The sequence below is a fragment of the Mobula hypostoma genome, chromosome 3 (assembly GCF_963921235.1).
Source record: "Mobula hypostoma chromosome 3, sMobHyp1.1, whole genome shotgun sequence".
Classification (NCBI taxonomy): Eukaryota; Metazoa; Chordata; class Chondrichthyes; order Myliobatiformes; family Myliobatidae; genus Mobula; species Mobula hypostoma.
Window position 1 is genome coordinate 230,725,527 of NC_086099.1, and position 69,987 is coordinate 230,795,513.

The window sequence follows — 69,987 nt, forward strand, 5'->3', positions numbered from 1 at the left end:
CCAAAGGGTCTCGGCCTGAAACATTAACTGTACTCTTTTCGATAGATACTGCCTGGCCTGCTGAGTTTTGTGTGCGCTGCTTGGGTTATCATACAAGGAACGTTTTGATGGCTCTGGGTCTATACTCTCTTAAACTTAGAAGGATGAGGGGGGGATCTCATTGAAACCTTTCGAATTTTGAAAGGCTTGGATATGGTAGACGTGGAAAGTATATTTCCCATGATGGCGTAGTCTGGGACAAGAAGGCACAGTCTCGGGAAAGGGGGTATCGATTTAAAACAGAGATGTGGAGAAATTTCTTTAGGCAGATGGTGAAATTTATTACCACAGGCAGCTGTGCAGGCCAGTTCGTTGGATGTATTTAAAGCAGAGCTTGATAGGTTGTTGATTGGACACAACATGAAAGGTTACGGGGAGAAGGCCGTGGAGTGGGGCTGAAAGAGAAACAGAGGGATCAGCAGAGATTGAAAGGCAAAGCAGATTCGATGGGCCAAATTGCCTAATTCTGCTCCTATATCTCATGTTTTTTTAGTGGGAAGTTAGAGGATTGGGAATCTTTTAAAAACAATCAAAAGTCAACAAAAGAGATATAAATAAGGAAGAGATAGAATACGAAGGTAAGCTAGCCAATAGTATTAAATACAATACCAAAAGTTTCTTTAGTTAAGTGTAAAAGAGAGGCGAGAGGAGATATTGGACAGCTGGAAAATCCGGCTGGAGAGGTAGTAATGGCAGATAAACTAATGAAGTATTTTGCATCAGTGTCCACTGTGGAGATACAGTCTCTCAGCTGCATGGGGAAGTTCCAGAGTGTCAGGGGCCATGAAGTGTGTGACGTTGCCATTACTCTGTGGTTATTTAGAAACTAAAAGGTCTGAAGGTGGATAAGTATCGTGGACCAGATCACCTACACCGCAGCGTTCTGAAAGAGGTGACTGAAGGGATTGGGGAGGCATGAGTAATGGTCTTTCAAGAATCAACTCATTCTGCCGTGGCTCCGGAATAATGGAAAATTGCAAATGTCACCCCACTCTTCAAGAAGGAAGAGAAACAAAATGAAGGAAATTATGGGCCATTTAGTCAGACCTCAGTGGTTGGGAAGATTTTGGGGTCGATTATCAAAGCTGAGGCCTCAGGTACCTGGAGGCATGTGATAAAATAGGCTGTAGTCAGCATGGCTTCCTCAAGGGAAAATCTTGCCTGACAAATCTGTTGGAATTCTTTGAAGCAGGATAGACAAAGGTGAATCGGTAGATGTTATGTACTTAGATTTTCAGAAGGCCTTTGACAAGATGCCAAACATGAGGCTGCTTAACTGGTTAAGAGCCAATGGCATTACAGGGAAGACACTAGCATGGATAGTGGCTGATTGGCAGGAAACAAAGAGTGGGAATACAGGGATCCACTTCTCTTTGCCTGCCGGCGACCAGAGGTGTTCTACTGGGTCTGTGTTGGGACCGATTCTTTTCATGTTATAGGCCAATGATCTGGATAACAGAGTTGATGGTTTAGTGGCCATGTTTGCTGACAATACAAAGACAGGTGGAGGGACAGGTAGTTTGAGGAAGTATAGAGGCAACAGAAGGAATTAGGCAGACTGGGAATATGGGAAGAAAAGTGGCAGATGGAACACAGTTTCGGTCGTTTACTTTGGTAGGAGAAATAAAAGTGTGGAACTATTTTCTAAATGAAGAGAAAATTTAAAATTCTGAGGTGCAGAGGGAATTGGTTGTCTTCGTGCAGGATTCCCAAAAGGTTAATCTGCAGGTTGATTCGGTGGTGAAGAAGGTAAATACAATGTTAGCATTCATTTCGACAGGACCGGAATGCAATATAAAATAGTGGCGAGGCCTCGCTTAGTGTACTGTCAGCAGTTAATCATAAGCCGACAATGCCACCAACCAACGATGTTCTGTGACATCCACAGGATCACTTTCAGCCTGTTTACCTTTCTGCATTTGAGGTCTCACCAGCACCACAGCAGGTAAGCGTGACTCTTCTTTGTGATCCTCCGGAGTATCCACCAGGAAAGTCTCGGCATCGGCCATTCCGGGCTATCAGGCTTTCCCGTCACTCTAGCCTCTTCTCTAGGATGGTTTTGGGCTGGGTGTACCCCACAGTTCCTCGTCTATGCTCATCATCCTGCTTAGGAGGAACTTGTACCTTCTTAAAAAAAGCTGTGAACACCGGGTATCGCATACAGTCTGCCGAGGGGTTTCGGCCCGAAACATCAGCTGTACTCTTTTCATAGATGCTGCCTGGCCTGCTGAGTTTCTGCAGCATTTTGCGTGTATTGCTCGGATTTCCAGCAAATGCAGATCCTCTCTGGTTTATGACTGCATCTGAACACCGGGTGAATGGACATGATTTTTTTTTAAATGACTCTCATTTCTCTCCTTGCAGGCTCCCACCAGCCTTCTCATAGTGGGAGTATTTGTTCTCACAAGAATGGAAGCTTCACCCTTTTCAACCGGGTGTGGACAGACAGACACTAATCTATCGAGGGCTTCAGCTGCTCCAACATCTGCTTCCGAAAACTGCAGCTCCAAGGACAAGTGACCATCATACTCATCAGAACCATAGAAACTACAGCACAGAAACAGGCCTTTTGGCCCTTCTTGGCTGTGCCGAACTATTTTCTGCCTAGTCCCACTGACCTGCACACGGACCATATCCCTCCATACACCTCCCATCCATGTATCTGTCCAATTTATTCTTAAATGTTAAAAAAGAACCCGCATTTACCACCTCGTCTGGCAGCTCATTCCATACTCCCACCACTCTCTGTGTGAAGAAGCCCCCGCTAATGTTCCCTTTAAACTTTTCCCCCCTCACCCTTAAACCATGTCCTCTGGTTTTTTTCTCCCCTTGCCTCAGTGGAAAAAGCCTGCTTGCATTCACTCTATCTATACCCATCATAATTTTATATACCTCTATCAAATCTCCCCTCATTCTTCTACGCTCCAGGGAATAAAGTCCTAACCTATTCAACCTTTCTCTGTAACTGAGTTTCTCAAGTCCCAGCAACATCCTTGTAAACCTTCTCTGCACTCTTTCAACCTTATTTATATCCTTCCTGTAATTTGGTGACCAAAACTGAACACAATACTCCAGATTCGGCCTCACCAATGCCTTATACAACCTCATCATAACATTCCAGCTCCTATACTCAATACTTTGATTAATAAAGGCCAATGTACCAAAAGCTCTCTTTACGACCCTCTCTACCTGTGACACTACTTTTAGGGAATTTTGTATCTATATTCCCAGATCCCTTTGTTCCACTGCACTCCTCAGTGCCTTACCATTAACCCTGTATGTTCTACCTTGGTTTGTCCTTCCAACGTGCAATACCTCACACTTGTCAGTATTAAACTCCATCTGCCATTTTTCAGCCCATTTTTCCAGCTGGTCCAAGTCCCTCTGCAGGCTCTGAAACCCTTCCTCACTGTCTACTACACCTCCAATCCTTGTATCATCAGCAAATTTGCTGATCCAATTTACCACATTATCATCCAGATCATTGATATAGATGACAAATAACAATGGACCCAGCAGTGATCCCTGTGGCACACCACTAGTCACAGGCCTCCACTCGGAGAAGCAATTCTCTACCACCACTCTCTGGCTTCTTCCATCGAGCCAATGTCTAATCCAATTTACCACCTCTCCATGTATACCTAGCGACTGAATTTTCCTAACTAACCTCCCATGCAGAACCTTGTCAAAGGCCTTACTGAAGTCCATGTAGACAACATTCACTGCCTTCCCTTCATCCACTTTCCTGGTAACCTCCTCGAAAAACTCCAATAGATTGGTCAAATATGACATATCACGCACAAAGCCATGTTGACTCTTCCTGATAAATCCCTGTCTACCCAAATGCTTGTAGATTCTGTCACTTAAGCTTCAGTGTTCTCTGAAGCGCTGCGTGCCGTCAATGATAAATCCGTCAAATACCCGATGTAAAAGGATCTGTAGAGTAGAGGAATCTGAGAACTCGTGACAAGTATGGTTCTAGCACAAATGCCCTCAAACCGTATGGATACCACCGAAGTTTGACCCTACTGATGGTTCAGGAATAGAGTTTTGTACTGGAAAACGCTGTAAGGTTTCACTGCTAAGGCTATTGTAATGTCTTGTATGTAATGTTCCACTGTTAACGTAATGGTTTCTCTGTAGCCGTAATATTTGAGTTATGACCAGTGATAACGGGACTTTGGAATGCAGGGGCTATCCAATGGGGCAAATGTTGTTCTTTCTTGTGTGTCTGGGAGCCGGTTATTTTCGCGGTCTTTCGTCGGGGAGCGATGGAGAGAGAGGACGCGAATGAAGAGTCGGAAGACCACCGGACGGAGTGGACTGAGGAGCGAAGGTCCGAGGGCCGGCTATGCTCGGAGGTCAACGGGAACAAATGAACGAACAGTGAGCTCCAACAATGCGCCATGGACTTTTTCCTGAAAATGGGCCCTTTTACTTTTTATTTTCTTTACTAACCCTCCACTCAGATTAAGATTTATAAAGTTCAATCATTTAATTGCATATGGTGCACTGTATGATATTTTGCGATGCAGATTTGTAACCGGGCAACACATCACAAATATGATGGCAGTATATAGTATTAATGGTAAGGCTTTTGGCAGTGTGGAGGATCAGAGGGATCTTGAAGTCCGAGTCGATAGGACGCTCAAAGCAGCCGCGCAGGTTGACTCTGTGGTTAAGAAGGCATACGGTGTATTGGCCTTCATCAATCGTGCGATTGATTTTAAGAGCCGAGAGGTAATGTTGCAGCTATATAGGACCCTGGTCAGACCCCACTTGGAGTACTGTGCTGAGTTCTGGTCGCGTCACTACAGGAAGGACGTGGAAGCCAGAAAAAGGGTGCAGAGGAGATTTATAAGGATGTTGCCTGGATTGGGGAGCATGCCTTATGAGAATAGGTTGAGTGAACTCGGCCGTTTCTCCTTAGAGCGACAGAGGATGAGAGGTGACCTGATAGAGGTATATAAGATGATGAGAGGCATTGATCGTGTGGATAGTCAGAGGCTTTTTCCCAGGGCTGAAATGGTTGCCACAAGAGGACACAGGTTTAAGGTGCTGGGGAGTAGGTACAGAGGAGATGTCGGGGGAAGTTTTTTTACTCAGAAAGTGGTGAGTGCGGGGAATGGGCTGCCGGCAACTGTGCTGGAGGCAGATACGACAGAGTCTTTTAAGAGACATTTAGATAGGTGCATGGAGCTTAGTAAAATAGAGGGCTATGGGTAAGCCTAGTAATTTCTAAGGTAGGGACATGTTCGGCACAACTTTATGGGCCGAAGGGCCTGTATTCTGCTGTAGGTTTTCTGTGTTCTATCTTCTATCACGCAGCATCCACACAAACGAGATTTCTCAGTTTGGCGGGCCAGATGTTGTTTTCCCCAAGGGGAACATATGCTGGCCGAGCAGGAGGGTTACAGTACTTTACTGTGCTCCTTGATATACAGATTGGAACAACTCTGCCCCACCCTTGCCCACCCTCGCCACCCCACCACCACCCACGCCCGAGACGCCAGCCCATTCCCTTACTGGCACTCTCCGAAGTTTCCCGACTTCCTTTTCTGCTTAATTTACCGTTGGGTCACTTTCAGAGCGTTTTCTTGTCCTTCACACTCCCGCTTGCAAATGTCCATCCTCGCCACAGTTGTAACAGAAAATACCGGTCGCTTCCCTTGTCAGGAGACCCTGGCCAGTATCAGCCCTGTGTTTAGTGCGTCCTGCAGCTGGGACAGGTTTCCTATCAGACTTCTCACGCTAGGTGGCAGCACCAGCCGACATCAACCGAGATACATCGGCCTGCAGGTTTTTTAACTACATCCCGCAAAACCCCTGCTTGGCTGGCATCGGCGGTCGCTTCAACAACAGAGGGTACTGTTGAGGACTTTGCCCTGCTGATGGAGGCTTCCCGGACCCCATCGTGTTTTCTTCCTCTCTCCTCTGATCATCTCTACAAACGAGGGAGGAGGAAGCGTCTTCTGAGACATTCGAATGCTCAAAGCAATCGCGTCGCGTGACAGCGCGCCCTTCACCACTTGCTCCATCGTTAATCGATTTATCTCAGCCAATTGAATGGCCCCTTTACGAAAAAGCAATGCAGCCGTCTCTCTGGCCTGAAAACGGAGCAAATGCAATCAAACGACAAGCTGAAGGGAATAAATGATTAAAGTCTATCATTGGTAATCCAAAAATTGCAGTAATAGGATGAGGTTGTAAATCAATACTTAAAACTACTGAAATAATATCAAAAATGTCTTTCTAATAGTTTTCCAAAAGAGGGCAAGACCAGAAAATATACGTCAAACAAGCTACCTCAGAATTACATCTATCACAGACAGGATTTCTATGAGCATAAAAACGAGCTAACTTATCCTTAGACATAAGAGCCCTATGAACCACCTTAAATTGTATCAAAGCGTGTCTAGAACACATTGAAGAAGTGTTAACTATAACTATATAACCATTACAGCACGGAAACAGGCCATCTCGGCCCTTCTAGCCGTGCCGAACTCTTACTCTCACCTAGTTCCACTGACCTGCACTCAGCCCATAACCCTCCATTCCTTTCCTGTCCATATATCTATCCAATTTAACTTTAAACGACAACATCGAACCTGCCTCAACCACTTCTGCTGGAAGCTCATTCCACACAGCTACCACTCTCTGAGTAAAGAAGTTCACCCTCATGTTACCCCTAAACTTTTGCCCTTTAACTCTCAACTCATGTCCCTTTGTTTGAATCTCCCCCATTCTCAATGGAAAAAGCCTATCCACGTTAACTCTATCTATCCCCCTCATAATTCTAAACACCTCTGTCAAGTTCCCCCTCGACCTTCTACGCTCCAAAGAATAAAGACCTAACTTGTTCAACCTTCCTCTGTAACTTAGGAGATGAAACCCAGACAACATTTTAGTAAATCTCCTCTGTACTCTCTCAATTTTATTGACATCTTTCCTATAATTCGGTGACCAGAACTGTACACAATGCTCCAAATTTGGCCTTACCAATGCTTTATACAATTTCAACATTACATCCCAGCTCCTATACACAATGCTCTGATTAATAAAGGCTAGCATACCAAAAGCTTTCTCCACCACCCTATCCACATGAGATTCCACCTTCAGGGAACTATGCACCATTATTCCTAGATCCCTCTGTTCTACAGCATTCTTCAATGCCCTACCATTTACCATGTATGTCCTATTTTGATTAGTCCTACCAAAATGTAGCCCCTCAAATTTTTCAGCATTAAACTCCATCTGCCATCTTTCAGCCCAGTCTTCTAACTGGCCTAATTCTCTCTGCAAGCTTTGAAAACCAACGTCATTATCCACAACGCCACCTAGCTTAACTAGTTGGAGAATTTTCTCCCATTTCTCTCTGGGTAAAGATACCTGAAGTTCTCTTTCCCATTCATTCTTAATTTTAATAGAAACATAGAAACATAGAAAATAGGTGCAGGAGTAGGCCATTCGGCCCTTCGAGCCTGCACCGCCATTTATTATGATCATGGCTGATCATCCAACTCAGAACCCAGCCTTCCCTCCATACCCCCTGACCCCTGTAGCCACAAGGGCCATATCTAACTTCCTTTTAAACATAGCTAATGAACTGGCCTCAACAGTTTGCTGTGGCAGAGAATTCCACAGATTCACCACTCTCTGTGTGAAGAAGTTTTTCCTAACCACGGTCCTAAAAGGCTTCCCCTCTATCCTCAAACTGTGACCCCTCGTTCTAGACCTCCCCAACATCGGGAACAATCTTCCTGCATCTAGCCTGTCCAATCCCTTTAGGATCTTATACGTTTCAATCAGATCCCCCCTCAATCTTCTAAATTCCAACGAGTACAAGCCCAGTTCATCCAGTCTTTCTTCATATGAAAGACCTGCCATCCCAGGAATCAATCTGGTGAACCTTCTTTGTACTCCCTCTATGGCAAAGATGTCTTTCCTCAGATTAGGGGACCAAAACTGCACACAATACTCCAGGTGTGGTCTCACCAAGGCCTTGTACAACTGCAGTAGTACCTCCCTGCTCCTGTACTCGAATCCTCTCGCTATAAATGCCAGCATACCGTTCGCCTTTTTCACCGCCTGCTGTACCTGCATGCCCACTTTCAATGACTGGTGTATAATGACACCCAGGTCTCGTTGCACCTCCCCTTTTCCTAATCGGCCACCATTCAGATAATAATCTGTTTTCCTATTTTTGCCACCAAAGTGGATAACTTCACATTTATCCACATTAAATTGCATCTGCCATGAGTTTGCCCACTCACCCAACCTATCCAAGTCACCCTGCATCCTCTTAGCATCCTCCTCACTGCTAACACTGCCACCCAGCTTCGTGTCATCCGCAAACTTGGAGATGCTGCATTTAATTCCCTCATCCAAGTCATTAATATATATTGTAAACAACTGGGGTCCCAGCACTGAGCCTTGCGGTACCCCACTAGTCACCGCCTGCCATTCTGAAAAGGTCCCGTTTATTCCCACTCTTTGCTTCCTGTCTGCTAACCAATTCTCCACCCACACCAATACCTTACCCCCAATACCGTGTGCTTTAAGTTTGCACACTAATTTTATCAGACATACCTAAATGTGTGGGCACGTGGCCAAGTGGTTAAGGCATTGGACTAGCGACCTGAAAGGTTGTGAGTTCCAGCCCCAGCCGAGGCAGCACACATAAAAGTTGCTGGTGAACGCAGCAGGCCAGGCAGCATCTCTAGGAAGAGGTGCAGTCGACGTTTCAGGCCGAGACCCTTCGCCGAGACAGCGTGTTTTGTCCTTGAGCAAGGCACTTAACCACACATTGCTCTGTGATGACACCAGTGCCAAGCTGTATCGCCCCCTGCCCTTCCCTTGGACAACATTGGTGTCATGGAGAGGAGAGACTTGCAGCATGGGCAACTGCCGGTCTTCCATACAACCTTGCCCAGGCCTGCGCCCTGGAAAGTGAAGACTTTCCAGGCGCAGATCCATGGTCTCGCAAGACTAACGGATGCCTTAAACCTAAATGTATTTTCATAATTAAATACTATATACCGAGTGGTACCACTGATCCTTCGGTTAAATTTGAAGAAACTTGGAAGCCATTTATTCAACATTTTCATAGGATGTAAGTTGACCTTTTCCGAATCCTTTTTAATAATTTTTTGCTTGTGTATAGAGGAGACAAATAATGATTTTAACCGATGAAATATGGCAGCCTAGTTTCTGTTCTGTTTTGTTTTGTTTTAGTGTAGGGGGTAAAAACTTCTTTGTGAATCTTTTTAATATTCAGTTATTAAGAGATTGGGGGGGGTGTTAAATTAAATATGTTACTCGGAGTCTGTGTCTGTATGCTTAATCGTTATTAATGTAATCCCGATCGCTTTGTATCATTACCATTGTTATGTTTATCAATTTGAAGCTCAACAAAAAAGATTGAAAAAGAAATATCTAGTCCAGTGCAATGAGACAGGTAGGATTAATGATCTTGTAGTCAGGGATCCTCTTGGAAAGAGTAATCAGAGTATGACATTGAGACAAAAGGTATGAGATTGTGGCCATCACCGAGTCATGGCTAAATGATGGATGTGATTGGGAGCTGAATATCCCAGGATACCCAGGATAGGAAGGTAGGTAAAGGGGGTGGTGTGGCCCTGATAGTAAGGAACGATACCAAATCAATAGAAAGAAGGGACATAGGATCAGAAGAGGTAGAATCCTTATGGCTAGAATTAAGAAATAGCAAGGGTAAAAAGACACTAATAGCAGTTATATACAGGCCTCCAAACAGCAGTCGGGATGTGGACTACAAGTTGCAGCTGGAAATAGAAAAAGCGTGTCAGAAGGACAATGTCAAGATAATTATGGGGGATTTTAATATGAAAGTGGATTGGGAAAGTCAGGAAGGTAATGGATCTCAGGAGAGGGAGTTTGTAGAATGCCTACAGGATGGCTTTTTGGAGCAGACGTCCAGAAGCCCATCAGGGGATCGGCTGTTTTGGATTGGGTGCTGTGTAACGAACCTGAGGCGATTAGGGAGCTGGAGGTAAAGGAACCTCTTGGAAGTAGTGATCATAATATGATTGAGTTCAGTTTCAAATTTGAAAAGGAGAAGCTGGTATCAGGTGTATCGATATTTCAGTGGAACAGGGGAAATTACAGTGGTATGAGAGAGGAACTGGCCCAAGTCAATTGGAAAAGTAAACTAAATGGAGGGACGGCAGAGCAGAATTGGATGAAATTCCTACAAGAAATAAGGAAAATGCAGGAAAAATATATTCCAAGAAAAAAGAAAATCATGAATGGAAAAATGGCACAAATGTGGCTAACGAGAGAGGTTAAGGCAAAAATAAAAGCAAAAGAAACGGCGTACAAGGAAGCAAAAATTAGTGGGGAAAATGAGGACTGGAAGACCTTTAAAAACTTACAGAAAGAAACTAAGAAAGTCATTAGGAAAGAAAAGATGAATTATGAAAGGAAGTTGGCGAATAACATAAAAAAGGATACTAAGAGTTTTTTTTTAATATATGAAGAGTAAAAGAGTGACAAGGGTAGATATGGGACCGATTGAAAATGATGCTGGAGAAATTATAATGGATAACAAAGAGATGGCGGAGGAACTGAATGAGTATTTTGCATCAGTCTTCACAGTGGAAGACATGAGCAATATACCTGATAGCCAGAGGTATCAGGGAATAGAATTAGGTACAGTCAAGACAACTAGAGAGAAAGTGCTTGGGAAGCTAAGTGGACTAAGAATAGATAAGTCTCCCTGCCCGGAAGAGGTGCACCCAAGGGTTCTGAAGGAGGTGGCTTTGGAGATTATGGAAGCATTGGAAATGATCTTCCAGGAATCAATAGACTCTGGCATGGTTGCGGAGGACTGGAAGGTCGTAAATGTAGTTCCGCTATTTAAGAAAGGAAGGAGGCAGCAAAAAGAAAATTACGGACCTATTAGTCTGACATCGGTGGTTGGAAAGTTATTGGAGTCGATCCTCAAGGACGAGGTTATGAAATACCTCGAGGTGCATGACAAGATAGGCCGAAGCCAGCATGGTTTCATGAAGGGAAGATTCTCCTCACCAACTTATTGGAATTTTTTGAGGTAATCTCGAATAAGATTGACAAGGGAGAGGCTGTGGATGTTGTGTATTTGGATTTTCAAAAGGCCTTCGATAAGGTGCCGCATATGAGGCTGCTTAATAAAATGACAGCCCATGGAATTATAGGAAAGATATTGAAATGGGTGGAGCATTGGCTGATAGGCAGAAAGCAAAGGGTGGGAATAAAGGGATCCTATTCTGATTGGTTGCCGGTTACTAGTGGTGTACCACAGGGGTCGGTGTTGGGGCCGCTTCTTTTTACGATGTATATCGATGATTTAGATTATGGATTAAATGGTTTTGTGGCCAAGTTTGCGGATAACACCAAGATAGGTGGAGGAGCAGGAAATGTTGAAGAAACGGAAAGGTTGCAGAGAGACTTGGTCAGTTTAGGAGAATGGGCAAAGAAATGGCAGATGAGATACAACGTTGACAAATGTACGGTTGTACATTTCGGAAGAAGAAATAATCGGGCAGATTATTATTTAGATGGGGAGAAAATTCAAAAATCGGAAGTGCAAAGGGACTTGGGGATCCTCGTGCAGGATACCCTAAAGGTTAACCACCAAGTTGGATCGGCGGTAAGGAAAGTGAACGCTATGTTGGCATTCATTTCAAGAGGAATAGTGTATAAGAATAAGGAGGTGTTGATGAGGCTCTATAGGGCACTGGTGAGACCTCATTTGGAATACAGTGTGCAGTTTTGGGCTCCCTATCTTAGAAAGGATGTACTGATGTTGGAGAGAGTTCAGAGAAGATTTACGAGGATGATTCCTGGAATGCAGGGGCTAACATATGAGCAGCGTCTGTAGACTCTTGGATTGTATTCATTAGAGTATAGAAGAATGAGAGGGGATCTCATAGAAACGTTTCGAAATGTTGAAAGGATTGGACAGAGTAGATGTGGAAAGGTTGTTTCCCTTGGTGGGTGAGTCCAGGACAAGAGACCATAGTCTTAGAATTAGAGGGTACCCAGTTAAAACAGAGATGAGGAGAAATTTTTTTAGCCAGAGGATCGTGGATTTGTGGAATTCGTTGCCACATATGGCTGTGGAGGCCCGATCATTGAGGGTGTTTAAGGAGGAGATTGACAGGTATCAAGGGATATGGGGGAAAAGCCGGAAATTGGAACTAGATGGGTGAATAGTTTTGCTCATGGGGGAGCTGCAGAGCAGACTCGATGGGCCGAATGGCCTACTTCTGCTCCTTTGTCTTGTGATCTTGTGATGAAGGAATTTCGCAAACAGATGGAGTACAATAGTTAGATCTAAAACTGGTGTATTATGCTTGAACAAGGGAGACTACAACAAGATGAGGGAGGACTTGGTTAATGTGGACTGGGAGCACAGGGTATTTGGTAGGACAGTTGAGGAACAGTGGAATACTTTCAAAGAGATTTTTCACAGTGCTCAACAAAAGTGTATTCCAGTCAAAAGTAAGGACAGTAAGTGTGGGGAGAGCCACCTTGGATAACTAAGGAAATAAAAGTTAGTGTCAAATTAAAAAGCTCATGCGTACAAAGTCATAAAGAGTAGTGGGAGACTGGAAGATTCAGAAAACTTTAAAAAAGCCACAAAGAACAACCACATAAACAAGAAATAAGGAAGGGGAAGATAGAGTATGAAAGTAAATTAGCACAAAATATAAAAACAGATAGCAAAAGTTTTTATAAATATATAAAGCGGAAGAGGGTGGCTAAAGTCAACATAGGTCCCTTGGAAGACGAGAAGGGGAAATTGATATTGGGTGATAAGGAAATGGCTGAGGCATTGAACGACCATTTTGTGTCAGTCTTCACGGTGGAGGACACATCTGATATGCCAAAGAATTATGTTATGGACAAAACGGGAGGTGAGGAACTCAATAAAATCACTGTCACCAAAGAGATAGTGATGAGCAAACGAGAGGGTCTGAAGGTAGATAAGTCCCCTGGTCCTGATGGGATGCATCCCAGGGTGCTGAGGGAATTGGTAGAGGCTATAGGAGACGAGTTGGTAATCATTTACCAAAATTCTCTAGACTCTGGGCCTTTCCCCCGTAACCCATAATTCAATCCCTCTGGCAATGAAGGCCAACATTCCGTTTGCCTTCTTAATAACCTGTTGTACCTGCAAGCCAACTTTTTGCGATTCATGCACAAGCAGGTCCTGGTGGACTGGAAGACAGCAAATGTCACGCCACTTTTTAAAAAAGGATGTAGGCAAAAGACAGGCAACTATAGGCCAGTTAGCTTAACATCTGTAGTCAGGAAAATGCTTGAAGCTGTCATTAAGGAAGAAATAGCGGAACATTTAGTAAGGAGTGGTTCCATTAGACAGATGCAGCATGGATTCAGAAAGGGCAGGACTTGTTTGACAAACTTACTGGAGTTCTTTGAGGACATAATGAGTGCAGTGGATAGAGGGGAGCAGGTGGATGTCGTATAAATGGATTTCCAGAAGGCTTTCGATAAGGTGCCGCACAAGAGACTTATAAATAAGATACAGATAGTCGGAGGAAGTGTATTGACATGGATGGTGGATTGGTTCACCAATAGAATGCAGAGAATTGGTATAAATGGGTGTTTCTCCAGTTGGCAGTCAGTGGTGAGTGGGGTGCCACAGGGGTCGGTGCTGGGCCCGCTGCAGTTTACCATTTACATTGATGATTTGGAAGAGGGGAATGAGTGTAGCGTAGCAAAATTTGCACTAAACTGAGTGGAAAAGCATATTGTACAGAGGATGTGGAGAGTCTGCAGAGGGATAGAGATAGGTTAAGTGAGTGGGCCAAGGTCTGGCAGATGGAATACAATGTTGGTAAATGCGAGATCATCCACTTTGGAAGGAATAATAGAAGAGCAGATTATTATTTAAATGGTAGAAGATTGCAGCATGTTGTTGAGCAGAGGGACTTGGGAGTGCTTGTGCATGAATCGCAAAAGTTGGCTTGCAGTTACAACAGGTTATTAAGAAGTCAAATGGAATGTTGGCCTTCATTGCTAGAGGGATTGAATTCAAGAGCAGGGAGGTCATGCTGCAACTATACAGGGTACTGGTGAGGCCACACCTGGAGTACTGTGTGCAGTTCTGGTCTCCATACCTGAGGAAGGATATACTGGCTTTGGAGACAGTGCAGAGGAGGTTCACCAGGTTGATTCCAGAGATGAACAAGTTAACCTATGAGGAGAGATTGAGTCGCCTGGGACGATACTCCTGGGATTCAGAAGAGTGTGAGGGTATCTTATAGAAACATATAAAAATTTGAAAAGGATAGATAAGATAGAAGTAGGAAAGTTGTTTCCATTGGTAGGTGAGACTACAAGTGGGGGACATTGCCTCAAGATTCAGGGGAGAAGATTTAGGATGGAGATGAGGAGAAACTGTTTTTCCCAGAGAGTGGTGAATCTGTGGAATTATCTGCCCAGGGAAGCAGTTGAGGCTTCCTCACTAAATATGTTTAAGATACAGTTAGATAGGTTTTTACATGGTATGGGAATTAAGGGTTATGGGGGAAAGGCAGGTAGATGGAGCTGAGTTTACGGACAGATCAGCCATGAAGGAATTAAAAGTAAAATTGGCAAATTTGCAGATGACACAAAGCTGGGTGGCAGTGTGAAATGTGAGGTGGAAGTTATGAGAATGCAGGGTGACTTGGACAGTTTGGGTGAGTGGGCAGACGCATGGAAGATGCAGTTGAATGTGGATAAATATGAGGTTGTCCACTTTGGTGGCAAGAACAGGAAGGCAGATTACTATCTGAATGGTGTCAAGTTAGGAAAAGGGGAAGTACAACGAGATCCAGGTGTCCTTGTTCATCAGTCACTGAAAGTAAGCATGCAGATACAGCAGGCAGTGAAATGGTATTTTAGCCTTCATAACAAGGGGAGTTGAGTATAGGAGCAAAGAGGTCATTCTGCAGTTGTACAGGGCCCTAGTGAGACCACACCTGGAGTATTGTGCGCAGTTTTGGTCTCCAAATTTGAGGAAGGACATTCTTGCTATTGAGGGAGTGCAGCGTAGGTTCACTAGGTTAATTCCCGGGATGGCGGGACTGTCATATGTCGAAAAATTGGAGCAACTGGGCTTGTATACACTGGAATTTAGAAGGATCAGAGGGGATCTTGTTGAAACATATAAGATTATTAAGGGATTGGACATACTAGAGGCAGGAAACATGTTCCCGATGTTGGGGGAGTCCAGAACCAGAGGCCACAATTTGAGAATAAGGGGTAGGCCGTTTAGAACGGAATTGAGGAAAAACTTTTTCACCCAGAGAATTGTGGATCTGTGGAATGCTCTGCCTCAGAAGGCAGTGGAGGCCAATTCTCTGGATGCTTTCAAGAAAGAGTTAGATGGAGCTCGTAAAGATATTGGAGTCAAGGGATATGGGGAGAAGGCAGGAACGGGGAACGAATTGTGGATGATCGGCCATGATCACACTGAATGGCGGGGCAGGCTCAATGGGCCGGATGGCCTACTCCTGCTCCTATTTCTTATGTTCTTATGTTCGTATTATCTCCCAGTGATGTAGTTGCCGAAACCTAGTAAGAATTTTCACCAGCCATCGAAGGACCCATTGGAGTTTTCACATTAGACAAATTCTTCCACTCACTTCGCAGATCTTCACCCTCGGCTACATTCACCTTTTCTCTAAAAGTACGGCCCCGCCTCTCCAGGTGTCCCTACCCTATCAGGCAACGCTCTTCATGTTCCACGGGGCGACTGAGGGGAACCCAAGTGCAGGGCACCGACACGTTGACTGAGTTGGGGATGATGGCGTAGACGTGAACGTAGAACAGCAAACCGGGGAAATCTTGACAAGGAGACGGGATCTACAAGGACTATCTTGAAACTAGAGCAGAACTTTGAACTAAACTTAGAACTAACAGTTCTAAGCGGACGAGAGAACGAGGTATCACACAAGTATAGACCAACAAACTGGCGAGCTGTGTAGTGACGGCATCGTACTTATTTCACAGTCAGTGATGCAAACCAGGTGTACCGTAATTAAGTGAACTAGCAGCAGTTGGAAATCTAATGGCTGAAATTAGGGCATAATCAGGGAGAAAGGAGCGTGAAAGGGGAACAACCAAACGGAACCATGACACTTCCAGTCACGTCAGCGCTAATCTGGACTAACAGGACATCCTTCTCCGCCGATTGGTCAAACCGTCGTTCAACCAGCATAATTTTCCACAATACTTTCACTGAATTTAGCACTCTAATGGGCAATTCGTCCGGGCTGGGGATATCCACCCCGCTCAGAACACAAGCATTAGTTGTGGGCAACCTCTTTGAATCCCTGCGGCGTCCATAATAAAGTGCTGTAATCACTTTCCCCGACGCTATTTTAAACACAGGCTTAAATACACAAACCACTTCATCAATTCTTACAGCAATTACGGAACATTCAGCGAATCGCCACAATGAAGCCCCCTCACCGGGCCCGTGTAGAACTTTGGGTCATTAAACCGGCTCTGCTAACGGCCACTGTACTCAGCCGTCAAAAAGCCACCTTTCAAACTATACACAATTATGCGTCGGCAAGAAACATAAAATCGTACACCGCATACAATTGCAAAGAAAGTATATTTACTAATTTCAGCTTTAACACACAGTTATTAAGAGGAAAAGAAAAAGAAAAATTAAAAGGACCCATTACAATTAAACCGGTCTAAATTGTAGGACCTCATATCTTCCAAAAGCTGGGAACGACCGTTAATCACGGCGCCGAATTCTCATCACTAATCATCAGTAGAACGTCCAATCTTTGACTCCTCCGACCGGCGAAGCACTGCTCGCAATCGCGTCTTGCCGTCGGATCGAATCCTAGTGCCGTCCTTGCCGATCTTCCCTCTTCTCTCCATCTCCCGCCAAACCGACCAGGACTCCCACCAGTTTCCGTCACGAATCTCTCTCGGCCCAGTTTTCTCACAACATCCTGTTAGGCTGACACAACACTCCTAAATCGAACATCACAGCCACTTACCCTTAACCTAAACCCAAACACTACCAGCGGGACACGCTACCCTGCAGGCAGCTACTGAATGAAACACCCTGCAGCACTAGCAGTAAAAATCTTCAAAATCTTACAACAGGGGGAGGTGGAGCAGCTGGATATCTAGGGAAGGAAAAGCAAAGAGGTTTTGAACAGAGAATTTAGAGAGCTAGGTAGAAAGCTGAGAAGCAGGACCTCCCGGGCAGTAATTTCTGGATTGCTGTGTCACGCACCAGTGAGGGTAGAAACAGGATGATTTGCAGATAAGTGCGTGACTGAGAAGCCGGTGCAGGGGCAGGGCTTTAGCTGCTTGGATCATTGGGATCTCTTCTATGGGTGGTATGACCTGTATAAAACAGACGGGTTGCACCTGAGCCTGACGGGGAGAAATGTTCTCGCGGGCAGGTTTGATAGAGCTGTTGGGGGCGGTTTAAAGAAATTTGGCTGGGGGGAGGGAAGGTGGGAACCGGAGTGAAGGGACTCAAGATAGGACGGATGGTAAAAAGGAAACAAAGATATCATACTGTCAGGAAGGGCAGGCAGATAATAGGACAAAATTGCCACCAGCAGGGTGAGTATCAGTGCATTTGGGATGCAGAATCAAAAAGACTGGCAAATTCAGCACTCAGACTGTGATATCTCAATGCTCAGAGTATTAAGGTTGGACTTCTACTGATCGTCAGGTATGATGTTGTGGCCATCACTGAATCGTGGCTGAAGGATGGTCGTAGTTGGGAGCTGAATGTGCAAGATTTCATGTTGTATTGGGAAGGGTAGGAAGAGAGGCAGAGGCGGTGACATAACTCTGCTGGTAAAGAATGGCTTCAAATCAGTAGAAACACCTGACATACGATCGGAAGATGTTAAGTTGGATTGAGTTAAAAAACTACAATTGTTAAATGACCCTGGTGGCAGTTATACACAGGCCTCCCAACAGTGGCTGGGATGTGGACCACAGATTACAACAGGAAATAGAAAAGGCGTGTCAAAAGGACAATATTGTGATAGTCATGGAAGATTTTAACATACAGGTCGATCAGGAAAATTAGGTTGGCAATGGATCTCAAGAGAGTGAGTCTGTTGAATTGCCTATGAGATGGATTTTAGAGCAATCTCTCATTGAGCCTACAAGAGAATCAGCTATTCTGGATTGGGTGTAATAAACCAAAGGCTTAAAAGGAGAACAGTAAAAAAGAACCCTCAGGAGGCAGTGATCACAATATGATTGAGTTAAACTTGAAATCTGATGATAAGAAAGTAAAATGTGACGTGGCAGTATTTCAGTGGACTAAAGGAAATTATAGTGATATGGGAGAGGAGTTGGCCACAGTAAATTGGAAGGAGCTGGCAGGGATGACAGGAGAGCAGCAACGGCGTGAGTTTCTAGGAAAATTGAGGAATGTGCGTGATAGATACCTTCCGAAAGCAAACACATACTCAAATGGCAAAATAGTACAACCATGGCTGACAAAGCAACTCAAAGCTGATGTAAAAGCAAAAGAGACGGCATACAACAAAGCAAAAATTAGCGGAAAGATAGAGGATTGGAGAACTTTTAAAACCCAACAGAGAGCAATTAAAAGAATTATTAGGAGGGAAAAGATGAAATATGAAAGCAAGATAGCAAACAATATCAAGGTAGATCGAAAACCCTTTTTTCAAGAACGTAAAAAAATAAAAGAGATGAAAGTGGATTTAGGACTGTGAGAAAATGATAACGGTGGACAAGGAGATGGTGGATGAACTAAATAAGTGTTTTGCATTCCTCTTCACCGTGGAAGACACTAACAGTGTGCCAGATGTTGAAGGGTGTGAAGGAAGAGAAGTGAAGGCAGTTTTCATTACAAGGGGGAAGGTGTTCAAAAAGCAGAAAGCCCTAAGGGTACATAAGTCACCCGGACAAGATCAGCTGCACTCTAGTGTTCTGAAAGAAGCAGCGGTAGAGATTGTGGAGTTAGTAATAATCTTTCAGAAGTCATTGAACACTGGCATAGTGCCAAAGGACTCGGAAATTGCAAATGTCACTCCACCCTTTAAGAAAGGAGGAAGGCAGCAGAAAGGAAATTATGGGCCAGTCAGCCTGACCTCAGTGGTTGGGAAGATGTTGGAGTCAATTGTTAAGGACAAGGTTATGGAGTACTTGGTGACACAGGATAAGATAGGACAAAATCAGTATAGTTCCCTTCAGATAAAATGTTACTTGACGAACCTGTTGGAATTCTTTGAGGAGATTACAAGTAGGATAGATAAGGGGGGTGTACTGGATGTTGTATATTTGGGCTTTTAGAAGAGCTTTGACAAGGTGCCACAAATGAGACTGTTTATCAAAGTTAGGAGTCCATGGTATTACGGGAAATTTACTAGCATGGTTAGAGCATTGGTTGATTGGAAGGAGGCAGTGTAATTGAATAAAAGGATCCTTTTCTAGTTGGCTGCCACTGACTAGTGGTGTTCCACAGGGGTCAGTGTCGGGACTACTTCTTTTTATGCTGTATATCAATGATTTAGATGATAGAATAGATGGCTTCGTTGCCAAGTTTGCAAATGATACAAAGATTGATGGAGGGGCAAGAAGTGTTGAGGAAACAGGTAGGCTGTAGAAGGACTTAGGCAGATTAGGAGAATGGGCAAGAAAGTGGCAAATGAAATGCAATGTTGGAAAATGCTTGGTCATGCACTTTGGTAGTAGAAATAAAAGTGCGGACTATTTTCTAAATGGGAAGAAAATCCAAAAAGCTGAGATGCAAAGGGACTTGGAAGTCCTTGTGTAGATCACGCCAAGGTTAACTTGCAGATTGAGTTGGCGGCGAGGAAGGCAAATGCAATGTTAGCATTCATTTCAGGAGGTCTAGAATACAACAGCAGGGATGTGATGCTGAGGCTTTATAGGGCCCTGGTGAGACCTCACCTTGAGCACTGTGAACTGATCTGGGCTCCTCATCTAAGAAAATATGTGCTGGTTTTGGAAAGAGTTTAGAGGAGGTTCACAAGGATGATTCTGGGAATTAAGGAGTTATCATACGAGGAACGTTTGATGGCTCTGGGTCTGTACTCGCTGGAATTCAGAAGGATGGGGGAAGGGAATCTCATTGACACCTTTCGAACGTTGAAAGGTCTAGACAGAGTAAATGTGGAACGGGTGTTTCCCATGGTGGGGGAGTCTAGGACAAGACGGAACAACTTCTGGATAGAGAGGCATCTATTTAAAACAGAGATACAGAGAAATTTCTTGAGCCAGAGGGTGGTGAATTTGTGGAATTTGTTCCTGCAGGTCGCTGTGGAGGCCAGGTTGTTGGGTGTATCTAAGGCAGAGATTGGACAAGCCATCAAAGGCTACGCGGAGAAGGCCGGGGAGTGTGGCTGAGAAGAGGGAAAAGGATCAGACTTTAGTAGACTCGATGATTGAAATGACCTAATTCTGTTCCTATGTTTTATGGTCTTATTATAATAGAATTATTTGGCTATTAGAATGTGTGGCTGAGGAACTAGGGCGGAGAAGAGGTTCACATTTATGGATCATGGAATATATTCTGCGGAAAGTATGAGCTGTACGGAAGGGTCGGGTTACAATTGAACCCGAGGGGGTCCAACATCCTTGCGGGCAGGTTGCCTGGAGTTGTTCAGTGGTTTTAAACTAATTCGGCAGGAGTGTGAACTGAAGTGGCGTTGCAGAAATTGAGGTACTTGGTTGACAAACAGAGGCAATGTGTGGGGGACACGAGAAAATCTGCAGATGCTGGAATTTCAAGCAACACACATAAAAGTGGGGAGATTCCTGGAAAGGAGAAGCTGATGATAAGGCAAAATTGCAATCAACAGGATGAGTTGCACCGTAAAAGGTGGACAAAACTAAGAAGTGTAAATGCAGCACGGAAGATGTTATAATTAAATGCACACAGTATACGGAATAAGGTAGATAAGCTTGTAGCACAATTATAGATTGGCATGTGTCATGTAGATATCACTGAAATATGGTTGAAAGAAGACTATAGCTGGGAGCTTAATGTGCAAGGATAAACATTGTATCGAAAGGACATGCAGGAAGGCAGGGTGCGTTGCTCTGCTGGTAAAAAAAGAATCATGTCAAATAACTAGAAAGAGATGATATCGGGTCTGTAGGTGTTGAGGCATTGTGGATAGAGCTAAGAAACTCCAAGTGTAAAAAGAGACAGATGGGAGTAATATAGAGTAGTATATCAAATAGTAGTAAGGATGTGATCTAAAAATTATAGAGGGAGATAGAAAATGCATGCCAAAATGGCATAGGCCATACAATAGTCATGGGAAATTTAAATATGAGGTTGGTGCTGGATTCCCGGAGAGGGAATTTCTAGAATGCCTTTTAGAGTAGCTGGTGGTTGAACCCACAAGGGGATCAACTATTCTGGATTGGGTGTTGTGCAACTAACCAGAATTGATTAGAGAGCTTAAGGTAAAAAACCTTAGGGGTAGCTTTTAAATACCAGCAGAAGGCAATTTGTCATAAAGAGGGCGTCGTTGAGAGGACCCAAATGCAAGACACAGACACTGAAGTACTAGGAACAGGACTTGACTAGAGAGCTGGGTTAAGGACGTGACAGGATGCAGAATGGAGCTGGGACAAGAACACAGACTTGGGCTAGGACATTGGCTAGGCAAGCGGGACCAGGATAAGGAACTGAAAACTAGGAGCCTGGGCTTGATCTCCGAGCCAGTCACTGGACAAGGACCCAGAACCTGGGTCTTGACTCGGGCTCAGACCCCGGAACTAGGCGAGGACATGACGTGGTCTTGGGAAACAGGAACCTCGGAACTCAAAGCCGGAAGCCTTGAATTGGTGGAGGGAGAGACAAGAACGCAGAGCCTTGGTCGAGGGAGAGGCAGGAACGCAGGGACATGGAACAAAGAACCGGGACCCCGCCTTGGGAACAGGACATAGCGCCGGGACTTATACACAGAATGCTAAACACGACGAGACAGTTCCCAACATTAGGTAGCGGCAAACAGCCAGACCTACCTAGCAAAGGCGTGGACACAGAGACAGTCCCAACACTAGGTAGCGGCAAATGGCCGGACCTACCTAGTGAAGGCGTGGACACAGAGAGACAGTTCCAAACGACGATAGACAGTTCCTTATCTTGCCCCGGCAGTTGAACTTGACAGCGGTACAGGCGAAGGTTACAGGCGAGGCGAGGCAAGGCTTCAGACATTGGTTGCAGGCCAAGGCTGCAGGAGGAAGGCGCAGAGAAGGGATACAGACAGGGGGTTTGGACAGGAACAATCCAGCAGCCAAGCCCTGGTCTCCAGAGGTATTTATGTGTCTGCCCAAACGAGAATCGTGTGCCTTAATTAGAGCACCCAACAGAAAAGGGGAAAACCAGAAAACCTGGAATAAGGAGCTATGGACCAGACCATGAACCAGAATCCGGACTATACGGACCGGACCATGACACAACTAGAAAGTGATTAAGAAGGAAAAGATAAAATACGAAAGTAAGCTAGCCAATAATATTAAAGTGGTTTCTAAACGTTTCTTCAGATACATAAATTTTAAAAGAGAGGCAAGAGTGGATATCGGACTGCTGGAAAATGATGCTGGAGAGGTAGTAATTGGGTGCAAGGAAAAGGTGGACAAACTGAATAAGTATTTGACGTCCTCAGTGGAAGACACCCACTATATTGCTATATTCCAGGTGACTTCCATGGTCATGAAGTGTGTGAAGTTACCATTACTAGGGATAAGGTTCTTGGGAAACTGAAAGGTCTGAAGGTAGATAACTCACTTGGACCAGATGGTCTACACCCCAGGGTTCTGAAGGAGGAGGTTGCAGAGATTGTGAAGGCATTTGTAATGATCTTTCAAGAATCACTAGATTCTGGAATGGTTCCAGAATTCTGGAAAATTGCAAATGTCACTCCACTCTTCAAGAAGGGAGAGAGGCAGAAGAAAGGAAATTATAAGCCAGTTAGTCTGATCTCGATGGTTAGGAAGATATTTAGGGTGTGGTTTTGGGGTACTTGGAGGCACATGATAAAATGGGAAAATTTTGCCTGACGAATCTGTTCGAATTCTTTGAAAAAAATAACAAGCAGTATAGACAAAGGAGAACTCAAACACGAGGAAATCTGCAGATGCTGGAAATTCAAGCAGCACACATCAAAGTTGCTGGTGAACGCAGCAGGCCAGGCAGCATCTCTAGGAAGAGGTACAGTCGACTGTACCTCTTCCTAGAGGTGCTGCCTGGCCTGCTGCGCTCACCAGCAACTTCGATGTGTGTTGCTAGACAAAGGAGAATCGGTTGATGTTGTATACTTGGATTTTCAGAAGGCCTTTTACAAGGTGCCACACCTGAGGCTGCATAACAATCTATGAGCTGATGGGTATTACAGGAAAGATTCTAGCATGGATAAAGCTGTGGCTGACTGGCAGGAGGAAAAGAATGGGAATAAAGGAAGTCTTTTATGGTTGGCCACTGGTGACCAGGGGTGTTCCACAGGAGTCTATGTTAGGACTAATTCTTTTACGTTATATGTCAATGATTTGGATTATGGAACTGATGGTTTTTGTTGTAAAGTTTGCAGACCAGATGATGATATGTGGAGGGGCAGGTAGTTTTGAGGAAGTAAAAAGGTGACAGAAGGCATTAGGCAGATTAGAAGAATGGGCAAAGAAATAGTTGATGGAATAGCGTGTTGGCGAGTGTAGGGCCATGGACTTCAGTTGAAGAAATAAAAGTGTAGACTATTTTCTAAATGGAGAGAAAATTCAAAACCCTGAGAGCAAAGGGATTTGAGAGTCCTTGCGCAGTATTCATAACTGTAAACTTGCAGGTCGAGTCTGTGGTGAGGAAGGCAAATGCAGCGTTACCATTCATTTCAGGAGGATTAGAATATACAAGTAATGATGTAACGTTGAGACTTTATGAAGCACAGGTGAACCTCACATGGAGTATTGTGAGCAGGTTTGGGCCCCTTATCTTAGAAAGGATGTGCTGAAACTGAAGAGGGCTCAAAGGAAGTTCACAATAATTATTCCAGGATTGAATAGCTTGTCATATGAAGAACTTTTGATGGCTCTGGGCGTGTACTCACTGGATTTCAGGAGAATGAGTGGTGACCTCATTGAAACTTATTGAATGGTGAAAGGCCTAGAGAGAATGGATGTAGAGAGGATATTTCCTGTGGCAGAAGAGTATAAAACTGGAGTACACAGCCTCAGAATAGAGGGGTGTTCTTTTAGAACAGAAATGAGGAGAAATTTCTTTAGCTAGAGTGGTAATCTATGGAATTTGTTGTCACAGGCAGATGTGGCAGCCAAATCTGTATGTATATTTAAGGCAGAGCATGATAGCTTCTTGTTTGGTCAGGGCACGAAAGAATATGAGAAGGCAGGAGATTGGAGCTGAGAGGAAAATTGGATCAACCATGATGAAATGGCGGATCAGAATTCATGAACCTGATGGCCTTATTCCGCTCCTATATCTCATGGTATTTTGATTCCTGACTTCGTCTAAGGTCTCAGCAACACCTGTCTCCACTGCGCCTCTTCCTATAGATGCTGCTTGGCCTGCTGCGTTCACCAGCAACTTTGATGTGTGTTGCTTGAATTTCCAGCATCTGCAGTATTCCTGTTGTTTCCCTGTCTCCACTAACCGTTCTGGCACTCTGGTTCCCATCCCTCTGAAAATCTAGTTTAAACCCTACCGTGTAGCATGCAGCAAAGGATTTTGTGCAGGTGGGAGGATTTCAGATTTTTGGATCATTAGGCTCCCTTCCAAGGAAGTAGGGACAGTTAAGCACCTGAACCAGAGGGGGACGGATATCTAAACGGGAAAGTTTGCAAGTGCTGCATGCAGCGGGGTGGGCGGATATAATCGCGACTTGCAGAGAGATGGGAACCAGAGCGTCATAGCTGATAGTGGAGTTGTTTGTGGAGAAAGGTTTTGTTTAACCTACATACAAAGTCAGGAATCAAACGGTGGGATTAGCATTCTGAGCTGCGTTTTCTGGGTGTATTGTAGAAAAGGCAGAGGAGTTTAGGGAATGGATCAGCATGTGGAATTATGACACTGTAGCTATTAGTGAGACTTGCATGCAACAATATCAGCTCAGTGTTACGCGATTCCGTTGTTTGAGACGGTAGAGCGGAGGGATTAAAGAGGGAGGGGTGGCATTACTATTTAGGGAAAAGTCACTGCAGTGTTCGGTCAGGACAGATCTGAGAGCTCGCATGGTGAGGCTATACGGATAGAACTGAGGGAGAAAAAGGCCACATTGATGGGAAATTGTGATATTATAGATCAATCAACAGCCTGCGGGATTTAGAAAGCAAATTCAGAAGGAAGTGGCAGACTCCTGCGAGATAGTAGGATATTTTAACGTTATACATATTGACTAGAACTCCCATACTGTAAAAGGACTGGATGGGAAAGAGTTTGTCAAATGTGTGGAAGAACATAGAAGTCACAATGAGAAAGTGTTGCACAGTTGATCTGCTATCAGGGAGCAAGACTGGGCAGGTGACAATTTGTTTATGGGAACACCTTGCACCTAATGATCATAATGCCATTAACATCAAGTTAATTATGGAAAAAGGATAGGCCTGGTCCACAGGTTGAGATTCTAAATTGGTGAAAGGTCAATATTGATGCTATCAGAAAGGACCGGACAAGTATGGATTGGGACAGGCTGCTTTCTGGCAAAGATGTACTTGCTGAGTTGGATGGCTTCAAAAGTGAATTTCTGAGAGTACGGAGTTTGTGTGTTCCTGTCAGAACATAGGACAAGAATCACAAGTTTAGGGAACCTTGATTTTCGAGAGAGACTGAGGCACTGGTTAAGAAAAAGCAGGTATAGGTAGACAAGAAGAAATGAGGAACCCGAGGGGTGCAGAAATGCAAGAGAACACTTAAGAAGGAAATCAGGATGACTGAAAAAGCCATGATGCTGCTCTAGCAGAATAGATGACAGAGAATCCGGAGGGTTTTACAGATATATCAAGATAAAATGGATAGCAAGGGACAAAACTGATCAGCACGGTAATCTATGTGTACAGTGGAAAGAGATGACGGAGATCTTAAATGGATTTCTTTTATCTTTATTTACTCGGGAGAGAGTATATAGGTTGGAACCTTTTCTGGGGAAGGGGTGATGAGTACAAGTGGGACAGATCGCACCTGAACTGGAGTGGAACCAGTATCCTGGGAGGGAGGTTTGCTAATGCTACTGGAGAGGGTATAAATTAGATTTGCCGGGGGGGGGGGGAACAAAAGTGAAGAGGCAGAAGATGGAGCGGTTGGCACACAAGTAGAGACAGCTTGTAGGGAGTTCCTGAGGAAGGATAGGTAGATGATAGAGCAAAGATGCACTCAGCCGGATGGTTTCAGGTGTGTCTATTTTAATGCAAGGAGGTTCATAAACAAGGCGGATGAACTTAGTTTGGATCAATACGTGGAACTATGACATTACAGAGACTTGGAGGTCTCAGGGGCAGAAATGGTTGCTCAGTGTTCCAGGCTTTAGACCATAAGATATAAGAGCAGAAGGGCAGATGCAATTTAATGTGGATAAATGTGAAGTTATCCACTTTGGTGGCAAAAATAGGAAAACAGATTATTATCTGAATGGTGGCCGATTAGGAAAAGGGGAGGTGCAACGAGACCTGGGTGTCATTATACACCAGTCATTGAAAGTGGGCATGCAGGTACAGCAGGCGGTGAAAAAGGCGAACGGTATGCTGGCATTTATAGCGAGAGGATTCGAGTACAGGAGCAGGGAGGTACTACTGCAGTTGTACAAGGCCTTGGTGAGACCACACCGGGAGTATTGTGTGCAGTTTTGGTCCCCTAATCTGAGGAAAGACATCTTTGCCATAGAGGGAGTACAAAGAAGGTTCACCAGATTGATTCCTGGGATGGCAGGTCTTTCATATGAAGAAAGACTGGATGAACTGGGCTTGTACTCGTTGGAATTTAGAAGATTGAGGGGGGATCTGATTGAAATGTATAAGATCCTAAAGGGATTGGACAGGCTAGATGCGGGAAGATTGTTCCCGATGTTGGGGAGGTCTAGAACGAGGGGTCACAGTTTGAGGATAGAGGGGAAGCCTTTTAGGACCGAGGTTAGGAAAAACTTCTTCACACAGAGAGTGGTGAATCTGTGGAATTCTTTGCCACAGCAAACTGTTGAGGCCAGTTCATTAGCTATGTTTAAAAGGAAGTTAGATATGGCCCTTGTGGCTACAGGGGTCAGGGGGTGTGGAGGGAAGGCTGGGTTCTGAGTTGGATGATCAGCCATGATCATAATAAATGGCGGTGCAGGCTCGAAGGGCCGAATGGCCTACTCCTGCACCTATTTTCTATGTTTCTAAGTCGGCCATTCGGCCCATCAAGCCTGCTCCACCTTTCAATCATGAGCTGATCCAATTCTTCCAGTCATCCCCACTCCCTTGCCTTCGCCACGTACCCTGTCTAATCAAGAACTTACCCTTTCTCTGCCTTAAATATACCCAATGACTTGGCCTCCGGAGCTGCTTGTGACAACAAATTTCTCTGATTTACTACCCTCCAAGGAAAGTAATTTTCTCTGCATCTCTGTTCCAAATGGATGTCCTTCAATCCTGAAGTCATGCCCTCTTGTCCTAGACTCCCCTACCATAGGAAATAACTTTGCCATATCTAATCTGTTCAGGCCTTTTAACATTCGGAATGTTTCTAAGAGATTCCCCCCCCCCCCCCCATTCTCCTGAGCTCCAGGGAATACAGCCCAAGAGCTGCCATACGTTCCTTATACAGTAACCCTTTCATTCCTGGAATCATTCTCGTGAATCTTCTCTGAACCCTTTCCAATGTCAGTATATCCTTTCTAAAATAAGCCCAAACCTGCACACAATACTCCAAATGTGGCCTCACAAGTGTCTTATAGAACCTCAACATCATATCCCGGCTCTTATATTCTATACCTCTAGAAATGAATGCCAACATTGTATTCACCTTCCTCACCACCAACTCAACCTGAAGGTTAACCTTTAGGGTATCCTGCACGAGGACTCCCAAGTCCCTTTGCATCTCTGCATTTTGAATTCTCTCCCCATCTAAATAATAGTCTGCGTGTTTATTTCTTCCATCAATGTGCATGACCATACACTTTCCAACATTGTATTTCATTTGCCATTTCTTTGTCCATTCCCCTAACCTATCTAAGTCTCTCTGCAGATTGTTTCCTCAACACTACCCACTCCTCCACCTATCTTTGTATTATCAGTAAATTTAGCCACAAATCCATTAATCCCAGTCCAAATCACTGACATACATCATAAAAAGCAACGGTCCCAACACCAACCCCAGTGGAACTCCACTGGTAACCGGCAGCCAGTTTTATTCCCTTTATTTCCACTCTCTGTTTTTTGCCGATCAGCCAATGCTCAACCCATGATAGTAACTTCCCTGTAATTCCATGGGCTCGTATCTTGCAAGGATGTTTCCTGGACTGGAGAGCCTGCCTTATGAGAGTAGGTTGAGTGAACTCGGCCTTTTTTCCTTGGAACATCTATAGACGAGAGGGGACCTTGATAGAGGTGTATAAGGTGATCAGGGGTATTAATCATGTGGATAGCCAGAGGCTTTTTCCCAGTGCTGAAATGGCTAACACAAGGGGGCATAGTTTTAAGGAGCTTGGAAGCAGGTACAGGGGGGATGACAGAGGTAAGTTTTTCACACAGATAGTAGTGGGTGCAAGGAATGCACTGCCAGCAATGGTGGCAGAGGCCGATACAATAGGGTCTTTTAAGAGACTCTTAAATAGGCATATGGAGCTTAGGAAAAGAGGGCTAGGCAGTATGGTAACTTGAGGAAGTTTCTAGAGTAGGTTACATTGTCGGCACAACATTGTGAGCCAAAGGGCTTGTAATGTGCTGCAGATTTCTATGTTCTATATACAGATAGCAGACGTCATGGACCTTATACAGATAACAGAGGTGTTTGCCACTTTGAGTCAAATTAGGGTGGATAAGTCTCCAGGGTCTGACAATGTGTTCCCTTGGACCCTGTGGGAGGGTAGTAAAGAAATTGCAGACATATTTAAAGCATCCTTAGCTACGGGTGAGGTACCGGAGATTGGAGAATAGCTAATAAGACCATAAGACATAGGAGCAGATTAGGCCATTCAGCCCAATTCAGTCTACTCCGCCATTCTATGTTGTTCCTTTGGTTGAGAAAATCTCCAATAATAAACCATGAAAATATTGCCCAGTGAGCCTGAAATCAGTAGTGGGAAAGTTATGGATGGTATTGTAAAGGACCGGATATATAGGTATTTGAATTGACCAGATCAAAAGAAGCTACAGAAATTTGTTAACTTAGTCAGCTCCATCTTGGGTGCTAGCCCCCATAGTATCGAAGACATCTCCAAGGAGCGGTGCCTTGGAAAGTTGGTGTCCATTTTTAAGGACCCACATCATTCAGGACATGGCCTCTTCTCTTCTCATTGTTACCATCAGGACGGAGGTACAGAAGCCTGAAGGCACACACTCAGCAATTCAGGAACAGCTTCTTCCCCTCTGCCATCCAATTCCTAAATGGGCATTGAACCCTTGAACAATACTTCACTTATTTATATTACTTCTGCTTCTGCACTATTTGTAATTTAACTATTAATATACATACTTATTTACTGTAATGGGCTTATTTATGTTTTCTGTATTAACATGTATTGTATTGCACTACTGCTGCTGCTAAGTCAACACATTTCATGACATATGCCAGTGATATTGAACATGATTCTGTTCTGATTAGGGACAGTCAACATGACTTTGTGAGTGATGTCTTGTCTGAAGGACTTTATAGAGATCTATGAGGAAGCTACCAGGAAAGTTGAGGAAGGCAAGGCAGTAAATGATGTCTACATGGATCTTAGCAAAGCCTTTGACAAGGTCTTTGGTCAAGAATGTCCAGTTACTTGGCATTTAAGATGAGGTAGTAAATTGGATTAGACACTAGCTTCATGGAAGTAGCCACGGAGTAGTTGTAGATGGCTGCCTCTCTGCTAGAAGCGTGTGACAAGTTGTGTTCTGTGGGGATTCATTGCTATTTGTCACCTGTATAATATAAAAAGGAATGGTCCCAACACCAACCCCTGCGGAACACTAGTCACTGGCAGCCAACCAAAAAAGGATTTTTTTATTCCCACTCTCTGCCTCCTACCAACCAGCCAAGGCTCTAACCATGTTAGTAACTCTCCTGTAATAGCATGGTCTCTTAACTTTGTAAGTAGCCTCATTTGTGGCACCATGTCAAAGGCCTTCTGAAAACCCAAATATACATCCACTGCATCCCCTTTATCTATTCTACTTGTAATCTCCTCAAAGAATTCCAACAGGTTTGTCAGGCAGGATTTTCCCTGAAGGAAGCCATGCTGACTTTGTACTATCTTGCCCTGTGTCACCAAGTACTCCATCACCTCACCCTTAACAATTGACTCCAACATCTTCCCAACCACTGAGGTCAGGCTAACTGGTCTATAATTTCCTTTTTATTTTATTTGCCCTCTCTTTTGCTTTCATGTTGTCTTTGACTTGATAGCAACAATTGTGTCATCTTCCTTTTACAATACTTCAAGATTGGTGGTAGATCATTCTTCTATATTAACGATCTGGATAATGTGGTAAACTGGATCAGCAAATTTGCCGATGACTCCAGGAATTGGGGTGTAGTTTACAGCAAGGAAGACCATAAAAACTTGCAATAGAATCTGGACCAGCTGGAAAAATGCCAGTGGAGCTTAATGTGGACAGGGTATGGTGTTGCACTTCAGGAAGACAAACCAGGGAAGGGATTAAACAGTGAACGGTTCACTGCTTTCAAGTGAATTAATTCCTTGAAAGTGGAATTACAGCTACATAGGGCTGTGTAGAGAGTTTTTGGCACATTGGCCTTCAAAAATCAATATATTGAGTTCAAGAGTTGGGACGTTATGTTGAAATTGCATAAAATGTTGGTGAGGCCTAATATGGAGTATTGTGCAGTTGTGGTCACCTACCGGAAAAATATCAATAAAATTGAAAGAGTACAGGAGAAATTTACAAGGATATTGCTGGGACTTGACGACCTGAGTTAGATAATAAGATAAAGGAGCAGAATTAGGCCACTCAGCCCATTGAGTCTGCTCCACCATTCCATCATGGCTGATCCCGGATCCCACTCAACATAATACAGCTGCCTTCTCACCATATCCTTTGATGGCCTGACCCATCAGGAAACTATCAAGATCCATCTTAAATATATCCACAGAATTGGCCTCTACTGCAGCCTGTGGCAGATTCACGACTCTCTGGCTAAAAAAAATTCCTCCTTACCTCTGTTGTAAAAGGTCAGCCCTCAATATTGAGGCTGTGCCCTCTAGTTCTAGATATTCCCACCATAGGATACATCCTCTCCACAACCACCCTATCCAGTCCTTTCAACATCAGTAGGTTTCAATGAGATCCCCCTCCCCCCATTCTTATAGTGAGTACAAGCCTAAATTCTCCTTCATTCCAGGAATCATCCTTGTGAAACTCCTCTGGACTCTCTCTAATGACAACACATCCTTTCTGAGATATGGGGCCCAAAACTGTTGACAATACTCCGTGTCGCCTGACTAGTGTCTTGTAGGGAAAGTTATAGAGGAAGTTGAATAAGTTAGAACTTACTTCACTGGAATGAGCGAAGATCACCTGTCGGCCTCAACCAACGTCTCCTCACAACTTTGCAACAGATTGGAAATGTTTTGTTCTAATTGCGTTCTTTCTTTTGGTTTTTCTTGTTGTTGTGTGTCTATTGCTGTGCGCCTGTGGTGCTGCTGCACGTAGGTTTTTCACTGCACATATACCTGTGACCATAAGTTCCACCTGCAGCTCTGGACTGGCCAGCAGTGAATCCTCTTCTGTAACTTGTCTTGGTGGATGTCTAGTACATACACTGTGGGCCGAAGGGCCTGTTTCCATTGGGTTTCTCTCTGAGGTTATCGCAGGCTGTTGTGGGAGATTGCTACAAAGTACAGCTGTCTCCGCCCCACAGTAATTTATCCCAGCAATTCACGCCCCTTGAGAGGACGCCATTCCACCCAGTGCCTACCCTGAGTACTCCCTGCCTTCTGGACAAACACACACTGAGTTCAGAGGAAGCATGCTCCCTCCCTCTCTACACTTCTAGGTAGCAGTGAACGATGCAACTTCCCTGTCCCAGATGTGACTCAGATGCAATGACGTCTATCAGTCTCAGCGAGGAATGTTGGGACACTAGGACCATTTGTAAAATGAAAGAAACCTTTAATGAACCCTGGAGAACAAAACATGGTTCTTTGGTTGTAGAAAGTTGTTAATCCCAGTATGAGATGAGCTGGCAGCCTCCATTAGTAGCGGCATGGTGCTGCCTGTAGTGTGGTGACTGGGACTACCTTCTGCCCCAGGGATCACAAATTCCACCAGAACTCCTCGTCGCAACCTAAAAACAGCTGGCACTCGGGCATTCTCCGACGGCCCTGAGTGCTGGCGGCTGAGGGGAGGAAAACTCCTTCACAGGTAATTTCTAACAAATCACCCGGTTAGCAGCGCAAACAAACCTACCCTACACCAGTCTGGGTCTGGTTCTCTACATAAAGCATCAGCACTAAGCCCCTCGTCCCTGTGCACCCTGCCAGTGCTCAGAGGGAAGGGGTAACCAGTGAGGGGCGGGCATTCAGCAGTTAGACCCGCCCTTCCCTTGGGGTGAGGCAGGCTCTAACTGCCCCTCACGTAAGGGGTTATTAACCAGGGTTCCCATCACACAGGGTGCTGGGAGGTACTGACCCTCTGACCACGAATGGGTGGGTGGCTTGAGTCACTCCGGTGATCCCTTGGGACGTCTGTGAACACCAGCCGCCGTCAGCCTGGGTTAAAGATGACCTCTCCAGGTCTGGAGCTGGAGTCTGAGTCCAGTTACTCCCAGATGGGTGTGGCCACTGGCCACTGACCAATGACCTCATTGGAAGAGTGTGGTCAGGCCTGCCCCCTCCCCTTCCCAAAGACACAAGGCAGGAGCTGGGAACCTCTGTGCCGTCTTTCTCCTCACTAATGCCCAGACACGGGACGTGCCACCACTTACAGCGTCCCGGGACCGGACCCCGGATGGTCCGAGGGACCAAACTACCAGGCAACCTCTGGGCCTCTACATACCCTCCCAGCCCACCCACCCCCTCATTAAAAACCGTACAAAAATCCTACGGGATTAGTCTCTGCCAGAAATTAATATCCGATTCAGCTAAGAGAGGAAAGAAGAGTCTCTAAGGTGTGGAACGAGGGAGGGGACCCCTCCCCCCACGACCAGCGCCGGCATGGGGCTGCAGCTCACGTGGGGGCGGTGGTCTCCGCCGTCAGTGGGTGGGGTGCTGCTGGCCGTCTCGGGCTGTATGTGGGGACAGAGCCTAGTGCCAGCAGGTTTGGTGCAGCCGGCCGATCTCCTCTGTCCTCTCCGTCTTCAGCAAGGCGGGTACCTGGGAGGGGGGAAACAGAAGCCATCATCAGATTGGTGGGGTGCAATGATGGTGTAGTGGTTAACACAACACTATCACACACCTGGGCCTCACAGTTTGGAGTTCAATCCCGGTGTCCCCAGTAAGGAGTCTGTACATTCTCCCTGTTAATGTGTAGGTTTCCTCCAGGTGCTCTGGTTTCCTCCCACCATCCAAAGACGTACGCACTGGTTAATAGTTAATTGTCACTGGAGATTGTTCTGTGATGAAGTCAGGGCTAAATCAGTGGGTTGCTAAGCGGCACAGCTCATGGAGCAGGCAGGGCCAGCTCTGCACTCTACCTCGAAACAATATGGTACAGAGAGGCTGCACCCCAGGGGTGGGGAGAGGGGCATCTACGGTCAGCTGTAGAGAGGTTGTACCCCAGGGGTGGGGAGAGGGGCATCTATGGTCAGTTGCTGAGAGGCTGAGGAACAGGGGTGGGGAAAGATGGGGTGGCTGAGATTGCAGAATGTGTTGAGGTATTGATGACAGTGTACTGGATGAAGTCTCTCTCCACACCACGGATCCATGCACCTGACACACACTCACATACACCCACTGCAGACTCACTCTCACACCCACAATCACACCACAGACTCACTCTCACACCCACAATCACACCACAGACTCACTCCCACACCCACAATCACACCACAGACTCACTCTCACACCCACAATCACACCACAGACTCACTCTCACACCCACAATCACACCACAGACTCACTCTCACACCCACAATCACACCACAGACTCACTCCCACACCCACAATCACACCACAGACTCACTCTCACACCCACAATCACACCACAGACTCACTCTCACACCCACAATCACACCACAGACTCACTCTCACACCCACAATCACACCACAGACTCACTCCCACACCCACAATCACACCACAGACTCACTCTCACACCCACAATCACACCACAGACTCACTCCCACACCCACAATCACACCACAGACTCACTCTGACACCCACAATCACACCACAGACTCACTCTCACACCCGCAGACTCACTCTCACACTGCACACTCAGTCCCACACCCACTCAGAATGCACACTCACTCCCACACCCACAGACTGCACACTCACTCCCATACCCACACCCTTGTTGTCACACAATCTCTTACACATGCACTCTCACACACACCTACACACTCTCATTGTCTCACATACACACACTCACACAGAAATGCTCTTTCTCTCTCTGTCAAACACACACACACTCACTCATACAAATCATTGCTCTCACACATAGACACCTGCTAACACAGCCACTCTGTGGGGAGAGAACTTTCAGCGAGGTTGGCAGTGCGTGGGTGCTCAGTCCAGCACTGGGCAGAACAGAAGCGGTGAAGAAGGAGGAGCAAAGAGATACTGATCCTGGGCTGCCACACCGGTGGGGGTGGGGGCTGTGGGCAAAGGGTGGAGGGAGAGGCAACTGGCAGTGACGGGATGATGGGAGGAGCCAGTTGTGGATTATAGTTGGGGGTGACAGGAGTGGAAGTGGGAGGATGGAGATGGTGAGGATGTGGGGGGTGAGTGGTGGTGGGAGGGTGTGGGGGGGTGAGTGGTGGCGGTGTGAGGGTACCTGTTGCCATGGTCCCTGTGCGAATGGTGTACCTGAGCCCCCACCCTCCCCACAGAACCCTCCCATCACCTGAGGATCCGGCGTCAGTGATGGGAGTCACTTCATCCAGGAGGTCCGGTGACTGCAGATGGAGAGATATGGAGTTAGAGAGCAGCCCGCTCCATTGACACGGCCAGTAGTGTGATCCATTCTTCTGTCACTACCACCTCCCTCACATTCTGATATTCTCAATATCGCCTCTCCCAGAATGACCCTCCCTGGATATCTCCCCTCCCAGTGTGACCCTCCCTCGGTACCGCCCCTCCCACAGTGTGACCCTCCCTCAGTACCACCCCTCCCACACTGTGAGTCTCCCTCAGCACCACCCCTCCCTCAGTGTGACTGTCCCTCAGAACCACCCCTCCCACAGCACCAGCTGTACCACACGGTCACACTCTGTCAGTACCACCCCTCCCACAGTGTGACCATCCCTCAGTATCACCCCTCCCACAGTGTGACCCTCACTCAGTTCCACCACCCACAGTGTGACTCTCCCTCAGTATCACCCCTCCCACAGTGTGACCGTCCCTCAGTACCACCCCTCCCACAGTGTGACTCTCCCTCAGTACCAGCCCTCCCACAGTGTGACTCTCCCTCAGTACCAGCCCTCCCACAGTGTGACTCTCCCTCAGTATCACCCCTCCCACAGTGTGACCCTCACTCAGTTCCCCTTCCACCACCCACAGTGTGACCCTCCCTCGGTACCACCCCTCCCACAGTGTGACCCTTCCTCGGTACCACCCCCACAGTGTGACCCTCCCTCGGTACTACCCCTCCCACAGTGTGACCCTCCCTCGGTACTACCCCTCCCACAGTGTGACCCTCCCTCGGTACCACCCCTCCCACAGTATGACCCTCCATTCCTTCTCTACTGCAAGAGCAACTCAGATGTTGACAGCCTTGGTAAACTATCCTCCAATAAGGACAGGTGGACACTGATCTCCCCAAAACCACAGTGCTCTGCCTCCCTGCTCCAGCTCATTATTTCATCTCCATACCAAACTCTTCCCGGTGGGATTAGTCACATTCCCTCGCTCCCTACTGGTGACACATCAATGCTCTGATCACTTTAAGCACCTTCACCAGAACTCCCGTGCAACAACATGCATTTACAGAGTGCCTTCTTTGTCCCACAGCACACCAGGGAAGTGCAGATATGCCAGAGGCCCGTGGCAGGACAGGTTTGGTCGTATGTGACCATACGTTCAAGGGCTGTGAGGACACGGAGGACACAAGCAGCAAAGTCAGGAGGTCTGAGACAGTGCAGATGGTTAACATTACACCGAACACTACACTTCGGCAATGTTTAAACCTACTCCAAGATCAATCTAACCCTTCCATCCCACATAGACCTTCATTTTTCTTTTGACCATGCGCTTAACTAAGAGTTTCATAGATAGATAGATTCATAGACTAGTACAGCACAGTACAGGCCCTTCGGCCCACAATGTTGTGCCGACCCTCAAACCCTGCCTCCCATATAAGCCCCCACCTTAAATGCCTCCATATACCTGTCTAGTGGTCTCTTAAACTTCACTAGTGTATCTGCCTCCACCACTGACTCCGGCAGTGCATTCCACGCACCAACCACTCTCTGAGTAAAAAACCTTCCTCTAATATCCCCCTGGAACTTCCCACCCCTTACCTTAAAGCCATGTCCTCTTGTATTGAACAGCGGTGCCCTGGGGAAGAGGCGCTAGCTATCAACTCTATCTATTCCTCTTATTACCTTGTACACCTCTAACATGTCTCCTCTCATCCTCCTTCTCTCCAAAGAGTAAAGCCCTAGCTCCCTTAATCTCTGATCATAATGCATACTTTCTAAACCAGGCAGCATCCTGGTAAATCTCTCCTCTGTACCCTTTCCAATGCTTCCACATCCTTCCTATAGTGAGGTGACCAGAACTGGACACAGTACTCCAAGTGTGGCCTAACCAGAGTTTTATAGAGCTGCATCATTACATCGCGACTCTTAAACTCTATCCCTCGACTTATGAAAGCTAACACCCCATAAGCTTTCTTAACTATCCTATCCACCTGTGAGGCAACTTTTAGGGATCTGTGGACATGTACCCCCAGATCCCTCTGCTCCTCCACACTACCAAGTATCCTGCCACTTACTTTGTACTCTGCCTTGGAGTTTGTCCTTCCAAAATGTACCCCCTCACACTTCTCCGGGTTGAACTCTATCTGCCACTTCTCAGCCCACTTCTGCATCCTATCAATGTCTCTCTGCAATCTTTGACAATCCTCTACACTATCTGCAACACCACCAACCTTTGTGTCGTCTGCAAACTTGCCAACTCACCCTTCTACCCCCACATCCAGGTCGTTAATAAGAATCACGAAAAGTAGAGGTCCCAGAACAGATCCTTGTGGGACACCACGAGTCACAATCCTCCAATCTGAATGTACTCCCTCCACCACCACCCTCTGCCTTCTGCAGGCAAGCCAATTCTGAATCCACCTGGCCAAACTTCCCTGGATCCCATGCCTTCTAACTTTCTGAGTAAGCCTACCGTATGGAACCTTCTCAAATGCCTTACTAAAATCCATATAGATCACATCCACTGCACTGCCCTCATCTATATGCCTGGTCACCTCCTCAAAGAACTCTATCAGGCTCTGCCCTTCACAAGGCCATGCTGACTGTCACTGATCAGACCATGATTCTCTAAATGCCTATAGATCCTATCTCTAAGAATCTTTTCCAACAGCTTTCCCACCACAGACGTAAGGCTCACTGGTCTATAATTACCCGGACTATCCCTACTACCTTTTTTGAACAAGGGGACAACATTCGCCTCCTTCCAATCCTCCGGTACCATTCCCGTGCACAACGAGGACATAAAGATCCTAGCCAGAGGCTCAGCAATCTCTTCTCTCGCCTCGTGGAGCAGCCTGGGGAATATTCCGTCAGGCCCCGGGGACTTATCTGTCCTAATGTAGTTTAACAACTCCAACACCTCCTCTCCCTTAATATCAGCATGCTCCAGAACATCAACCTCACTCATATTGTCCTCACCATCATCAAGTTCCCTCTCATTGGTGAATACCGAAGAGAAGTATTCATTGAGGACCTCGCTCACTTCCACAGCCTCCAGGCACATCTTCCCACCTTTATCTCTAATCGGTCCTACCTTCACTCCTGTCATCCTTTTTCTCTTCACATAATTGAAGAATGCCTTGGGATTTTCCTTTACCCTACTCGCCAAGGCCTTCTCATGCCCCCTTCTTGCTCTTCTCAGCCCCTTCTTAAGCTCCTTTCTTGCTTCCCTATATTCCTCAATAGACCCATCTGATCCTTGCTTCCTAAACCTCATGTATGCTGCTTTCTTCCACCTGACTAGATTTTCCACCTCACTTGTCACCCATAGTTCCTTCACCCTACCATTCTTTATCTTCCTCACCGGGATAAATTTATCCCTTACATCCCGCAAGAGATCTTTAAACATCGACCACATGTCCATAGTACATTTCCCTGCAAAAACATCATCCCAATTCACACCCGCAAGTTCTCGCCTTATAGCCTCATAATTTGCCTTTCCCCAATTAAAAATTTTCCTGTCCTCTTTGATTCTATCCTTTTCCATGATAATTATAAAGGCCAGGGAGCGGTGGTCACTGTCCCCCAGATGCTCACCCACTGAGAGATCTGTAACCTGACCCGGTTCATTACCTAGTACTAGATCTAGTATGGCATTCCCCCTGGTCAGCCTGTCCACATACTGTGACAGGAATCCATCCTGGACACACTTAACAAATTCTGCCCCATCTAAACCCTTGGAACTAATCAGTTGCCAATCAATATTAGGGAAGTTAAAGTCACCCATGATAACAACCCTGTTATTTTTGCACCTTTCCAAAATCTGCCTCCCAATCTGCTCCTCTGTATCTCTGCTGCTACCAGGGGGCCTCTAGAATACCCCCAATAGAGTAACTGCTCCCTTCCTGTTCCTGACTGCCACCCATATTGACTCAAAAGAGGATCCTGCTACATTACCCACCCTTTCTGTAGGTGTAATATGATCCCTGACCAGTAATGCCACCCCTCCTCTCCTTTTTCCGCCCTCTCTACCCCTTTTAAAGCACTGAAATCCAGGAATATTGAGAATCCATTCCAGCCCTGGTGCCAGCCAAGTCTCTGTAATGGCCACTACATCATAATTCCATGTATGTATCCAAGCTCTCAGTTCATCACCTTTGTTCCTGATGCTTCTTGCATTGAGGTACACACATTTCAGCCCTTCTACCTTACTGTCTTTACACCATCTCTAATTATGCCCCTTGCATTAGCAATTTCCTGTCTGGGGAAGTCTCTGGCTGTCCACTCAATTTATGTCTCTTATCATCTTGTATACCTCTATCAAGTCACCTCTCAACCTCTTTCACTCCACTGAAGCCCTAGCTTGCTCTATCTATCCTCATAAGACACGCTTTCTAATCCAGGCAGCAGCCTGGTAGATCTTGAAGGGTTGAAAGGACTAGATAAGGTGGATGTGGAGAGGATGTTTGAGATGGTGGGCTGTCCAGAACTAGAGGGGACAATCTCAAAATTGAAGGGTGACCCTTTAGAATGGAGCTAAGGAGGATTTTTTTTAGCCAGAAGGTGGTGAATCTGTGGAATGCTCTGCCACAGACAGCTGCGGAGACCAAGACCGTGGGTATAGAGTACTTGAAGTGAAAATTGATAGTTTCTTGATCGGTCAGGGCATGAAAGGTTATGGCAAGAAGGCAGGTGTACGGGGTTGAGTGCGATCTGGGATCAGCCATGATGGAATGGCGGAGCAGACTCAATAAACTGAATGGCCCAATTCTGCTCCCGTGTCTTATGGTCTTAAATCTCTGCATCTCTCTAAAGCTTCCACATCCTTCCTATAGTGAAATGAGCAGGGACAACAATGAACAGTACTGCTCTTTTTCCCAGGGTAAGGGAAAGTGGTTAGAAACGTAGAAAACCTTCAGCACAATATGGGCCCTTCGGCCCACAAAGCTGTGCCGAACATGTCCTTACCTGAGAAATTACCTAGGGTTACCCGTAGCCCTCTATTTTACTAAGCTCCATGTACCTATCCAGGAGTCTCATAAAAGACCTGATTGTATCCGCCTCCACCACCGTCACTGGCAGCCCACTCCACGCACTCACCACTCTCTGAATAAAAACCCACCCTGACATCTCCTCTGTACCTACTCCCCAGCACCTTAAAACTGTGCCCTCTTGTGTTAGCCATTTCAGCCCTGGGAAAAAGCCTCTGACTATCCACATGATCAATGCCTCTCATCATCAGTTACCCCTGCTTATACTGTTAAAACCGAACCTTCTCTCCAGGCTGACTCTGTGCAAAGTTTTTACTATCTTCCAACTCTCTTGTCACCAGTTCTTTCACACAGCAGGACAGTTAATGCACGATTCTTAGCAGTGTGGAGGAACAGAGGATCTTGGCACCCATGTCCATAGATCGCTCCGAGTTGCTGTGCAAGTCGATAGGGTGTTAAGGAGGTGTATGGTGTGCTGCCTTCATTAGTTGGGGGGTCAGTTCAAGAGCTGTGAGGTAACGTAGCAGCTGCATAAAACCCTGGTTAGACCACACTAGGAATATTGTGTTCAATTCAGATCACATCATAAAAACGATGTGGAGGCTTTAGAGAGAGAGCAGAGGAGATTTACCAAGATGTGGCCTGGATTAGAGCACATGTAGTATGATGATAGATTGGGCAAGCTTGGGCTTTTCTGCTTGGAATGAAAGAGAAAGAACACGATAAAGTGTACAAGATGATAACAGAATTAGCCGGAGACTTTCTCCACAAGGTGGAAAAGTTAATTTTAAGGTGATTGAAAGAAGGTATACAGGGGGATGCAGAGATAATTTTTATTTTACAATGTGGTGAGTGTGTTCTGCCTCCTCAAATAACTACCACTGGGGGCATAATTTTAAAGTAATTGGAAAAAAAGTATAGGGCTAATGTCGTAAGTAAGTTATTTTTTTTACACATAGAGTTGTGGATGTGTGTCCAAACTTGCCCCACACATCTCTTTTGTACACTCCTCTCAGCAGAAATGCTTACCAGACATTTTGACGCTGGGAAAAAGATACTGCCTGTCTACATTATCCCTTTCTCTCATAATCTGATAAGCCTCTATCAGATCTCTCCTCAGCCTCTGCCGCTCCAGAGTCCACTGTCCAGGAGTCTCTTTAAAGACCCTGTTGTATCCACCTCCATCACCATCACCGGCAGCCCATTCCAGCACTCACCACTCTCTGCGTAAAAAAAACTTACTCCTGACATATCCCCTGTACCTACTTCCAAGCACCTTAAAACTGTGCCCTCTCGTGCGAGCCATTTCAGCCCTGGGAAAAAGCCTCTGACTATCCACATGATCAATGCCTCTCATCATCTTACACACTTCTCATCCTCCATTGCTCCAAGGAGAAAAGGCCGAGTTCACTCAAGCTATTCTCATAAGGCATGCTCCCCAATCCAGGCAACATCCTTGTAAATCTCCTCTGCACCCTTTCTATGGTTTCCACATCCTTCCTTTAGTGAAGCGACCAGAAATGAGCACATTTAGACATTAGTCTGTATTTTTGTTCCTTTTACCAAGATGCATTGTCATACATTTCCCAAGACTGTATTCCATTTGCCACTTTTTTGCCCATTCTTCCGATTTATCTAAGTTCTGCTGCAATCACATTGTTTACTCTGCAGTACCTACCCCTCCACCTATCTTCATATCATCCACAAACTTTGCCACAAAATCATCAATTCCATGATCAAAATCACGGATAAACAATGTGAAAAGTAGTGGTCCCAATACCGTCCCCTGAGATACACCACTTGACACTGGCAGCCAAGCAGAAAAGGCCCCCTTTATTCACACTCACTGCCTCCTGCCTGTCAGCCATTCCTCTATCCACGCCAGTATCTTTCCTGAAATGCCACAGGACTTTATCTTGTTAAGCAGCTCATGTGTGGCAACTTATCAAACGCCTTCTGAAAATCCAGGTAAATGACATCCACTGCTTCTCCTTTGTCCACTCTGCTGGTTAGTTCCTTAAAGAACTCCAACAGACTTGTCAGGCAAGACTTCCCTAAACAGAAACCATGCTGATTTTGACTTATTTTATCATTAGTATCCTGAGACCTCATCCTTAATTATAGACAACACTTCCCCAGCCACTGAGGTTAGGCTAACTGGCTTATAATTTCCTTTCAACACACATAAAAGTTGCTGGTGAACGCAGCAGGCCAGGCAGCATCTCTAGGAAGAGGTGCAGTCGACGTTTCAGGCCGAGACCCTTCGTCAGGAGTCCTGACTCAACTGCACTGACTCCTGCTCCCCGACACTCACGGACCTCTGGCACACTGCTAGTGAAGACAGATGCAAAGTACCCATTACGTTCAGCTGCCCTGCCACCTCACTACCTCACCAGCATCATTTCCAGTCTTCAAATATCACCCTTCTCTTCACTGTTACTTCTTACATAACTGAAAAATGTTATAGTATTCTACCTTTACATCACTAGCCTCATATTTCATCTTTTCCCTTCTTATGGCTTTTTAGTTGCCTTTTGTTGGATTTTAAAACTTCCCAATCATCCAAATTCCCTTGCACTTTTGCTAACTTTATGCCCTTTCATTGGCTTCTATGCAGTCCTTAACTTCCCTTGTCAGCCCTATTCTTCCCTACTCTTGCCATTTGAGAACTTCGTCTGTGGCACATATCTATCCTGTGCCTTCTGAACAATTAAAGAAACTTCATCCACCACTCCTTTGACGTCATACCTGCAACTACCATCCTCCAATCCACCTGGGCAAGTTCCTTTCTCATGCCTCTGTAATTGCCTTTATTCCAATGCAATACTGATACAAGTCCATAAGACATGGGAGTAGAATTAGGCCAGTTGGCTCATCGAGTCTACTCCACCATTTAATCATGGCGGATCCTTTTTTTTCCCCTCCTCAGCCCCACTCCCCATAACCTTTGATGCAGCATACAATCAAGAACCTATCAAAATTTGCCTTAAATACACCCAACAACCTGGCCTCCACAGCTGCCTGTGGTAATAAATTCCACAAACTCACCACACACTTGCTAAAGAAATTTTTCCACATCTCTGTTTTAAATGGACACCCCTCTTTTCTGAGGCTGTGCCTCTTGTCCTAGACTCCCCCACCATGGGAAACATCCTTTCCACATCTACTCTGTCTAGGCCTTTCAACATTCGAAAGGTTTCAATGACATCCCCCTTCATCCTTCCAAATTCCAGTAAATACAGACCCAGAGCTATCAAATCGTCCTTGTGTGATAACCCATTCATTCCCAGAATCATCTTTATGAACCACCTCTGAACCTTCTCCAACGCCAAAACATCTGTTCTTAGATGAGGAGCCCAGAACTCTTCACAATACTCAAGCTGAGGCCTCACCGGTGCCTTATAATGCCTCACCATCACATACATGCTTGTGTATTCCAGACCTCTTGAAATGAATGGCAACACTGCATTTGCCTTTCTCACCACTACATGAAAGTTAACCTTTATTGTGTTCTGCACAAAGACTCCCAAGTCTCTTGGCATCTCAGATTATTGGATTCTCTCCCCATTTAGAAAATAGTCTCCCCGCATTTATTTCTTCTACCAAAGTGCATGACCATGCATTTTCCAACGTTGTATTTCATTTGCCACTTTCTTGCCCGTGCTCCTAATTTGTCTAAGTCCTTCTGCAGCTGACCTGTTGCCAATATAAAAGCACAATACATAAAACAAGCAGACATGTTCAAGAGGTTTAGTTGTTGTTCAGAAGTGGTCCCAACACCAATCTCTGCAGAACAGAGCCTCTGGCAATGAACTTTGCATCATCAATGGGGATGGGGGAGATTCCGGAGGATTGGAGGGTTGCTTATTAAAGAAAGGGAGTAGAGATAGCTCAGGAAATTATAGACCAGTGAGTCTTACTTCAGTGGTTGGTAAGTTGATGGAATAGACCCTGAGAAGCAGGACTTATGAGCATTTGGAGAGGCATAATATGATTAGGAATAGTGAGCATGGCTTTGTCAAAGGCAGGTCGTGCCTTACGAGCCTGATAGAATTTTTTGAGGATGTGACTAAACACACTGATGAAGATAGAGCTGTAGATGTACTGTATATGGATTTCAGCAAGTCAGTGTGGGTGGAAGTCAGAAACAGGAAAGGGGCAGTAACTTTACTGGGTGTTTTTATAGACCCCCCAATAGTAACAGGGATACTGAGGAGCAAATAGGGAGGCACATTCGGAATGGTGCAATAACAATAGGGTTGTTGTGATGGGAGATTTTAACATTCCAAATACTGACTGGCATCAACTTAGCATGAGGGGTTTAAATAGGGTGGAGCTTGTTAGGTGTGTTCAGGAAGGTTTCCTGACGCAATATGTAGATAAGAGGAGAGGCATTGGGAAATGAACCTGATCAGATGTCAGATCTCTGATTTCTCGGTGGGAGAGCATTTTAGAGATAGTGGCCACAACTCGATCTCCTTCACCGTAGTGCTGGAGAGGAATAGGAGCAGATAATTTGGGAAAACATTTAATTGGGGTGGGGGAAATATGATGCTATTAAGCAGGAACTTGGAAGCATAAATTGGGAGCACATGTTCTCAGGGAAATGCACAACAGAAATGCGGCAAACGATCAGGGCACATTTGCATGGAGTTTTGCATAGGTATGTTCCACTGAGGCAGGGAAAGGATAGTAGAGTTAAAGAACCATGGTATACAAAGGATATAGAAAATCTAGTTGAAAAGAAAAGCTTACGAAAGGTTCAAGAAACTAGATACTGTTAGAGCTCTAGAAAATTACAAGCTAGGAAGCTGAAGAGTGGAATTAGGAGAGCCAGAAGGGGACATGAGAAGACCTTGGTGAGCAGGATTGAGGAAAACCCCAAGGCATTCAACAAGTATGTGAAGAGCAAGAGGATAAACCATGTGAGAATAGGAACAATCAGGTGTGATAGTGGAAACGTGTGCTTTTTGCTTCAGTATTCACCAGGGAAAAGGACCTTGGCAATTGTGAGGATGACTTACAGTGGACTGAAACTGTTGAGCACATAGACATTAAGAAAGAGGGTGTGCTGGAGATTTTGAAAAGCATTAAGTTAGATAAGTCAGTGGGATCGGATGAGATATATCCTACGCTACTGTGGGAAGCAATGGAGGAGATTGCTGAGCATCTTGCGATGACCTTTGTGTCACCAACAGGGACAGGAGAAGCATCGGAGGATTGCGGATTGCAGGGTTGCAAATGTTGTTCCCTTGTCCAAGAACGGGAGTAGAGATAATCCATGAAATTATAGACCAGTGAGTCTGACTTTAGTGGTGGGCAGGTTGTAGGAAAAGATCCTGAGAAGCAGGATTTATGACCATTTGGAGAGATGTAATCTGATTAGGGATAGTGAGCATGACTTTGTCAAGAGCAGGTCCTGCCTCATGAGCCTGATTCCATTCTTTGAGGATGTAACAGAACACGTTGATGAGGGTAGAGCAGTGGATGTAGTGTATATGGATTTCAGTCAGGCATTTGATAAGGTTCCCCATGCAAGGCCCCTTCAGAAAGTAAGGAGACATGGGATCCAAGGAGACCTTGCTTTGTGGATCCAGAATTGGCTTGCCAACAGAAGGCAAAGGGTGGTTGTAGATGGTCCGTATTCTGCCTGGAAGTCAGTGACCAGTGGTGTTGCAAATGGATCTGTTTGGGCCCCTCCTCTTTGTGATTTTTATAAATGACCTGGATGAGGAAGTGGTGGGAAGGGTTAGTAAGTTTGCTGATGACACAAATGTTCTGAGGTGTTGTGGATAGTCAGGAGGGTTGTCAGAGGTTACAGCGCGACATTGATAAGATGCAGAACTGGGCTGAGAAGTGGCAGATGGACTTCAACCCAGATAAGTGTGAAGTGGTTCATTTTGGTAGGTCCAGTTTGAAGAAAGAATATAATATAAATGGTAAGACTCTTGTCAGTGTGGAGGATCTGAGAGATCTTGCGGTCTGTGTCAAGGGGACACCCAAAGCTGCTGCACAGTTTGACAGTGTTGTTAAGAAGGCGTATGGTGTGTTAGCATTCATCAACTGTGGATTGAGTTTAAGAGCCATGAGGTAATGTTACAGCTATATAAGAGCTTGGTCAGACACCATTTGGTGCGCTGTGGTCACATCGCTACAGGAAGGACGTGGATACTACAGAGAGTGCAGAGGATGTTGCCTGGATTGGAAGGCGTACGTTATGAAAATAGGTTGAGTGTACTTGGCCTTTTCTCCTTGATGGAGGATGAGGGTGATAGAGGTGTATAAGATGATGAGGGGCATTGATCGTGTGGATAGTCAGAGGCTTTTTCCCAGGGCTGAAATGGCTAACATGAGGGAGCCAGTTTTAAGGTGCTTGGAAATAAGTACCAAGAGGATGTCAGGGGTAGGATTTTCTCACAGAGAGTGGTGGGTGCGTGGAATGCACTGCTGGTGGCGGTAGTGGAAGCGGATACAATAGGGTCTTTTAAGAGTCTCTTAGATAGGTACAAAGAGCTTAGAAAAATAGAGGGTTATGCACTAGGGAAATTCTAGGCAGGTTCTATAGTAGGTTACATGGTCGGCACAACATAGTGGGCCGAAGGGCCTGTAATGTGCTGTAAATTTCTATGTTCTATGTTGATTCAGTGGAATCTGGTGTGGTCTCCTGCTGTTGTAGCCTATCCACTTCAAGTTTTGATGTGTTGTGCATTCAGAGATGCCTTTCTGCACACCACAGTTGTAACGTGTGGTTATTTGAGTGACTGTCTCCCTACTGTCAGCCTGAACCAGTCTGGCCAATTCTCCTCTGACATCTCTCATTAACAAGGCATTTGTGCCCAGACACTCACTGAATGTTTTTTGTTTCTTGCACTATTCTCTATAAACACTAGAGACTGTTGTGCATGAAAATCCCAGGAGCTCAGCAGTTCATGAGGCAGATCATCCTATCTAGTACATTCCACAAAGTCACTTAAATCACATTTTTTTTTTCCCATTCTGATGTTTGAGCTGAACAACAACTAAACCTCTTGACCACGTCTGCATGCTTTTATGTATTGAGTTACATTTACGTGATTGGCTGATTAGATATTTGCATTAATAAAGGGTCACTGAGCCTACTTCCTGCTGTTTCCTTTGGCAACCCTCTGCACAGTGCACACCACCACCCATCTTCGTACTGTCTGCGCTTACTAACCCACCCATCTGCATTTTCATCCAGGCCAATTACAGATATCACAAACACCAGAGGTCCCAGGACAGACCCCTGTGGAACACCACTGGTCACAGACCACCAGCTAGAATAATTAGCTTAACTGCTCACAGGGGTGTAATTAGTGCTGACTAATTGCGCTGATAGGGCCTGTTACTGTGTTGTATCTTGGAATAAATAAGAAAGTCCTATCAATTACTATGCTTTGTCTTCTACAGGCAAACCAATACCGTGCATCTTAATCTTCTGGATGAGCCTCCCATGAGGGAAGTTGTGAAATACCTTACTAAAATCCACGCCATCAATCATTTTAACTGGTGGTAGAGAAGACTGGAGTGACAGCAGAGTGGAGAATTGAGCAACTGGTGCCATGCTTCCTGATGAGGTGAGAAGCTGAGTGGAGGTAAATGTGAACGATGCCACATCAGAGATGACGACGGGGAAAGACGTTGCTGCTTGATGCCTGTCACAGCCTGGAAGTGTCTCACTATCACCCAAACTTTCTGAGTTGCTGGCCCTCAGAAACCGCTGAACACAACACTGACAAGCACATGCCAACTCCACCGAAGGGTTGGGGTGGGGAACCGAGGGGAACACAATCAGGGCTGTGAGCCAAAACCCACTCAGCATGCTCGCCCTCCACAGCCAACAGAAGCAATGCACCATCCACAGCACGGCCTGGCCCGGGAAGCACACTGGCACGGAGGCAATCAGCATGCAGCCGGTACCTGGATTTCGTAAACCGGTTTGGAGGATGGGATAGCTGCAAACTGCCGGTAATCAAACTTCTTGTCTGACCAGGACTGTAGGGTACAGTAAAGAGGTGTGAGAAACAACCGACACTCAGGGGAGTAGGGGGACAGCACATAGAGGGAGGTCTGAGCGTATGAGTGCACGCACATACACAGACAGGGGTATGTGCACTGTGCATGGGAGCAGATATACAAACACAAGGGCACGTGCATGCACAGGTCAGGTGTGTGCACATACACATGCATGCACGCACACACGGAGGACTGACCGTACAGGAAAGTGCAGAAATTACAGATGATGGGATTTTAGTGGAAACTGAACACACAAGCAACAGAATGGCAGGAAACGGGAAGAAATCCAGGACGGGGGAGAGAGCAATGGCACGGAACAGAGCAGAGTAGGAGCAAGACACACACACACTCTCATACACGCACTCTCAAACACACACTCATACACTCTCAAACACACACACACACACACTCTCACACTCAAACACACACACACACACACTCTCATACACGCACTCTCAAACACACTCACACACACACTCATACACTCTCAAACACACACACACACACTCTCACACTCAAACACACACACACACACACACACACTCTCATACATGCACTCTCAAACACACTCACACACACACTTATACACTCTCAAACTCACACACATTCATATATTCTCAAATGCACACTCACACATGAACTCACTCTCTCACACACTCACACTCTCAAACACACTCATACACATTCTCACACACACTCATACACTCTCACAACACACTCTCCACACTCAGATACATACTCTCACATGCACTCACATATACACACACACCTACACTCACACACATACATACACTCACAATGACACTCATACACACATAAACACACATTCATTCACACACACACACTCACCAGAGGAAGCAGAAAATTGTGAACATAGGGTGCAAGGTTGGCGGGGGGGGGACAGAATGCAAGTCACAGGGAGCCAGCTGCAGTGGGATAGGGAATACAGCGAACAGGGGTGAAAGAGAGAGTGCAGGAAGAGAAAGCACATACAGAGCATGTAAAGAGTATGGGAGGACAGAGACAGCGAGGGAAGAAAGCATGAAGACAACAGGGACACAGGGCATGGGCAGAGGAGGAGAGAGATGTGAATGGAGCTCAGATAGAGGGTGAAGAGAGAGTACAGGGAATGAAGAGGAGAGAGCATGTGGAAAGAGAATGGTGAGAGCACAGAGAGAGCATGGGAAACAAGGGCAGAGCAGGGGACGCAAAGGGGAGAAAGTGGGACACGAAGGGGGAGACAGCGGGGAAGACAAGGGTTTGAGAATGAGGAGTGGAGGAGCCAGAGAGTGCGGGGATTGGAGGCAAAATACTGGGGTGCAAAAGGGAGAGAGCAGGAAGAGAAAGGGGAGAGAGAGGGGAGCGGAAGTGGGAGAGAGCGGGGAGAAAAGGTGGGAGAGAGCAGGAAGCAAATGTGGGAGAGCACAGGGAGCGAATGTGGGAGAGCACAGGGAGCGACGGGGTGTGAGGAGGAAGCGAAAGGGGAGAGAGGAGGAAGCAAAATGGGCAGTGCTGGGAGTAAAAGGGGGAGAGAGGATGAAGCAAATGGGGCAAAGAGTTGGGAGTGAGCTGGTAGCAAAAGTAGCTGGTAGAGTGAGAGAGGAGTAAACAAAAGATGGCGAGTGTGGGGAGCAAAAGGGGAGAGCAGAGGGAGCATGACGTGGAAAGAGTGGGGAGTGAAAGGGCAGCAGGCAGTGGAGAGGAGGAAGAGTGGGAGCCGGGGAGAGAGACGTGAGAAGTGTGGAGGAGGGAGTGGGGTCAGCTTGAGGACAGACTCAGTGGGTAGGGTGGGGTATTGGATTTAGGAAGTGGAGTTGTAGTGCTAGGTCGTGTGGACATTTGGAGTACGATACTGGGAGGGTAAATCACATGTCAGAGCAGGATTGTGGTGGGAGATGGGGAGATGTGTAGAGAACAGTGAACATACTAGGCCCTAAAATATTGTATATGAGGTTGAGGGGAGGCGGAGTGGAGTAGGGTAGGGAGGTGACAGAAGAGAACAGAGGTGAGGTGGAAGGAGTGGTGCGGGAGAGTGTTAACCAGGGGAGCGGAGGGAAGGGAGAGGTGATGGAAGAGAGGAGAGGGGAGAGGAGCGGTAGGGAGGGTGGAGAAGGTAGAAGGGAAGAGAGGAGTGGGAAGGGGAGAAGAGAGAGGCAAGGGGAGAAGAGAGAGGCAAGGGGAGGAAGGGAGTGGAGGGGAGGAAGGTGAGGGCATGGGAGGGGAGTGAGGGCAAGGTGTGGGGAGAGGAGTTGGGGCAAGGGGTGGGAAGGAGAGGAGAGAGATGGGGAGGGGACAGAGGAGAAGGGAAGGTGGAAGAGAGGAAAAGGGTGGAGAAGTTGTTTTTTCCTGTGATCACATGACCCTCTTGGACATTAATGATGTGAAATGCTGCAAGTCCAATTCATTGGCTGATTGGCGAACGGTGGGGGAGCTGCGTAGCTTGGTCGTAAAGAGTACTAGGCCTCAAGCCGCTGTGTTGCCTGTTTGCAGCAGCTCAGGGAAGGTGTCAGAATTGGGTACTCTACCGGAGTGCCAGAGGTGGTGTGGCATTGGGTTAGGGTTAGAGAAGAGAGGGGTGAATGGTGAGGAAAGGGGGAGAAGGTGAAGGTGGAAAAGAGGAGAGGGGAGGGGAGGGGATGGGATGGTAGGAAGAGGAGAGGGGAGGGTAGGGGAGGGAAAGGTGGAAAGGAGGAGAAGGGGGGAGAAGGGTGAAGGGAAGGGGCAAGGGAGGACAGAGGTGGAGAGGAGTGGGGAGGGGAGGGGAATGTGCAAGGGAAGAGGGGGTGGTGTGGAGAAGGTGGAAGGGAGAAGAGAGATGGAGAAGGGAGGGGAAGGTGTAAGAGAAGAGGGTGGAGTGGGGAGAAGAGGGTGGAGTGGGGAGAAGAGGGTGGAGTGGGGAGAGGAGGGTGGAGAGGGGAGAGGAGGGTGGAGAAGGGAGAAGAGGGTGGAGAAGGGAGAAGAGGGTGGAGAAGGGAGTGGATGGTAAGGTGGAAGGGAGGAGAAGGGTGGAGAGGGAGAGGAAGTAATGGAGAACAGAAAGGATGGGGAGGGGAGGACAGAACAATGGAGAACTGTGGACCATCCAACACCAGAAGCAGTTGCCCTCGGTACACTAACAAAGACCGACTCACCAGTCTCCCAGGAGAGGTCACACTGCGAGGACTGTGATCTGAAACACAAAACAGTGGGAGGAGGTTACACAGGGAACGGAAGCTGGCGAAGGGAAGTCCCAACCACCACCCATGGTTCAAGGGTTATGATATGGGAGGGGCTCGGAGGGAGGAGGAGGCGGGAGGATCCAGTTTGCAGTGAGATGGGTGAGGGGTGTGGCTATGCACACTCCGATGGAGGGAGGAGGAGTGGGTGTTTCCACCCTCCAATGGAAGGGAGAGAAACATGGTGACTCAACCATCGGTGGAGAGGTGAGAGGAGGGAAGAGCATGAGGGATTACTTACCATCCAAAGGAGTAGGCGAGGGTGTTGCCACGGGGGAGGGCGACTCGGAGAGGTGGTCAAGGGGGCTGCGTTTCCGACTCTCTTTCGACTTAGCGATGACCATCTGAGCTTTCAGGGCGTCCTGTTCCAGAGACTTCATCCTGGGGATAGAGATGCAAAGCGGGAGGTTACCAGGACAACCAACACATGGGAGGAGAGGGCTTTGTGGCCAAGCCAGAGAATTCATCCGGGGGTGGGGGGGGAAGAAAGAGAAGTAAAGGGGGAGTTGACTGACAGGAAGGGACAGCTTTGTGGCCAACTTTGTGGTCGATATGAAGATTAGTGAAGGGGCAGGGAAAGTTGAAGCAGGCGGTTTACAGAAAACCTTGGACAGATTAGTAGAAGAAGGGACAGATGAAATACAGTGTAGGATGCGTATGGTCATGCACTTTGGTAGAAATAAAGGCATAAACTATTTTGTAAATGGGGAGGAAACTCAGAAATCAAAGGTGCAAAGGGACGAGGGAGTGCTCATGCAGGATTCCTTAAAGATTAACTTGCAGGGTGATTTGCAGTAAGGAAGGCAAATGCAATGTTCGCATTCCTTTCAAGAGGACTGAAACAGAAAAGCAAGCATGTAATACTGAGGCTTTAAGTGGCATTGGTCAGACCACACTTGGAGTTCTGTGAGCAGGTTTCGGCTCTGTGCTGCATTGGGGAGGAGGTTCACAACAGTGATTCCAGGAGGGGGCGAGCGTTTGATTGCTCTGCACCAGTACCCGCTGGCGTTTAGAAGAACGAGGTGGGGATCCCATTGAAACCTGATCGAATATAGTAAGGCCCAGACAGAGTGGATGTGGAGGGACTGTTCCCTCAAAGCTCTGCACACAATGCCTTTGTTGCCACACAGCTGGAGTTTTCTCTTATATAATGTTAATATAATTTTGAAATTATACTAATAAAACTGTGAAATAGAATGGAGACAGGCTAATCCCTACTGACATCAAAGGATCTGAAGTTGAGAGGGTGAACACCTTTCAGTTCCTCCTCATTCGAGAGAGGTCTTGCCAGTTAGCACCAGCAGAGGCTGAGGAAGCTCGGTAGCACCTGCTTAAACTGAAGGAAGCCAAGTTCAGTCACGTGGCAGAGGCATCCGAGCCACCTGAACGTACAGGTGATTGACAGATGGAGGCATCCCCAAGTAAACAGGTACAGTCACCAGGAATGCCTGCGGCTGAAGAGATAACAAGATCTCAGAGAGTCAGTAAACCCCCAAACAGACTGGCATATGATGCACCAGGAAAACAGTGTTGCATTTATCCCAATAGTGAAATATGTTACTGCCATTTACAACCAGATGGGGGGAAGGTCCTGATTTTATGAAATTTATTTGAATACTGTGTAGAAACATAGAAACATAGAAAATAGGTGCAGGAGTAGGTCATTCGGCCCTTCGAGCCTGCACCGCCATTCAGTATGATCATGGCTGATCATCCAACTCAGAACCCTATACCTGCCTTCTCTCCATACCCCCGATCCCTTTAGCCACAAGGGCCATGATCTAACTCCCTCTTAAATATAGCCAATGTACTGGCCTCAACTGTTTCCTGTGGCAGAGAATTCCACAGATTCACCACCCTCTGTGTGAAGAAGTTTTTCCTCATCTCAGTCCTAAAAGGCTTCGCCTTTATCCTCAATCTGTGACCCCTCGTTCTGGACTTCCCCAACATCGGGAACAATCTTCCTGCATCGAGCCTGTCCAATCCCTTCAGGATTTAATTAATAATGATCTAATAAGTTCCAAGGTCATGTGAGAACATGACTATTTTTGGTGGGGCTATAATGCACTGGTTAATATCTCTACTGCTATACTACGAGGTAGTTTACATTAGCAGCTTTCTGTAAAAGTAGTGTGCCATGCTGGAAAGTGTGGTTTGGCTGCAGCTAAGATGAGGAGCCATGCTGTCCAGCTTAGGCATGTATGTCTGCCAGTCAGGATTGAAGGATGTGAGAGAAGGTTTTAGAGAGCTGTGGGGAAGAGTTTTCTAAAGGACGTAGTCTGGTTTGGGGTCTTTTGGTGGGAACTGCAGAGTGTGGCACAGGGAAGATGCCGCAGCATGCCATCGGCAGGAGGCCCCGTTGCAAAAAGTGCTTTGTGCAGATGAATGGCTCCAAGGGGAAAGGACCAATACTCCTGAGAGAGCCAGGTCATTCGAGAGAGTCTTCAGGGGAGTTTGGAATGTGGCAGGTGCTTTCACACAGACCATGGGTCCTGCGCGTGAGTCAAGAGATACATCCCCAACTACTTCAGAATGAGCTCCAACGTTATGTGCACAATTGGAGTGGTTTGACTGTAATGGGCCCTTTATTTCTCTTTTCTTTTTCTGTAACTGTTGAAGTTGAAAATTTGGTAAATACATGTTCTTTGTAATTTTATGCTGGCGTACCAACTGTCATTTCTGGGTTACCGATAACTGTGGATGCACAGTATTTACACAGCATTCGCTCAAATCGAGGTTCATCACAACATACCAGTTTGGTTGGACCCCAAATCAAACCGACCCGAGATGGATATTGTTTCTGAAAGGTGGTCTTCTCACCACTGAGTCGTGTGGCTGTTAGCAGAGTTAGCTCACGAGCCAAGTCTGTATATGAGCCTCGGTGAGAGGGTTACATGTAATTTATAGTTTTTTTGATTTGTACTGCAGCGTACTGCTGCCGCAGAACAACACATTTCACAACTTAAGCCAGTGATATTAAACCTTATTTTGATTTTGAAAAAGACAATGTCCAATATAGTTCGCGGAGAGTGGGTAACCGCAGGAGGAAACATCACGAGCAACTAGCTCGTTGGCCTTGGACTTCTGCAGGTTCTGCAAGTGAGATGACCCACCCATCAAGGGGTCAATTCTGCACCCTGCGACACACACCAGGGACACGTCTCCAGGGAAGTGTTTGTATTAAATATTTCCAGGTACTTATTAGAGCTCAGAAGATTGAATACTTCTTTATGTTTACCTGACCCCCTGATTGTGCCAATCTGTTAATAGATTGGGGCCAGATCTGTCACTTGTACAGCAGTGTTTACAGGGTCACTGGGTGTGGACAGGGTGATGGGTGAGGTGTCCACTCTCACCGTAGGGCCATGTTCACACGGTCACAATTCAGAACTGTTTTGCTCACTGTATTTTATACAATTATACCAGTGCCTATGAAGAATAATGTGAGCTGCCCTAATGACTATCACCCGGTAGCACTCACATCGACAGTGGTGAAATGCTTTGAGAGGTTGGTCATGACTAGACTGAACTCCTGCCTCAGCAAGGACCTGGACCCATTGCAATTTGCCCATCGCCACAATAGATTGCAGACGCAATCTCAATGGCTCTTCACACAGCTTTAGACCACATGGACAACGCAAGCACCTATGTCAGGATGCTGTTCATCGACTATAGCTCAGCATTTAATACCATTATTCCCACAATCCTGATTGAGAAGTTGTAGAACCTGGGCCTCTGTACCTCCCTCTGCAAATGGATCATCGACTTCCTAACTGGAAGACCACAATCTGTGCGGATTGGTGATAACATTTTCTTCTTGCTGACAATCTTCACTGGCACATCTCAGGGGTGTGTGCTTAGCCCGCTGCTCTACTCTCTGTATACCCATGACTGTGTGGCTAGGCATAGCTCAAGTACCATCCGTAAATTTGCTGACGATACAACCATCTCAGGTGGTGACGAGAGGGCGTACAGGAGTGAGATATGCCAACTAGTGGAGTGGTGCCACAGCAACAACCTGGCACTCAATGTCAGTAAGACAAAAGAGCTGTTTGTGGACGTCAGGAAGGGTAAGACGAAGGAACACATACCAATCCTCATAGAGGGATCAGAAGTGGAGAGAGTGAGCAGTTTCCAGTTCCTGGGTGTCAAGATCTCTGAGGATCTAACCTGGTCCCAACATGATGTAGTTATAAAAATGGCAAGACAGCAGTTATACTTCATTAGGAGTCTGAAGAGATTTTGAATGTTGGGTACTTGGGTACTAGCCTACAAATCCTCGGTACTGGCCTACAAAGTGCCCAGGATATCTTCAGGGAACGGTGTCTCAGAAAGGCAGCGTCCATTATTAAGGACCCCCAGCATGCAGGGCATTCCCTTTTCTCACTGTTACCATCAGGTAGGAGGTACAGAAGACTGAAGGCACACACTCAGTGATTCAGGAACAGCTTCTTCCCCTCTGCCATCCGATTCCTAAATGGACTTTGAAGCTTTGGACACCTCACTTTTTTTGAAGAAAAGTATTTCTGTATTTTGCACATTTTTAAAAAATCTATTCAATATACGTATACTGTAATTGATTTACTTGTCTATTTTTTTTTAATTTTTTCTCTTCTATGTTATGTATTGCATTGAATTGCTGCTGCTAAGTTAACAAATTTCACGCCACATGCCGGTGATAATAAACCGGATTCGGATTCAAGCATTCAGGCTTGGAGATACCAGGAACGGCTGGGATTGAAAATGAAAGGACATCATTACTTCAACAAGTTATGAACTATGAAGAATTTGATGGTATCGACAATCTCTTGAACGTTACAATGGAAATATAGATTTGGAGGATGCAACTGTCGAAAGTATTGTATGATAGCAGTCCATTATCTACACTAGGTGTCTGTGCTGATGTTGTTCATTGTGTACATTGGATGAATTCCTCCATCGATAACCGTGAGGAGCTCATACACAGTTTTATAGTACCCTAGTAGTATTGAGAGTGTTCTAATATGTTCCATATTTCATTTAAATACAATTTTTTGCTCACTTAAACAGTACTTTGCCTTTTTCTTCATCTTTTCAACTATTTCCATGAAATTTCAGCTAATTGGGGCAACCACTTAATTGGGCCAAAATGTCCCAATTATCCGGAATCTAACATATATCCAATGACTTGGCTTCCACAGCCGCGTGTAGCAATGAATTCCACAGGTCACCACCCTCTGGCTAAAAAAAATCCTCCTCATCTTTGTTCTAAATGGACCTCCTTCTACTCTTACAGGTGCCCTTTGATCCCAGACTCTCCCAATGTAGGAAACATCCTCTCCACATCCACTCTGTCAAGGCCATTCAATATTTGATAAGTTTCAATGAGATCCATTCTCACTCTTCTGAACCAGGGGTTCCCAAACATTTTTATGCCATGGACCTTTACCACATTAACCAGGTTGGGAACCCCTGTTCTAAACTACAGTGAGTACAGGCTTAGAGCCATCGAACACTTCTCACACATTAACGCTTTCATTCACAGAATGATTCCCGAGAACCAGCTGTGGACCTGCTCCAATGCCAGCACATCCATTCTTCAATAAGGGGCCCAAAACCTACTGGGTCCTTTCCTGACCCTCCATCCCACTCTTGGGGAACTCCCTGACCCCATGTGTTCCGGATGCCGGGGTGGTGGGGGGGGGTGCGGATTGTGGTGGCCGTGAGGTTAGGCTGTTGGAGCAGAGCCGCAGGGTGAGGTGTGAAGGGGGTGAATGTAGCATGCAGGGTGCAGCAAGCAGTGGTAGACTCCACACCTGAGGTCAGTGCAAGGCAGCTGCGGCCTGAGCAGTGGTAGGAGCTTCAGGCCGCCCACAGGGCCAGGCCCCAGCGCTGCCCGTTGGCGAGACTGGTGGAGGCGCCGCGCACGGTCCTGTTCATAGTGTCTGAGGTCGTCTTCGAGGGCCTGGTGCCTTAGCCGCGAGAAAAGGTGGCGATGGGGGGGGGGTAGGAGAAAAGAGTGACAGACAGAGACAGAGACAGAGACAGAGAGTCATAGAGAAGTACAGCACAGGAACAGGCCATTCAGCCCATCCAGTCCATGCCAAAACCATTTAAACTGCCTTCTCACATCGACCTACACCAGGTAAAATAGCTGCCCATACCCCGACTATCCAAATTTCTCTTAAATGTTGAAATCAAGCTCACATCCACCACTTGTGCTGGCAGCCCATTCCACACACTCGTGACCCTCAGTTTTCCTTAAACCTCTCACCTTTCCCCCTTAACCCATGACATCTGGTTGTAGTCCAACCTAACCTCAATAGAAAATGCCTGCTATATATGTTATTTCTGTTCTTGCACAATTTTAATCTGTTCAATATGGGATCAAATTTTTTGGGGAGCAATAAAGCATCTATCTACATACCGCATATATACTTACTGAATTGATTTACTTCTTTCTGTACAAAGTTATTTATTTACTTACTTTTCTTTCTTTCTGTATTATCATGTACTGCATTGAATTGCTGCTGCTACTCAGTTAACAAATTTCATGAGACATACCAGTGATAATAAACCTGATTCTATCTATATACTAAATAATTTTGTATACCTCCAACAAATATCCTCTTGATCTTCTACATTCTAAAGAATACACTCCTAACCTATTCAATCTTTCCTTATAACACAAGTCCTCCAAAGCTACCACGTAAATTTTCTCTGTACTCTTTCAATCTTGTTCACATCTCTCCTGTAGGTTGGTGACCAAAATTGCACACAATACTCCAAATTAGGCCTCACCAACGTCTTATACAACTTCAACATAACATCCCATCTTCTGTACTCCCAATGTGCCAAGATCTTTCTCTATGACCCTATCTACCTGTGACATCACTTTCAATGAATGATCAGCCTGTATTCCTTGATCACTTTCTTCCCAGTGTCCTACCTTTTTCTGTGTAAGACCTACCATGGCTGGTCCTACCAAAATGCAAAACCTCACACTTGTCTGCATTAAATTCCATCTGCCATTTTTAGTCCACTTTTCCAGCTGATGCAGGACATGACAGCCCTCCTCATGTCCACTACAACCCCAACTTTGGTGTCATCCACACATCTGCTGATCCAGTAATCACACCATCATCCAGATCACTGATGTAAATGACAAACAACAAAGGACCCAGCACTGATCCTTGGGGCACACCACTAGTCACAAGCCTCCATTCAGAGAGGCAACCCTCTACTACCACTCTCCAGCTTCTCCCATAAACTAATCCAGTTCATTAATTCATCCTGAATGCCGAGCGACTGAACTTCCTTGACCAGCCTCCCATGTGGGACCTAGTCAAATGCCTTACTAAAGTCAATGTAGACAACATCCATCACCTTGCCTTCATCGACTTTCCTGGTAACTTCCTTGAAAAGTTCTGTAAGGTTGGTAAGACATGACCTGCCATGCAAAAGGCCATGCTGACTATCCTTAATCAGTCCATGCTTATCCAAATACTCAAATATCAGGTTCCTCAGAATACCTTCCAATAACTTTCCCACAACTGTTGTCAGCCTCACTGGCCTATAATTTCCTGGTTTATGTTTAGAACCTTTTTTAAACAGCGGAACAACTTTGGCTATCTTCTAATCTTCTGGTACTTCAGCGTTGCTAAGGATGATTTAACTATCTCTGCCAGGACCCCGGCAATTACTGCATTTGTCTCCCATAAGGTCTGAGGGAACATCTTAGCAGATGTTATCTTATCTAACATCTTATCTTATCCTGCTCTGCAATCTGTACAGGGCCCATGAAGTCCACATCACTTTACCTCACTTCTATAGACACTGTGTCTGTCTCCTGAGTAAATACAGATGCAAAGAATGCATTTAAGATCGCCCCCATCTGTTTTGGCTACACACGTGGATTAACCATTCTGGACTTCCAGAGAACCAATTTTGTCACTTACAATCCTTTTGCTGTTAACATATCTGTAGTATCCCTTAGGATTCTCCTTCACCATGTCTGCTAGAGCTACTTTATGCCTTCTTTTAGCCATCCTGATTTCTTTCTTAAGTGTTCTCTTGCATTTCTTATACTAAATAAGCACCTCATTTGTTCCTGATTGTCTATATCTACTATGCACCCCCTTTTCTCTCTGAACCAGGGCCTCAATGACTTTTGAAAAGCGAGGTTCTCTATACTTGTTATCTTTATCTTTTATTCTGATAGGCACCTACAAGCTTTGTACTCTCAAAATTTGTTTCTGAAGGCCTCTATAATTTTTCATTTGTCAGGTCTATAAGACCATAAGACATAGGAGCAGAATTAGGCCAATCAGCCCATCAAGTTTGCTCCGCCATTCCAGCATGGGCGATCCTGGATCCCACTTAGCCAGATACACCTACCTTCTCACCATATCCTTTGACGCCCTGACTGGTAAGAAAACTATCAACTTCCACCTTATGTACATGCACAGACTTGGCCTCCACTGCAGCCTCTGGAAGAGCATTCCACAAATTCATCTACTCACTGGCTCAAAAAATTTCCTCTTTACCTCCGTTCTAAAAGGATGTCCCTCAAGTTTGAGGCTGTGCCCTCTATTTCTGGATACCCCCACCACAGGAAACATCCTCTCCACATCCACCCTATTAAGTCCTTTCAACATTCGCTAGGTTTCAATGAGATCCTCCTCACATTCTTCTAAATTCCAGTGAGTACAGGCCCAAAGCTGTCAAACGCTCCTCATATGTTAACCCCTTCATTGCTGGAATCATCCTCCTGAACCTCCTCTGGACCCCCTTCAATGGCAACACATCCTTACTGAGACATGGGGCCCAAAGCTGTTGGTAATACTCTAGATATGGCCTGACTAGTCTCTTATAAAAACTCAGCATTATTTCCTTGCTTTTATATTCTATTCCCTTTGAAATAAATACCACCGTTACCATTTTATCATTCGCCTTCTTTACCACAGGCTCAACCTGTAAATTAACCTTCTGAGGGGTCTGCACAAGGACTCCCAAGTCCCTCTGCACGTCTGATGTTTGAACCTTCTCACCATTTAGATAATAGTCTGCACTATAGTTCCTTTTACCGAAATGCATTATCATACATTTCCCAACACTGTATTCCATCTGCCACTTTTTTGCCCATTCTTCCAATTCTGTCTAAGTCCTGCTGCAATTGTATTGCTTCCTCAGCACTACCTACCTCTCCACTTATCTTCGTATCATCTGCAAACTTTGCCACAAAGCCATCAATTCCATTATCCAAATTATTGGCAAACATCATGAAAAGCAGTGGTCCCAATACTGATCCCTGAGGAACATCACTAGTCACTGGCAGCCAACCAGATTAGACCCCTTTTATTCCCACTGGCTGCCTCCTGCCTGTCAGCCATTCCTCTATCCATGCCAGTGTCTTTCCTGTAACACCACAGGATTTTATCTTGTTAAGCAGCCTCATATATGGCACCTTATCAAATGCCTTCTGAAAATCCAAGTAAATGACATACACTGCCCCTCCTTTGTCCACTCAGCTTGTTACTTCCTCGAAGAACTCGTACAGATTTGTCAGGCGAGATTTCCCTTGATAGAAACCATGCCAATTTTATTGTATCATTAGTCTCCAAGTACCCTAAAACCTCATCCTGACTAATAGACTCCATCACTTTCCCAACTATTCAGGTTAGGCTAACTAGACTATAATTTCCTTTCTTTTGTCTTCCTCCCTTTTTTGCGAGTGGAGTGACATTTGCAATTTTCCATTCCTCCGGGACCTTGCCATAATCAAGTGATTCTTGAAAGATCATAACCAAAGTATCCCTTATCTCTTCAGCAACCTCTCTCAGGACTCTGGTCCAGGTGACTTATCTACCTTAAGACCCTTTGGAATAGCAATGGCACTCACTCCTGTTCCCTGACATTCACAGACCTCTGGCACATTGCTAGAGTCTTCCACACTGAAGACTATGCAAAGTACCTATTAACTTCATCTGCCTTTTCTTTGTCCCCTATTATTACCTCACCAGCATTATTTTCAAGTGGTCCAATATCATATTTCACCCTCCTTTTACTCTTAATTACCTGCAAAAACTTTTGGTATCCTGCTTTATATAATTGGCTAGTTTGCCCTCATGTTTCATCTTTATCCTTCTCATAGCTTTTTAGTTGGCTTTTGTTGGATTTTAAAAGCTTCCCAATCACCCAATTTCCCACTCACTTTTGCTACCTAATATGCCCTTTCCTTGGCTTTTATGCAGTCCATAACCTCCCTTGACAGCTACAGTTGCCTACCGCTGCCATTTGACAACTTCTGTGGGACATATCTATCCAGCACCTTGTGAACTAGTCACAGAAACTTCAGCCATTTCTGCTCTGCCATCATCCCAGCCAGTATCCTTCCCCAATCCACCTGGGTAAGCTCCTCTCTCATGCCTCTGTAATTCCATTTATTCCATTCTGATACTGATACATGTGACTTATGCTTCTCCCTCTCAAATTGCAGCATGAATTCAATCATATTATGATCACTGTCTATTTACGGTTCCTTTACATTAAACTCCCTAATAAGATCTGGGTTATTCTATGATAGCCTTTCCCCAGGTAGGCTCAAAAGCTGCTCTAAAAAGCCACCTCATAGACATTCAACAAATTCCCTCTCTTGCAATTTGACACCAACCTGATTTTCCTAATCCCTTTGCGTATTGAAGTCCCCTATTACGATGTGTCATTATCCTTATTAAATGCCTTTGTTACCCCAACCCCACGTCTTGGCTGCTCTTTGGAGGCCTACATATGATCCCCATAATGGGTTTTTCTCACTCTTGCAGTTTCTTAACTCCACCCGAATACTCCAGCCCCGCCTCGCCTCAAGTCTCCTGCCTCCAGCCCCCAGCCCCGCCTCACCTTTGCCAGAAAACAGCCTGTCTCAATCCACATTTGCCAAATTAGTTGTGATACCATTAAAATTGGCCTTTATCCAATTTATTATCTGAACCTGCAGAGCACATCTATCTTTTTACATATTTACTTTGAAACTTATGGTATTGTGATCACTGGTCGCAGAGTGTTCCCCTACACAAACTTCAGTCACCTGCCCTGTCTCATTCCCTAATAGCAGATCCAGTGTCACACGCTCTCTCTTTGGGATTTCCTGCATTACGGATAAAGGAAACTTTCCTGAACGCATTTGATAAACTATTCCATTTCGTCCTATAGTATGGGGTTCTCAGTCAATATGTAGAAAGTTAAAATCACATACTATGATAAACTACTATAATAACCTTATCTTATGTTTCTTACAACAGTCTGTGAACCCTTTACAAATTTGTTCCTCAAAATCCCCAGGACTGTTGGGTGGTCTGTAATATAGCCCCCTTTCTTATTTCTTGATTCCACCCATAACATTTGACGAGTTGAGTTCCCCAGTCTGTCCTGACAGAGGACTGAAGTGCTATTTTCCCTGACTAATAAAGCCACCCCTCCTCCTTCAATCCTTCCCACTCGGTCATGTCTAAAACAACAGATCCCCTGAATACTGAGCTGCCAGTCCTGCTCCTCCTGCAATCAAGTCCCACTAATGGCTACCTCATAATTCCAGGTGTAGATCCAAGCCCTGAGCTCATCTGCCTTTCCTACAATACTTCCTGCAATGAAATATATGCACCTCAGGACACAAGTCACACCATTCAACCTCTCCGCTAACTGCTCTGGCACTCTGGTTCCCCATTCCCCTGCAACTCTAGTTTAAGCCCCAGTGTTCAGCAATAACAAACCTTCCCATGGATATTAGTCACCCTCCAGTTCAAGTGCAAACTGTCCCTTCTGTACAGGTCCCACCTTCCCTGGAAGAGAGCCCAATGATCCAAACATCCTCTGCCCTACCTCCTACACTTAGCCACATATTAGACCGCATAAACTTCCTAGTTCTGGTCTCACTAGCACATGGCACGGGGGTGATCTGAAGATCACAATCCTGGATCTGAGAGAGACAGAGAGCAGGAGAAAGCACAAGGACGAAGAGAAGTGAGAGAGGTATGGCGAGGCCAGACGGAGGGAGGGCACTCACACAGAGCCCCAACCTGCCAGCTCCAAACATACTGACCCTCACTGGGGCAGGTGCCACAAATGCACTGATTCTCACCGGGGAATGGGTCCGGACCCTCACAGGGGGACAGTCACACACACACACACACACACTGACTCTCACTGGGGTCGGTCACACACACACACACACACACACACTGACTCTCACTGGGATCGGTCACACACACACACACTGACTCTCACTGGGTTCAGTCACACACACACACACACACACACGCTGACTCTCCCTGGGGTCGGTCACACACACACACACTGACTCTCACTGTGGTCGATCCCACACACACACACACGCACACACACACACACGCACACACACACACAGACACACACTGACTCTCACTGGGTCGGTCACACACACACACAGACTCTCACTGGGGTTGGTCACAAACACACAAACACACACACACACACTGACTCTCACTGGGGTCGGTCACACACATACACAGACTCTCACTGGGGTCGGTCACACACACACACGCAGACTCTCACTGGGGTCGGTCACACACACACACACACACACACTGACTCTCACTGGGGTTGGTCACAAACACACACACACACAGACTGACTGTCAGTAGGGTCGGTCACACACATACACACTGACTCTTACTGGGGTCCGTCACAGACACACACACACACACAGTGACTCTCACTGAGGTCGGTCATACACACACACACAGACACAGACTCTCACTGTGGTCGATCCCACACACACACACACACACACTGATTCTCCCTGGGTCGGTCACACACACACACACACACACACACACACACACTCTCTCACTGGAGTTGACCACACACACATACTGACTCTCACTGGGGTCCGTCACAAATACACACACACACAAACACTGACTCTCACTGGGGTCCGTCACAGACACACACACACACACACACACACAGATAAACTGACTCTCACTGGGGTCGGTCACACACACACACACACACACATAAACTGACTCTCACTGGAGTCGGTCACACACACACACACACACACACACACACACAGACTCTCACTGGGGTCGGTCACACACACAGACTCTCACTGGGGTCGGTCACACACACACACACAGACTCTCTCTGGGGTCGGTCACACACACACGCACACACACTGACTCTCACTGCGGTCGGTCACAGACACACACACACACTGACTCTCACTGGGATCGGTCACACACACACACACTGACTCTTACTGGGATTGGTCCCACACACACACAAACACACACACACACTGACTCTCACTGGGTCGGTCACACACACACACAGACTCTCACTGGGGTTCGGTCACACACACACACACACACAGACTCTCACTGGGGTCGGTCACACACACACACAGACTCTCACTAGGGTCGGTCACAGACACACACACAGACTGACTCTCAGTAGGGTCGGTCACAGACACACACACACACACCTCACTGGGGTCGGTCACTCACACACACACACACACACACACACACACACACACACACAAACTCTCACTGGGGTCGGTCACACACACACACAGACTCTCACTGGGGTGGGTCACACACACACACTGACTCTCTCCCTGGGGTCCGTCACAAACACAGAAACATACACACTGACTCTCACTGGGCTCCGTCACACACACACATACACACACACACACACACACACACACACACACGGACTCTCACTGGGGTCCGTCACACACACACACACACACTGACTCTCACTGTGGTCGATCACACACACACACACACAAACTCTCACTGGGGTCGGTCACACACACACACACACACACGGACTCTCACTGGGGTCCGTCACACACACACACACACACTGACTCTCACTGTGGTCGATCACACACACACACACACACAGACTCTCACTGGGGTGGGTCACACACACACACTGACTCTCACTGGGGTCCGTCACAAACACACAAACACACACACTGACTCTCACTGGGCTCCATCACACACACACACACACACACAGATTCTCACTGGGGTTGGTCACACATACACACACACACACACACACACATACTGATTGTCACTGGGGTCGGTCACAAACACACACACAAACACACAGATTCTCACTGGGGTTGGTCACACATACACACACACACAAACACACACAGACTCTCACTGGGGTCGGTTACACACACACACACACACACTGACGCTCACAGGGGTCGATCACACACACACACACACACACACACTGACTCTGACTCGGGTCGGTCACACAAACACACACACACACACACACTGACTCTCACTCGGGTTGGAAACAGACACACACACACACACTGACTCTCACTCGGGTCGGTCACAGATACACACACACACAGTGACTCTCACTGGGGTCGGTCACACACACACACTGACTCTGACTGGGGTCGGTCTCACACACACACACACACACACACACACACACACAGACTCTCACTGGGGTCGGTCTCACACACACACACACACACACACACACTGACTCTCTCACTGGGGTCCGTCACAAACACACACACTGACTCTCACTGGGCTCCATCACACACACACACACACACACTGATTCTCACTGGGGTCGGTCACACACACACACACACACACACACAGACTCTCACTGGGGTCGGTCTCACACACACACACACACACTGACTCTCACTGGGGTCGGTCTCACACACACACACACACACACACACTGACTCTCACTGGGGTTGGTCACACATATACACACACACACACACACACTCACTGATTGTTACTGGGGTCGGTCACAAACACACACACACACACACTGACTCTCACTGGGGTTGGTCACACACACACACACACACGCACACTGACTCTCACTGGGGTCGGTCACACACACACACACACACAGACTCTCACTGGGGTCGCTCACACACACACACTGACTCTCACTGGGGTCGGTCACACACACACACACACACACGCACACACTGACTCTCACTGGGGTCGGTCACACACACACACACACACACACAGACTCTCACTGGGGTCGGTCACACACACACACACTGACTCTCACTGGGGTCGGTCACACACACACACACACACACAGACTCTCACTGGGGTCGGTCACACACACACACACACACACACACACACTGACTCTCACTGGGGTCGATCACACACACACACACACACACACTGATTCTCACTGGGGTCGGTCACACACACACACACACACACACACACACACACACAGACTCTCACTGGGGTCGGTCATACACACACACACAGACACAGACTCTCACTGGGGTCGGTCACACACACACACACACACACACACAGACTCTCTCTGGGGTCGGTCACACACACACACACACACACTGACTCTCACTGGGGTCGGTCACACCCACACACACACAGACTCTCACTGGGGTCGGTCTCACACAGACACACACACTGACTCTCACTGGGGTCGGTCACACACACACACACACACACACGCACACTGACTCTCACTGGGGTCGGTCACAGACACACACACACACTGACTCTCACTGGGGTCGGTCACACACACACACAGACTCTCACTGGGGTCGGACACACACACACACACACACACACACACACACAAAAACTCTCACTGGGGTCGGTCACACACACACACAGACTCTCACTGGGGTCAGTCACACACACACACACACACACACACACACACACACTGACTCTCACTGGGGTCGGTCACACACACACACACACACACACACACACACACACACACTGACTCTCACTGCGGTCAGTCCCACACACACAGACTCTCACTAGGGTCGGTCACAGACACACACACAGACTGACTCTCAGTAGGGTCGGTCACAGACACACACATTCCCTCACTGGGGTCGGTCACTCACACACACACACACACACACACACACACACACACACTGACTCTCACTGGGGTCGGTCACACACACACACAGACTCTCACTGGGGTCGGTCACACACACACACACACACACACACACACACACACACACACACACACTGACTCTCACTGGGGTCGGTCTCACACACACACACACACACACACACACACTGACTCTCCCGGGGGTCGTTCACACACACACACTGACTCTCCCGGGGGTCGGTCACACACACACACTGACTCTGACTGGGGTCGGTCTCACACACACACACATACACACAAAATCTCACTGGGGTCGGTCACACACACACACACACACACACACACACAGACTCTCACTGGGGTCGGTCACACACACACACACTGACTCTCACTGGGGTCGGTCACACACACACACACACACAGACACTCACTGGGGTTGGTCACACATACACACACACACACACACACACACACACACTGACTCTCACTGTGGTAGGTCCCACACACACACACACACACACACACACAGACTCTCACTGGGGTCGGTTACACACACACACACACACACTGATTCTCACTGGGGTCGATCACACACACACACACACACACACACACACACACACAGACACTCTCACTGGGGTCGGTCAGACACACACACACACACACACACACTGACTCTCACTGCGGTCGATCCCACAGACACACTCACACACTGACTCTCACTGGGGTAGGTCACACACACACACACACACACACACATACTGACTCTCACTGGGGTCGGTCACACACACACACACACACACACACACACACACACACACACACAGACTCTCACTGGGGTTGGTCACGCACACAGACACACACAAACTCTCACTGGGGTCGGTCACACACACACAAAAACTCTCACTGGGGTCGGTCACACACACACACACAAACTATCACTGGGGTCGGTCACACACACACACACAAACTATCACTGGGGTCGGTCACACACACACACACACACACTGACTCTCACTGGGGTCGGTCACACACACACACACACACACACTGACTCTCACTGGGGTCGGTCACACACACACACACACACTGACTCTCACTGGGGTCGGTCATACACACACACACTGACTCTCACTGGGGTCGGTCACACACACACACACACACTGACTCTCACTGGGATCGGTCACACACACACACACACAGACTCTCACTGGGGTTGCTCACACGCGCGCACGCACACACACCCACACTGACTCTCACGCAGGTCGGTCACACACACACACGCTGACTCTCCCTGGGGTCGGTCACACACACACACACTGACTCTCACTGTGGTCGATCCCACACACACACACGCACACACACACACACACACGCACACACACACACAGACACACACTGACTCTCACTGGGGTCGGTCACACACACACACACACACACTGACTCTCACTGGGGTCGGTCACACACACACACACACACACACACACACTGACTCTCACTGTGGTCGGTCCCACACACACACACACACACACACACACAGACTCTCACTGGGGTCGGTTACACACACACACACACACACTGATTCTCACTGGGGTCGATCACACACACACACACACACACACACACACACACAGACACTCTCACTGGGGTCGGTCAGACACACACACACACACACACACACACACACACTGACTCTCACTGTGGTCGATCCCACAGACACACACAGACACTGACTCTCACTGTGGTCGATCCCACACACACACACACACACTGACTCTCACTGGGGTCGGTCATACACACACACACAGACACAGACTCTGACTGGGGTCGGTCACACACACACACAACACAGACAGACTCTCACTGGGGTCGGTCCACACACACACACACACACACACACACACACACTCTCTCACTGGAGTTGACCACACACACATACTGACTCTCACTGGGGTCGGTCACATATACACACACACACACACACACACACAAACACTGACTCTCACTGGGGTCCGTCACACACACACACACACACTCTCACTGGGGTCGGTCACACACACACACACACACACACACACACACACACACACACACACACACACTGACTCTCACTGGGGTCGGTCACACACACACACACACACACACACACACAGTCCCTCACTGGGGTCGGTCACTCACACACACACACACACACACACACACAGACTCTGACTGGGGTCGGTCACACACACACAAAAACTCTCACTGGGGTCGGTCACACACACACACACACTGACTCTCACTGGGGTCAGTCACACACACACACACACACACACACTGACTCTCACTGGGGTCGGTCACAGACACACACACACACTGACTCTCACTGGGGTCGGTCACACACACACACACTGACTCTCACTGGGGTCGGTCCCACACACACACACACACACACACACACTGACTCTCACTGGGTCGGTCACACACACACACAGACTCTCACTGGGGTTGTTCACACACACACACACACACTGACTCTCACTG

The 69,987-nt window shown here is 46.6% G+C and overlaps 1 protein-coding gene across 1 annotated transcript; it reads right to left on the reverse strand.

The window, feature by feature from the left end:
- Positions 1-16,695: 16,695 nt before the first annotated feature.
- On the reverse strand, positions 16,696-57,561 carry LOC134344618 (protein scribble homolog). The gene is made up of 7 exons (XM_063044739.1): positions 57,327-57,561; positions 51,773-51,912; positions 51,448-51,485; positions 48,221-48,295; positions 35,276-35,327; positions 31,768-33,587; positions 16,696-17,045 (listed from the first exon to the last, which is right to left on the reverse strand). The coding sequence occupies exons 2-6, from the start codon at positions 51,909-51,911 to the stop codon at positions 33,442-33,444; spliced, it is 450 nt and encodes a 149-aa protein (XP_062900809.1). The 5' UTR covers position 51,912; positions 57,327-57,561; the 3' UTR covers positions 16,696-17,045; positions 31,768-33,441.
- Between the last annotated feature and the right edge of the window lie 12,426 nt (positions 57,562-69,987).

Coding starts and splice junctions, on each gene's coding strand:
- LOC134344618 (XM_063044739.1), bottom strand. CDS start 51,911: ATGAAGTCTCTGGAACAGGACGCCCTGAAAGCTCAGATGGTCATCGCT. Junction 48,296..51,447: donor TGACCTCTCCTGGGAGACTG/GTGAGTCGGTCT, acceptor TGTACCCTACAG/TCCTGGTCAGACAAGAAGTT. Junction 33,588..35,275: donor CACTGACGCCGGATCCTCAG/GTGATGGGAGGG, acceptor CCCCCCTCCCAG/GTACCCGCCTTGCTGAAGAC.